This window comes from Perissodus microlepis, chromosome 4 (genome assembly GCF_051167445.1).
Source record: "Perissodus microlepis isolate ML-2025 ecotype Zambia chromosome 4, ASM5116744v1, whole genome shotgun sequence".
NCBI classification, from domain to species: domain Eukaryota; kingdom Metazoa; phylum Chordata; class Actinopteri; order Cichliformes; family Cichlidae; genus Perissodus; species Perissodus microlepis.
In genome coordinates, this window is record NC_140464.1 from 24,710,869 (window position 1) to 24,782,957 (window position 72,089).

At 40.0% G+C, this 72,089-nt stretch overlaps 3 protein-coding genes and 2 long non-coding RNA genes across 5 annotated transcripts; 4 read left to right on the forward strand and 1 right to left on the reverse strand.

Annotated features, from left to right (window-relative positions):
• Nucleotides 1-2,389: 2,389 nt before the first annotated feature.
• LOC146389047 (interferon-induced very large GTPase 1-like) lies at nt 2,390-27,171 on the forward strand. The gene is made up of 7 exons (XM_084924718.1): nt 2,390-3,010; nt 4,270-4,372; nt 4,454-5,047; nt 7,726-8,137; nt 18,365-18,387; nt 22,084-22,121; nt 22,251-27,171. Exons 1-7 carry the CDS (start codon nt 2,984-2,986, stop codon nt 27,009-27,011), a joined length of 5,958 nt encoding a protein of 1,985 aa, XP_084780844.1. The 5' UTR covers nt 2,390-2,983; the 3' UTR covers nt 27,012-27,171.
• Nucleotides 16,216-17,675, forward strand: LOC146389048 (uncharacterized). Its single transcript, XR_014800114.1, has 3 exons — nt 16,216-16,312; nt 16,613-16,647; nt 17,574-17,675. It is a non-coding gene; the product is annotated as an uncharacterized LOC146389048 (long non-coding RNA).
• LOC146389049 (uncharacterized) lies at nt 19,929-21,394 on the forward strand. Its single transcript, XR_014800113.1, has 3 exons — nt 19,929-20,037; nt 20,336-20,370; nt 21,293-21,394. It is a non-coding gene; the product is annotated as an uncharacterized LOC146389049 (long non-coding RNA).
• Nucleotides 27,172-28,080: 909 nt separating the features above from the next.
• On the forward strand, nt 28,081-30,818 carry LOC146389050 (interferon-induced very large GTPase 1-like). Its single transcript, XM_084924719.1, has 2 exons — nt 28,081-28,090; nt 28,384-30,818. The coding sequence occupies exons 1-2, from the start codon at nt 28,081-28,083 to the stop codon at nt 30,816-30,818; spliced, it is 2,445 nt and encodes an 814-aa protein (XP_084780845.1).
• Nucleotides 30,819-39,527: 8,709 nt separating this feature from the next.
• LOC146389051 (microsomal glutathione S-transferase 1-like) lies at nt 39,528-41,220 on the reverse strand. The gene is made up of 4 exons (XM_084924805.1): nt 41,149-41,220; nt 40,483-40,615; nt 40,143-40,234; nt 39,528-39,882 (listed from the first exon to the last, which is right to left on the reverse strand). The coding sequence occupies exons 2-4, from the start codon at nt 40,597-40,599 to the stop codon at nt 39,636-39,638; spliced, it is 456 nt and encodes a 151-aa protein (XP_084780931.1). The 5' UTR covers nt 40,600-40,615; nt 41,149-41,220; the 3' UTR covers nt 39,528-39,635.
• Nucleotides 41,221-72,089: the final 30,869 nt, after the last annotated feature.

Here is a 72,089-nt window from a genome sequence, read left to right on the forward strand (position 1 = left end):
AATACAACATTTTTTAATAGTGATAATTATATACATGAATTTTTAAATAGTATTATCACCTCAAACAAAGAGATGCATACTGGGTTTAGGCTCTTTAGGTCACCAGTTACCCTGGACGTCTATGGCTCATGTGTCTTGTGATAATTACTTTGGTCCTAAAATAGAGTGACTTTGTTGGTATAAATTTAATTAAATCAAATTTTTAATGCTGGGAGGTCAGTTTCTTTATCATAATTATGCAAATTCTCCTGACAATTGATCAACAACCACTGATCAAGGCCCACTGATCAAAGACCACTGACCTCCACTGACCTCCCAGCCCATTGTTCCTTCTGTGGGCTGGTTACAGTCATTGGGGAAACCTGCAGTCAGCTGAGACTGAAGGAGTCACTTGGATGAGTGACGAAACGTCTCTTCCACTGAAAACGCTACGTCCAGACTAGCACTGAAGTGTTTGTCACACCTTCTGCAAATACCACCTTTTCCACAGAATCCTTCAATGAGTCTGGTAATGCTTGAAGCATGACGTCTGGTTGGTACATTCAGGCTTAATCTGGTTCATTTTTCAGATGTTTCTTAGTATTACAATTTCATCTGAAAGCTGGCAGACCCTGTTATCACGCCCCTTTGCCCACATAGTGTTTTTCCAATTTTTCAACAATAAATGACCTTTGGATTGCTCTTATGTCTATTTGCGCCCGATAGTAAAGACTTAAAAAACAGGTTTAAACCCAGGTCTATAAGGTCTGTGTGATTTTTTTTAATCATTGCTTGTTTGATTTTTTCCACTTCTCATCAAATGACCTCAATTCAATTTAATTCAGTTTCATTTATACAGTACCAAATCAGAACAACAGTTGCCTCAAGGCGCTTTATATTGTAAGGTAGACCCTACTATATTACATACAAAGAAAAACCCAACAATCATATGACTCCCTATGCACAAGCACTTTGGCGACAGTGGGAAGGAAAAACTCCCTTTTAACAGGAAGAAACCTGCGGCAGAACCAGGCTCAGGGAGGGGCGATCTGCCGTGACCAGTTGGGGTGAGAGAAGGAAGACAGGATAAAAGACATGCTGTGGAAGAGAGACAGTGATGAGAGAGGTGACTGAAGAAGACATACTCAGTGCATCATGGCAGTCCCCCAGCAGCCTACACCAATTGCAGCATAACTAAGGGAGGATTCAGGGTCACGAGGTCCAGCCCTAACTATATGCTTTAGCAAAAAGGAAAGTTTTAAGCCTAATCTTGAAAGTAGAGATAGTGTCTGTCTCCCAAATCCAAACTGGAATCTGGTTCCACAGAAGAGGGGCCTGAAAACTGAAGGCTCCCCCTCCCATTCTACTTTTAAATACTCTAGGAACAACAAGTAAGCCTGCAGTGCGAGAGCGAAGTGCTCTAATGGGGATATATGATACTATAAGGTCATTAACATAAGATGGGGCCTTAATATTTAAGACCTTGAATGTGAGGAGCAGGATTTTAAATTCAGTTCTGGATTTAAGAGGGAGCTGAAGCCAAAACAGGAGAAATATGCTCTCTCTTTCTAGTCCCTGTCAGTACTCGTGCTGCATACATACAAGTGTTTTTAACTGTGGATCACATTTCAGATGATTTGAGATAGTGGACAGAAACAGCAGGCATGGCTGGCAAGTTTTAGCATGTCAGACAGAAATACTCTTCTAAGTATTTTTATGTACTAATGATTTTATCTGTCTCTTATTTATGAGTCATCTGCATGCAGGAGGGTTTTCTTTAGCTTCTTCTGTTGTGCATTGTGGTCTATTGGAAGTATTCCCTCATATCTCGTCAGATTCCCATTTATTCCAATAAGTAGGGCAGCCACCTGTGAGAAAAGATAAAATCCATGTGTGTGTGTGTGGGTGTGTGTGTATTTGCCTTCAATAAGAAGTTGAAAAGGTAAAACCAAGCAAGCATAAATGTAGGATTTAACGCTCTATGTCACCTCCATGTTTCCAGGAAATATTGTATCTCTTACTATAATTCCTGCTTGTAGAATAGTACCTGCTTCACTTGGGCTGCACTCATCCTACAGTTTTTTTGTTTCCAGATAAATCTTGCATCAAGTCCCTGTTGCATTAGTTCACACCATAAAACCAAAACCCAATTGGTGGCATTTTGAAATCAAGTCTGACCAGCCTTACAGGTCTCAGTATCAAACAGCAACAAACGTGGGGTTTTCTGTAAGTTGCAAGTCTTGACTTGAATTTTACCTGTTTTCATTTCTGAGTGGCCAGTTTTATGTACAATTAGTTTTCCTGGATCACTGCACACAGTTCCATCAAAAGGAGGTAGGAGGGATTTGTTAAGGTAGGGAGTTAAATAGTACCTCAGATCTCAGATAAAGCAGACCCGAGGAAAGGAACACAAGGTGAGGTGCTACAGAGCTTACAGAATACGCTCTCAAATATATGATTCAAACTGAATCTTTTCATTTTATCATTTTGAATAATGTGAAGCTGCCTTTAGGTCTAAATGATACTGAAAAGCTGCCTGAAGTCACATCATTAAAAAGGACCACTGTGAGGATGTTTGTTTGGGCAAATTTACTAAAATGCTGATGTGAGAGAAAAGCGTAAAGAGTATTTTCTACTAATAATGCGCTAATTTGTTACCAAAGATGCAGCCAGTTCGTTTCAGTAAAGAACTACAATCTATGAAGAAATCAACAGCAAATCAGCGGATCATGGTGATTTGGATCACGGTCAAACACGGTGGTGGAGCAAAAGAAACAGTAAAGGGTTCTCTCTGAAAACACTGCATTCAGATAAATGAGAGGCTGATGAAGCGGAATTGAAATGATTTTGAAATAGAGTTTATATTTACACACCGGTGCATATTTACACACTGGATCTTATAATAGTGAAGTGCATTTGTCATGTGTTTCATTTTTAAATAGCTTTTGTTCCTGTTACTGCAAGATATCTGTTTTTCTTTCTCTTACATGACTCTGCAGCTCAGATGGAGGAGACGGCAGCTGACAACAAGGTAAAAGAATTTCACCGATGTCCTTATCTCACAGTTACATCGTCGTGGTAATAGGATTTTGTGTCACTTTGAGTTTTGGATTCATCTTTTATTATCATTATTACGTTTTTAGTTTAACTTTTATTTTATTTTGCTTCAGTTCTTTTTTTTTTGACTTGATGTCCTAACTGTTCCGTGTTTGCACCTTTGTCCTCCTGCGGTCCTGTTTATTTGGGTCTTGTTTAGTGTTAGTCTTTGTGTGTCAGTGCACTTGCCTCTTGTTTATTTCCACTTCCACAAGTTACTTTGGTGGCTCGCGTTCGTTTGTTTCTCCTTTGTGATTGTTCTGCATGCTTTCAACTGTGTGAAATTACTTTCACAGCTTCGTTCCGCTCCTGTCTCTCATTCCCCATCAGCCCTCATTGTCACGAACACTGTGTACGGTCCCTCATGTGCTCTCCAGAAGGAGGTCCTTGTCATTCATCGCTGGCTTTTGTGTTTGTTTTTCTTAATGTTGGGGTTGTTTACTGGTTTTTAAAGGCTCACTTATTGTTGGAGCAGTTCAGCCTGCATCCCACATTTGGGTGCTCACCTCTACATTCCACACACCTGTTGTGACCTGCATTTGGTTTATGGTGTCAGATTTGTCACAAAGATTAATTTCACTAAACAGAGTCATAAATACAGGATTCTAAACAATACTATGTAGTATTTTCTATGTAAAGATTTAGTAGAAAATGGCATCCTGTGTAAATAACAAAGTCACACCAACCTGGTATGTGTTGTAGTTCAGGTTTCTCTGTTCAGTGTTTGGATAACCAGTTTTGGCCTTTTTTACACAAAGAAAGAAACATAATCTTTACAGGATGCAGAGTAAATGTGAGTTTACACCTAATGTTTTAGTCTGAACATGAAATACTGGTTGAACTAATGCTCAGGATTTAGAAAGTGATTAAGTGTAATGATGTGGGCGTTTGTTGTGTTTGTCTGAAGTCCCAACCTGTCGGGCTGTCTGTAAATAAAACACACCTACCTGTTTTAGTCTGAAATCCTACTGTGATATGAGTGGTTCTAGATTTTTATCGTCTCATATTTAAGTAATTATTTTTTTTCATTCAAATGAGCATTTATTAAATATACTTGAACCTCTCTTTTTCTTTTGAGATTAAAATGTTTTGATTGAATGTTTTGCCCTATAATAGAAGAACAGAATAGCTCTTTATTGTCATTGTACATGCACAATGAAATTATGGAAAAACACACTGCAACTCTTTTCTTAGTGCCATCCAGCGAATGATGCTCATGAAGCTCAACAACCAGAAGAGAATGAGGAAAAGGGCAAGACTAAAACTACGTCTGAATCAGTTGCAGATAAAGACAAAGGTAATATTTTTAATCAGAGGCTTGGATTTTATAGCTTATATTTGCATTTTAAACTTACTGATTTTGTTTGGTTTGTTTCAGAACTGCCTGAGCTCACAATTGTGTTACTTGGTGACACAAATTCCATGGAGATTGGGCCAAACAACATTTTACTTGACCATGAAGAGAAATCCAATGTGGATCAGTTTTCATCCAAGTTGTATGATATGTGTGGTCGGCGAATCTCTGTCATTAATATGATCGGTCTCCAAAATGTTGCTAAAATCCCATCAAATCAGGCATTTCATGTCTTTCTCTTACTGGTACCATATGGTCTGCATAGCAGCCATTACAGCTCAGGGATTCAGTGGCTAGAAAAGACATTTGGAGAAGGATTTCTTCCTTATGTAATGACTGTTGTAACTCGTGAACCAGGTGAAAAATGTGAAAGTGCACTGGCAGACCTGAAAGCTAACAGTGGTTTGACTGAAAAAAGATTCCACACATGTACAAGAAATATGACAGATGAAGATGAGATAATAGCTCTGTTAGAGAAAATAGATATCATGGTCTCTGAAAACAATCCCCACTGCTACAGTGGACTGATGTGTGATGAAAACAAAGAGGAGGATCATCTGGAGCCAAACAAAAAAGAGGATGAGATCAGATCTTCAGGTTATCAGCAAAAACAAAAAGGTGAGATGTTATGTTGGAGAGAACTTAATTCCCATAAATACAGGTTTTTATGTTGAATGTTGTTGTTTTTATTTCACTTTTAATGCTTTTTATTGTTTTTTTTCTTGATTTTTGCTCTTGGCTTTCCAAAAAATATTTTTATTAACATCCAATTCCCAATTACCGTAGAAATTAGCAGTAGATGTAGTAGAAGTTTTATGTTATTAACTCCGTAACTGGTTTTCTTGAATGTTTAAGGTGACCATTTCTTTTTAACAGGATTTACTTCATGTCAGCAAAATGCCCCCAACTATATATCAGATCCCCTCATTGTAGGGGTCAGTTTCTTTTTCCTTATTTTAACATTTGAGGCGCTGGTTTATAGTTATTACTTTGAATACATAAACCAAACAATCCTCACCAGTTACTACCAGAACATATAGCTTTTAAATAGAAACAAAAACACGAATAACATGTCTTCACATAGAAATAAAAAAATATAGCTTCCCAATCCCACTAACACTTTCTTCCCTGAGAAGCTCATAAGAGTTACTCAGTCCAGGATCAGGATAATTCATTTAACTGTTCAATGACGCAGCTGTTACAGTAGTCCATGAACATGGGTTTTCTGGGTTTCAGGAATATCTATTACGCTGTAAATAAATATTTTAGTGGAGAAAATATTTTCCTCTAATAGCGGTTGTTGTGTTGCTGCACACAGGACTAGCTACCCAAGTACCTTGTGGGCTTTCGTATTTGTGGCTATTGGTAGCTGTCAAAGCTGAGCATTGGTAATTATGGCTACTGGATCCTGTCAGGGGAATGCCAGTGGCGGCTGGCTAAGGAGGTCGTGCCCCGCCCTCACCCAGCTGCTTCCAGGTTGACCATCTCAGGGGAAGACCCCCCATTTTCAATGTTTGTATGGGTGTCAAGCACACACAGTGTTGCTGCCAGACCTAGACTCCTGCGAGCACTGCTGCATAATGCAGATTGTTGGAATGGTGTTGGCAGGTGTTGGCAGCCTGAAAAGCCATTGCTTGTGTTTCTGACACGACAGCAAAGCCTAGTGGTGAATCCAGCTCAGCTGCTGCTTGCTGGGTGGACATAGTCGAGGACACGGAGGCTCATTTTCCTCCTAGACTCTAAAGAAGGGCACAGAGAAGATGAGGAGGAGGATATTAACAAAGATATCCCTGGAGATGAAAATTAGGTGGATGAGGAAGATTCCATTCTTGTTTCCCTACAACTATAGGCAGATCACACTACTCAGCCTTCCCAGGAAGGCCTGTGCTAGGGTACCAGAGAGGGGAGTCCATGCATTAGTTGAACCTCAGATTGAAGAACAAGTCATGGAATGCTAAACCAGCTCTTTGTCCTCTCTGGGCTGTTTGAGTATGTATGGGAGTTTTTCCAACCACTTTACATGTGCTTTGTAGACTTGCAGAAAATAAGTCACCATGTCGAAGGATTCTGTGGTGGGTACTTTCGGAGTATTGGGTAACTGGCCCATTCTTATGAGCCTTTCGGTCCCTGCACAATCTCAGTGAGACCCTAGTTTGCATTACCAACAGTAAGTCATTTTTATGAGGCCATGGTTCTTAGCTGGAAAAGGGTTAGTGCCCAGGGATGAGTTGCAGCCCCAAGTGGAAGTGTTTAAGTTTCTTGGAGTGTTGTTCACAAATGAGGGGAACAAGAGAACTCTGTGCATCCCAAAAAGTTGATTCTGTTCATCTGGGCGTAGGGTTTTCAGTGGGAGAAATGTTTCGTCACTCAACAAAGTGACTTCTTCAGTCTCAGCTGACTGCAGGTTTCCCCAATCGTATAAATAGTATATTGGGGAAGATTGGGGAAACCTGCACCCAGGACCCAGGAGAGGGAGGTCTGGGCTTCACTGCATCTTGGCCTTGGACTGGTTAGATCTAACTGAATGCAGGCAACCCTACAAATAAGCAGAAACTGAAGATGGCTGCATTAAAGGCCTGGCAGAGCATCTCAAGAGAGGAAACAGCATTTGGTCCATGTTTTTTAGAGTTCAGTCAGTCATTGACTGCAATGGATTCTCATCCAAATGATAAAACAATCCTGATCTAAAATGATGTCATTCTGTCCAATTAATTTTGAGTCTTTGAAAACGGAGGCTTATGAATAAAAATGGCTGTAATTCCTAAACAATTAATACAACCTTTTTTGTAAAATCCCTTTAATTAAAGCTAAAAGTCTTTTCTTCCATCACATCTTGATTGTTTGATTTAAAATCCACTGTGGGGGAGTATAGGGGCAAAACTACAAAAATAGTATCTTCATTTAACTAATTATGGAACCACCATTCCTAATTATTTAGAGAACTTAATTAGCTCCTAATATGGTCGACATGGGTCACTTCTCTCAGTTAGGAACTTTAAGTGAAACTGTTTGTGTTTGTCTGAATCTGCATGTATGTAAACTTACAAGGAGGGAGGTCTAAGATTTTTTTTTTTTTACACTAATTTTACTAGTTGGCTACACAATGCTTCCCCCAGCAAATTTACCTCATTATGCATTTCAAAAAAAGTTCATGAAATACTTTTGCAGCAGTTTGACTGTTTGTACAGATTATATCAGATATGTTCTTTAATTTTTCTTATATATAATTGTGCTGCTACTGTAGTGTATTATACCATTATTGAAATGTATTTTGTCTTTATTATGATTACTTTTAGAACTAGCCTCAGCTCTTCGACAGTCGGCATCTGTTGTTGGACGATCAGCATCTGCTGTTGGACAGTCAGCCTCTGCTTGTTGGACAGTTGGCCGCTGTTTTTGGACGGTTGGCCGATGCAGTTGGGCATTTGGTCGCTGCGGTTGGAAGGTTGGCCACTGCGGTTGGACGGTTGGCCGCTGTTTTTGGACAGTCAGCCGTTGTGGTCGTGCGATGAACTGCTGCCTTTGGTTGGCCACCCGCTGCTGCTGGGTGGTCGGCCACTGTGGCTGGGCATTCAGCCGCTGCTTTTGGAATTTCAGGCACTGGTTTTGGGCAGTCAGCCGCTGCTACTGGAAGGTCATCCGCGGATGCTGGAAGTTCATTCGCTGGTGTTGGATGGTCAGGCGGCATTGTTGGGACTGTATGCCACTGCTCTAATATCTTGTTTATATTTTAAAGACCAAATTTCCAAATGCAGAATTTGCTTTAAACAGACTAAATTGTTCCTGTTTTGATCTAGATTTTGTATTATATATGATGCGATATTGTGTCCACCCAGTAGTAATCTATCCCAGTTGAATTTTTGTGCATTTTCATTGTGTTTTTATGTTCATTTATCATAATGTCTGCTTCCTTGTTGCCCAGGTCACTCTGGAAACTAACTTTTTAAATCTCAGGGAAATTTTTATCAAAAGAAATCATTGAAATTACCCAATGGGCAGAAATTACAACTGCGATAATGATGACTAGCTCCCCTATTTATCTGGAAAGTTTTTTTTCCTAATATCATCACTTTAATTATGTAAATTTCCCCCTGAGACTCAGCCTATTCATTATGTCCTCTGTAGTTGACACAGATAAACAGAGAGGTGCGTTTTTTCCCTCAGTTCTTAAGAAGTTAATAATGTTAAATCATATACAAACACCAAAAGATTTTGGTTTAATCAAATATATAAAACAATATATTTGTAGATTTGGAAAAAAATGTGCGTCATTGAGTGTTGTAGTTCCCTAACTCCTTTACTTTGCAGTCTCTTAACAAAGGATGTATGAGACTACATTTTAATAGTGCCATATGTGATTTCAGTCAGTAGAGGGCACTATTTGCTGTTAACTTATTTGTAGTGGCTCAGCATACAGACAACTAATATTATACAATCATGAGTTAATTTACAACAGCAAGATGCACTCCAACAACACAAACCTTCACCAAGGCAACTCACTGTCGGGGCAGTACTTACTATTAAGGGAATAGTGCTGTATTTTGTATATTTTCATTGTGTTTTCTTTGATATTTTGAAACCTTTTTCATGTGAATATAGTACATGCATGATATTTATTTCATTCTTTAATAAAATTCATTTAAATGTTTAATAATAAATATTAAAAGTATGCATGAGAATTCTACATGTATTCAAACTGTTATGTATCTAAACACTTATAGTCTGTTACTGTTGTGTACATAACAAAGTCATAATAAAATAAATGTTACCAAAACAAACAAAAGTTGCACAATTTTAAGCCTATTTTTAAAAGATAAGAGACATTTTATGAATGTTTCACCTTATTCAATCCTACAGAAGAGGCCAGAGGTTCAAAGTAACAATATAATTAGAAACCCCATTTATCATTCCCTAAATGTCTGTATGTTGTCAATACAAATGTCAGTGAGAAACATAGATTTAACTAGCTATAGCAGTTTTTATCACTTTGACAGTCTATTGACTTTGAAGGAGAGGTCAGAGGTCAAATGTGACATGATATCTGAAATCTGCATATGGCCAGGGACTTGCAGGGGGCGTGAGCACCTGCCCATTTCCTGATGGGTGCCCCAAGTGCCCTTTTCATGAGGCATTTTTTTAAACTTTATTTTATTCTTTTTTTTATGTCTGTGTTTGTGTGTGGAGTCCTGCCTGTGCCCCTCAACAATAACATTTAACTATTATTCACAATTTTGCTAAATAAAATGATCTGGCTTGCATTAGTCACATGAAAACCATGAACCAAAGCTCACCTTTGGCAGCAGAGCGCGCTGGTGGAACAAGCTTGCAAAGCGCACGCTCATTTTTTGCTGCCTGGGCGATGCGGAGCTGTAGGGGAAGCACACTAATTAATTGGGAGACGCAGACTGATGCAACAAACACCAATAAGTAGGGTGTACAGCGTACACTATAGTCTATAACAACAGGAATATTAGGTTATTGTGTGCACGATGAAAGCTGTCTCGTGGCAACTGACAAATTGAAACAAATGAGCGTGCTGTGTGTGCAAAAGTGCAACAAAACATTACCTGTCCTTTTATTAAATACTCATTTAGTGCTGGTCATTAGCTGCTAACTAACTGGTCAAGGGTTACAGGGGTCTTAGTCTGTCAACCGTTTTAGGGAACATATTTAGTTTTAAAGTAAGTTACAGGGCGTTCCCCTGCCTTTCTGGTATGCATATCCACATAATTATGGATTATTATAATTACGATATAAAATTATATCGTAATACCCAATTATTAGCACAGACGCATTGTGATTAAATGCTTCCTGGCTCCATTTAAAGCTCATAATGGCAGAGTCATCACAAACTGTAATTTAAACTGTAACAAAACACAAACTGTAATTTAAAGAAAATACATTAAGAAACAGATTTTATTACATTTATATTTCAAATATGACAAAAATGCAGATTTTTCAGCAGCAAAATTATTGTATCTCTATAGTTTAAATGTTTAATAGGCTTTCTGCCTGCACAGATAGTCAAACAGATTGAATCATCATAAATGCATTATTTTATATTTATTATTTATTTTTTAAATTCTTATCACTTAGCACTAGGAATGAATAATAAGGGAAGGATTCTGGATCAGCACCATGATACAAACTTGTGGCCATAGTATGTACAGTATTCTGGAGGTATGAAATGTAACTGTATATGCATGTGTGTATGTGTGTGTGCGTGTGTGTTTTATGTGCATAGATTTTTTTTGTTACATTCTTACCCTACTATGACAACCCCTTTCTTTTGCCCTACTAATACTCCGGTTTCAGTTTATTTCCCACATTTAAAAAAAAAAATCGGTTGTCTTATGGTTCCAAGAGCTGTCACCAGTGTTTGCATTTAATTGTTATCTCATTACATTTCTTTAATTAGCTACCCTCTCTCCTATGGACTTTTTAATGTCTACAGTCTCAGATCAACACAGCCCTGTCCTCCAGCATTATCAGCATCAGGAGCAGCAGTAACCCCTCAACAGCAACATTGTACCCCATCAGGTAAAACATAGGCTACGTTTGCTTTGCATTGTCCCCACCCGATTACAGTGATATAGTTTGATGCGTTTTCATATTAGATAATGAATATGGTTCTATGTGCCCTTTTTAACTTTGAGCACCTGCCTCTTCGGACATCTCTGCACGGCCCTGCTCAGCAGAGCTCTGACTTGTGGTCAGTCTGGCTGTAGTGCTGAAGAGAAACCTAGGGTTGTTCTTATTTCCTTCAATAAGTGATGAATAGTAAGACGTCTACTACTGAGGTTTTTTTTTAAAGCAGCAAATTGGCTTAAACTGGCTCCAGGCTAAATGATGATCTTCTAAATTAGTGAGGATATTTCTTCTCCAGCCTACGAGTTATCTGCTTTAAGGTGCGCTTTTAAGAGTTATCCCAGGGAGTCAAGTACTTCTGATTTGAGGCTCTCTTTTCAGAGGGGCTATAGTATTTAGATTGTACGCAGTGAAGATGTGAAACCATTAGCAAGATCATCAACTTCTGTGGGAGTAGTGTTCAGGTAGGTGGTCTGCACTGAGTTGGAACAAGGTATTGAATAAGATAACAGTGGATATTATATGTCCTTAAAGTTAGTTACAGTGCTTTCAAAAAGACATCTACTGTAATCTATTCCCCACTGCTGTGTAATCTATTATTGTAAATCTAAATATACAAACCAGAACTCGGTTACTTTCACCTTATTTTTTTCTGCTAAGGTGAAAGTAACTAACTCATAATGTAGGCACATCTCCACGGGTGAAGCAGGGTGAGGAACGCATAATAAAAAGGTGGGTTCAATGTTGTAGTATTTTTGTGTTAAAACTTCAATGAGAGTGTGCACACATTGCATAGCAGAGAATGATGTATTTAGGTAATCTTGATGCTTAATTTAAGTTTTTGTGTGATGTGTAAATGTGTTCAGCAGATATGTTCAGTTGATAAGTAGCAGTACTGTGTTGGCTATAAAAAGAGTGAAAATTCACATCTATACAGAAGTGTGCAAAAGTCTTGAGCCATCCCTCATTTCTTCATAATTTGTCTCAAATGAGGCAGACTTTCTTGTAATTTTCAAAGTGGTGAGCAATGGTACTGAAAGTAGCTGTAGATAATCTTATGTCTGTCAAATGGTTACAAGTTATTTTTTCTCTAATGATTAAAATTGTATTCGCTTATAAAGTGATTTTTTGAGAGTTATACCACAGAGTCAAGTACTTCTGGTTTAAGGCTTTCTTTTTCAGAGAAGCTACAGAAATTAGATTGTACGCAGTGAAGATGTAAAACCATTAGCAAGATAATCAACCTCTGTGGAAGTAGTGTTCGGGTAGGTGGTCTGCACTGTGCTGGAATACACAGAACACAGGCATCTAAAATATAAATTTTAATTATGAATACTGATTTTATAGTTTGGTTGTGTATTTTTATATACCTTTTATAACTTTGAATATGGAATTTTAACTCTGTTAAAAAAAAAGAAGCAGCTAATAATAGTTTTGATTGAAAATGAAATGGCACAATCCACATGTAATAACTATGATCTAATGCAATTGTCTTGTGTTTTGTTTTTACATGATCCCACAGCAGAAGGGATGGGAATTCTGCTGAGCAAAAATGAGGTAAGATTATTTTAATGTTCTTTATCATAGCTACAAGCCTCACTTCTATTTGAAAGTTATATGTTTTTGTAAACATGTCTCTCTAAGATTTACAATCTTTCAACTCAAAAGTTGACCCCCCCACACACACACTCTACACATACTACTCCACTTTTGTTTCTGCTGCCTGAGATAGTCACAAAGTACATGGTCAGTTGTGGCCATCTTCCTGATGTACTTGTGGAACTTTGTTTCATTTGGGATAGTGGTTCTGACATGTACTCGTCCTTGGCCACCTTTCTTCTGTTTAGTGTACAGTCTCAGGGTGCTGGACTTCGGGTTAAACCCATCACTCATGGTAAGAAGCTTGTCTTGATATCAGTGGCTTCTACCTCCTCCTTTGGCCATCTTATTGTCCAAACAGGTTATATGACCACCAACAGGGTGCAGGTCTTGATCTTGTTCTTCCCATTAACCTGAGTTCTCAGCTCTTAGCTTATTCTCTGCAGGTATTCATTGACTTTGGCTTTCATAGCAGCCTCTTAATGGTTCCCATTTGCCTGTGGGATTCCCAGGTACTTGTAGCTATCCTCAATGATTCCAATGCTGCCTTCTGGTAGTATAATCCTCTCTGTTCTGACTACCTTCCCTCTCTTTGTTACCATCCGACTGCACTTCTCCAGTCAGAATGACATTCTGATGTAGCTGATGGAGATCCTAATGGTGTGGATTAGTAAATCAATATCTTCTTGGCAATCCAGTTTGATGTCATCTGTGTAGAGGAGGTGGCTGCCAATTGCGTAATTCCGTAGTCGGTATCCATAGCCAGTCTTGCTGAGGGGATTCAGGCCTATGCAGAACAGCAGTGGGGACAGGGCATGTCCTCAGTAAATCCTGCACGTGATGGTGACTTGTGCTATTGGCTTGAAGTTGGCCTCTAGCGTTTTCGCCGCATCGCCTTTGAATTCCTGATGAAGGCTCTTAATGTCCTTTTGATCTTGTGCAGTTCTAGGCATTCCTGGAAATATGTGTCATTCACTGAATCATAGGTTTTCCATTCTTATCCATTTCCATTCTTGCAAATGTGAATGATTTCTACAAGTGAATTCAGCAACTCGACTTTCAGTTGTCATCTGCAGATGGCACGCCAAGCCATCTTCCCTTACACAAAGAGCCATCTTCAGTTTCTCTGACTTGTTTGATGATGTTATGCACTGTAGATGAGAGTTGCAAAGCCTTTGCAATTTGATGTTGAGGAACATTGTTTTTGTATTCCACAATCTTTTTAGTCACTCTTTCACAGATTTCACAGATTTTAGAGTCTCTGCTTATCTCTTTTTTTATAGCTAATCATGTTACAGACCTGATATCAATCAACTTAATTACTTGCAGCTTGAGCTAAAATTACCTTTGCCATAGTGGGATCCAGCGGATGAACCTGTTGTTTCTGAAGACTCACCGAAAAATGATGATGGCACAGGAGAAGTTGATGACCTCAATTCTGTACCAACTAAAACAATGGAGAAAGGTAATCTCATTAACTACTCATACATTTGAAGCTCTGGTGGGCCTGCTGCCTTTTGAATGATTATATCAGACATGAAAACTTTCTAAAAAAGTACTACAAATATTTACTTTATCTCAGTTCCAAAAAATATATATGGTTAATATTTGGTATTTACCTCTTTAAGCCCTAATTATGAATTTTTGGCATAAAACTTAATTAAAAAGTAATCCTAATCAAAATATGGGTGGAAAAAGCATGTTTATTTTGAGTAAATGCAAAGGCATCTCAGTGCTGTTGATATTTATTCCTTTGAACTAGAACTATGCATACCAATCTATAAAACACGCGAGGGACAGAGTTTTGTTGTGGGTGCTGCGTATGTACTTTCTGCACTTGATGTATGAAAACTGAATCTTCCTGTGCATCTTGGATGTGGCTCTCCTTTTGTCTGCTACTGGACCTAAAACAGACTCTAGATCAAAGAAGATTGTCTGGTCAGGATGATTTTGTAGACATGTGTGTATATGTATACATGTGTGTGTGTATATATATATATATATATATATATATATATATATATATATATATACACACACACACACACACACACACACACACACACACACACACACACACATATATATATATATATATATATATATATATATATATATATATATATATATATATATATATGTATACACACATATACATATAGACAGAATTCAATCAGTTAATTAGGTAATACTAGCTATTAGATTAGATATTAACCAGACTAATAAAAACACCAGTTTTGTAATCAAGCCTCTAGAAATAAACAAAAAACAAACAAAAAAAAGCTAATGCCTATTTATTGCATTCTTTGTGGTTATTACATCCAGATCTGAAGAGGTCCAAAAATATCTTTTAAACACTAATTTTTTCTGACTCTATAGATGAGTTTTTATCAATGCTAAATGCTTTCTTTCATTCAGTCAATGATGTACAATACTAAAAGAATGTAATTTTGTGAAACTATAACCTTGTGATTTCTGCTCCCCCCCCCCCATTAAACCTGCATCAAAAGAGATGGACAATACAATTTTCAATGAAAAGGTAAGACTTATGTTCTAGCTAATTATCAGAAATACAAGGTTTTTTTCAAAAGCTGTATAACTTCTGTTTGGATGTCAAGTTCCAGTTTTTTAAGAGAAAACTGCAGAATGCATTTCCTCAGGAAAATGCAGTGTGAATGCTGATAGCTGAGTGATCCGAGTTAATTTTATATAACTGCTGAATCTTTGGTGAGAAAAAAAAAGAAAAAAAAAGGCAAATGAACTGAAATATACCAAATCAGTCACATGAAAGCCAAAGTACAGAACTGTTGAAAGCTGCAGCACCAAAGCTTTAAAGTTGGCAAGTAGCTGAACATCTTGTATGTACATTAGGAAAAGCTTACTAATGGCAAAATAAATTTTTGAATTAGCAAAATATCTGAATTAATGTTGAAATATTAAATATTGTTTAAACCACTTGAAGATTGGAATTATGTATTTTAAATGTCTAAAATCAGGAATCTTAATCTTCTCTGTCTTAAGAGCTCATTCATTGATTCTGCTTAAAAGAAGTTGTTACTTGAGTCACCTTTGCCTTCCTATCAGGTTAAATGCATCTGGACATTGTCCTCTGGCATAAACAATGCATTTTCTTAAATTGTCACTCACTGGGTATTTTTTCTTTTTAAGACCGTTCTTTATAAACTTGAGAGATACTTCTGTGGGGATTTCCACTTTCTGAGATTCTCAGACTAACCGATCTAGCACCAACAACTATGCCACATTAAAAGTCACTTAAATCACCTTTCTTCCCCATTCTGATGCTCGGTTAGAACTTCAGTGAGTTGTCTTGACCACGGTGCATGCTTAAATCCTAAATATACTGAACTGCTGCCATGTGATTGGCTAATTAGATATTTACATTAACAAGCAGTTGAACAAGTACACTTATTGAAATGGCTAGTGCCTGCCTGTTTGTGTGTGTGTGTCTTTGTGTATGTGTATGTACACAATGTGAGTGCTGTATTTTTTGTTTTTATTTTTGAATGTTGTTATTCCTGAATAATTTGCCAGTGTGAACTAAATCTCATCTTAACTGACCGTTTTCGAAGACCGAGTGCTTGAATGAACCTGGTGTTGCTGAACACTCACAGAATGAGGACATCCCCGGAGGAGAGGATGAATTCAAGCCTTCACAAACTGCATATATGGAGAAAGGTAACATCTTAACAAATAAATAGTTGTACTGCACTACAAGGGTGTATATTTCATTGATAGGTTTGCTGTATATAATACAAAATTAACTCAATATTTATCTGTTGTTTAATATAAACAACATGCCATCATCAATGTTTTTCTGTTAATTTCTTTATTTTACTATTCTCAGTGTGATTAAGTAAATGAGTTTTCCAACGGCATAAACAGATTGCAATATTCTGTAACATGGGCTTAGGTATTTTATAGTTTTATGAAACAATAACCTTGGAATTTCTGCTTTTTTTCTTTTTGATCCTGTAGGAAAAGAAAGAGAAAATGCAGTTATTAAGGAAAAGGTAAGAGTGAGTTTTTAATGCTTTTTTTTAAATTGAAGAACTAATGTATGTTTAAAAGAGAATTTCTGTTATTAACTGATCAGAGTGGGACTTGGTGTGATCTTCTGCTGCTGTAGTCCATGTTCTTCAGTTTTTAACTTCAGAGATATTCTTCTGCATACCTTGGTTGCAATGACTGTTTGACCTGTGACATTAATAACACATTTTTACCCAGATAATTATGGCTTACTGGGGTGGCTGTAGCTCAGGTGGCAGAGCAGGTCAACCACTAATCAGCAGGTCGGTGGTTTGATCCCAGGCTGCCTCCTGGCTGCATGCCAAATATCCTTAGGCAAGATACTAACCCTATGTTTGCCTACTGGTGGTGGTCAGAGGGCCCGGTGGCACCAGTGTCCGGCAGCTTCGCCTCTGTCAGTGTGCCCCAGGGCAGCTGTGGCTACAATGTAGCTTGCCATCACCAGTGTGTGAATGGGTGAATGACTGAATGTAGTGTAAAGCGCTTTGGGGTCCTTAGGGACTAAGTAAAGCGCTATACAAATGCAGGCCATTTACCATTTACTTACTGGTTATTTTCACTTCTTCAGATCATTCTCTGTAGAGGTGATTCTGTGTGAAAATCCCAGTAGATCAGCAGTTTCAGAAATACTCATGCCAACCTATCTGGCATCATTAACCACATCAAAGTCACTTAAATCACAGTTTTTTTTAAAAAAGTTCTGCTACATTTTTTTTACACTTTATCGGGTTGTCTTGACCATGTCTACACAGCTAAATCCTAAATATACCCAGTTGCTGCCATGTGTTTGGATACTTTTGTTAACAAGGTGTGTGTGTTGCTGTTGATGTGCTTTTCTTTTCTGGCTTATGAATGTTGTTAATCCCACAATCTGTGAACTAAAGCTCAACTAAACTACTTTTTCCCATAGTGCAATCTATTGAAAGCCCCTGGTGTTTCTGGACACCCACAGAAAAATGATGACAATACAGGTGGAGAGGGTCACATCAAGCCTGTACCAACTAAAGCTAAGAAGAAAGGTAACATTCTATGACATCTTAAACAAAACAATTTATTTATACAGCTACTCATTCTAGGTTGTTTTTGTTTGTTTGATTATTTGTTTCCCACATTTTGGCATTAACTTCATAAGTTGCAATTGTAAAGTAATGAGACCATAGCAAAGTCTTGGATGTCAAAGACCTTTGCATCTAACATTTTCAGTTGATTGCAATTGATTCAGTCCACAATAAAATAAATCTGGGTTTCTATAAGAAATGGATTTGATCACAGGGTAATTGTGGGATAGATAGAGATTTAGGGAATTTATGGGTGTATTCAATATTCAGTTATATATTTGAAGAATACATGAAGTCAGTCCATAAACACATTGTTTATATCTGTAGAATTATGAAAAAGACTTCTGAGTTGAGTCATAGGTAATTGTGTATGTTTTTGTTCTTTGTTTTGTTTTGATAAGATTTCCCAGGCCTTATCTCTTTATTTCTTCTTAGTTTCCTTCTGAGTGGTATTTCTATTGGAGTTCTATCATAGAGTGTGATTTACAGTCTAATCAGAACAGCTCAGACACAACCCATGGTCAAAGAAGGCAAAAATAAATTGAATGAAGACTTTTGGCTGAACTGTGCATTGCACCTATTTCCCCCCATAGTCCCTTAATCTGTCCCTCTGCTGATCTGGTAAATCAATTGTCTTGTGCAGGTACCTCCAATATGACAAGGAGTGTAAGCGAGGATAAGGTCAGAATCTTTTTTATTTACTTATTTATTATTGACTTATTTATTTATTTGTTTTTTAATGTTTATTTTCCCCGCAAACCTGAAAAGGATAAGCGGAAGCGAATGGATGGATGTTTATTCCACACAATTCTAAGAATAGAGTCTGAACAATTTTGCCAGTTCCTAAATGTGCTTTATTTCTTGCAGCAGTCAGTGACTATTGTTGAAAAGAAAGTCAAAAAGAGACAATGTATTTTAAATCTCTAAACTCAAGAATCTTAAAAGGAAAAACAGACAACACGTTCTCACTCCCAAAGTGTAATATTTGACGCTAGGTGACAAATCGTCAACATATTCCGATTCTGGAACCAACACGTCACTAAATGACAAGATCGGAACCAATCAACACATGTTTGTTCATTTTACTTAAATTGCTTTGGAAAACACTATTTAACGTCATTAAAGTTTTTGGTTAAGATTAGGAATAAGGTTATGGTTAGGGTTAGGGCTGGAATACATGGCTGGAACGTGCATTACCACGGGACCATCATTCTACTGGATGTCATCCATAACCCAGCGCGTAGCATAAGAACGGCAAAGGTCACCTTTCACGTTCCTCAGGAACGGCGTAGTTGTTTCAGATCCATAAAGAAAGACTAAGGAACAGCTTTTATCCCTCAGTGATCACCGTAATAAGGAACCAGATCCAATAAACTTTCACGTTTCATGTTTACATGCTTTCAATTGCAGTTACCATTGGATTTTACATCAACACTGGCAAATAGAGGGACTATTGCAATATGGAAACAATTGATGTATATATCACAATTGTTTCCATATAAAAAATCCACTACAGATTCTACCACCCTGCCAGCAGTTCAGCCCCCAGTATCTGAGAGACCAAAGTTACACTGGACTGAATTTCATGAATGACACTAAGCATTCCTCCTGCTTTTCAATGAAGGTGTGTCATTGGTTGCCCAAAAACTGTAAAAAGACTGGTTTATGATTCATTTATTATTTCTTCACTTTGCCTTCCTATCAGGTTAAATGCATCTGGACATTGTCTCCTGGCATCAACAAGGCATTTTCTTCCTTTAAATTGTCACTCATGGGGTATTTTTTCTTTTTAAGACCGTTCTTTGTAAACTTGAGAGATACTTCTGTGGAGATTCCCACTTTCTGAGATTCTCAGACTAACCGATCTAGCACCAACAACTATGCCACATTAAAAGTCACTTAAATCACCTTTCTTCACCATTCTGATGCTCGGTTTGAACTTCAGTGAGTTGTCTTGACCACGGTGCATGCTTAAATCCTAAATATACTGAACTGCTGCCATGTGATTGGCTAATTAGATATTTACATTAACAAGCAGTTGAACAAGTACACTTATTGAAATGGCTAGTGTCTGCCTGTTTGTGTGTCTTTGTGTATGTGTATGTACACAATGTGAGTGCTGTATTTTTTGTTTTTATTTTTGAATGTTGTTATTCCTGAATAATTTGCCAGTGTGAACTAAATCTCATCTTAACTGACCGTTTTCAAAGACCGAGTCCTTGAATGAACCTGGTGTTGCTGAACACTCACAGAATGAGGACATCCCCGGAGGAGAGGATGAATTCAAGCCTTCACAAACTGCATATATGGAGAAAGGTAACATCTTAACAAATAAATAGTTGTACTGCACTACAAGGGTGTATATTTCATTGATAGGTTTGCTGTATATAATACAAAATTAACTCTATATTTATCTGTTTGTTAATATAAACAACATGCCATCACCAATGTTTTTCTATTGTCTTTATTTTACTATTCTCAGTGTGATTAAGTAAATGAGTTTTCCAACGGCATAAACAGATTGCAATATTCTGTAACATGGGCTTAGGTATTTTATAGTTTTATGAAACAATAACCTTGGAATTTCTGCTTTTTTTTCTTTTTGATCCTGTAGGAAAAGAAAGAGAAAATGCAGTTATTAAGGAAAAGGTAAGAGTCAGTTTTTAATGCTTTTTTTAAATTGAAGAACTAATGTATGTTTAAAAGAGAATTTCTGTTATTAACTGATCAGAGTGGGACTTGGTGTGATCTTCTGCTGCTGTAGTCCATGTTCTTCAGTTTTTAACTTCAGAGATATTCTTCTGCATACCTTGGTTGCAATGACTGTTTGACCTGTGACATTAACAACACATTTTTACCCAGATAATTATGGCTTACTGGGGTGGCTGTAGCTCAGGTGGCAGAGCAGGTCAACCACTAATCAGCAGGTCGGTGGTTTGATCCCAGGCTGCCTCCTGGCTGCATGCCAAATATCCTTAGGCAAGATACTAACCCTATGTTTGCCTACTGGTGGTGGTCAGAGGGCCCGGTGGCGCCAGTGTCCGGCAGCTTCGCCTCTGTCAGTGCGCCCCAGGGCAGCTGTGGCTACAATGTAGCTTGCCATCACCAGTGTGTGAATGGGTCAATGACTGAATGTAGTGTAAAGCGCTTTGGGGTCCTTAGGGACTAAGTAAAGCGCTATACAAATGCAGGCCATTTACCATTTACTTACTGGTTATTTTCACTTCTTCAGATCATTCTCTGTAGAGATGATTCTGTGTGAAAATCCCAGTAGATCAGCAGTTTCAGAAATACTCATGCCAACCTATCTGGCATCATTAACCACATCAAAGTCACTTAAATCACAGTTTTTTAAAAAAGTTCTGCTACATTTTTTTACACTTTATCGGGTTGTCTTGACCATGTCTACACAGCTAAATCCTAAATATACCCAGTTGCTGCCATGTGTTTGGATACTTTTGTTAACAAGGTGTGTGTGTTGCTGTTGATGTGCTTTTCTTTTCTGGCTTATGAATGTTGTTAATCCCACAATCTGTGAACTAAAGCTCAACTAAACTATTTTTTTCCATAGTGCAATCTATTGAAAGCCCCTGGTGTTTCTGGACACCCACAGAAAAATGATGACAATACAGGTGGAGAGGGTCACATCAAGCCTGTACCAACTAAAGCTAAGAAGAAAGGTAACATTCTATGACATCTTAAACAAAACAATTTATTTATACAGCTACTCATTCTAGGTTGTTTTTGTTTGTTTGATTATTTGTTTCCCACATTTTGGCATTAACTTCATAAGTTGCAATTGTAAAGTAATGAGACCATAGCAAAGTCTTGGATGTCAAAGACCTTTGCATCTAACATTTTCAGTTGATTGCAATTGATTCAGTCCACAATAAAATAAATCTGGGTTTCTATAAGAAATGGATTTGATCACAGGGTAATTGTGGGATAGATAGAGATTTAGGGAATTTATGGGTGTATTCAATATTCAGTTATATATTTGAAGAATACATGAAGTCAGTCCATAAACACATTGTTTATATCTGTAGAATTATGAAAAAGACTTCTGAGTTGAGTCATAGGTAATTGTGTATGTTTTTGTTCTTTGTTTTGTTTTGATAAGATTTCCCAGGCCTTATCTCTTTATTTCTTCTTAGTTTCCTTCTGAGTGGTATTTCTATTGGAGTTCTATCATAGAGTGTGATTTACAGTCTAATCAGAACAGCTCAGACACAACCCATGGTCAAAGAAGGCAAAAATAAATTGAATGAAGACTTTTGGCTGAACTGTGCATTGCACCTATTTTCCCCCATAGTCCCTTAATCTGTCCCTCTGCTGATCTGGTAAATCAATTGTCTTGTGCAGGTACCTCCAATATGACAAGGAGTGTAAGCGAGGATAAGGTCAGAATCTTTTTTTTTTTTACTTATTTATTATTGACTTATTTATTTATTTGTTTTTTAATGTTTATTCCACACAGTCTTAAGAATTTATCAGTTTATCAGTTCCTAAGTGTGCTTTATTTCTTGCAGCAGTCAGTGACTCAAGTAAAAAAAGGACAATGTACAGGAAACATTGAACGACTTCTCAGCAGGCTTCACCTTCAAGACAAAAAAACAAAGATGTCACCAGCAGACTTACTTAAAATATGTCCTCCTGTGAAACAGATCCATGACACATCTGAGAAAGATCTAGCGCGTACATTTCTTCAGAAGTTATCAATGCTGGACTATCGAGCCAGATACATTCCTGTAAGACAAGACAATGCTGATGTGAGCTATTCACAAACTGTTACGATTTCTGACAGTGATGACTTAGATGCTCTATTTAGCACCAGTGTAGATTCCCAATCAAAAGAGTGTCATGTGCATCCAATGGATGTTCAGATGGCAGTATTTCACTGCTCAGACAGCTTTCTGAAGCAGAACATAATTACAAAGCTATCCCAGTGTCAGTACGCTTTACCTTTGCTTGTCCCTGACCCAGTCACTATGGATATTGAATGTCCTCTGTGGACATTCAGGCAGATAACAAAAACATGGAAGAAAACTAAAATCAAGGGTGATTCAAATGCCATCACCATGAAGACAATGCCCATTTGCAAAGCTGAGACACCCATGGTGTTTTTCTTCCGCCTGGGTTCACTTCCAGTGTCAAAATCTCAGCTCATGAACACTGTGATCAATGACCGTCACAGCACCTTCTTCCACAGGAACTGCCCAGGTAGCACCAAATCTCGCCTGCTGATGGATGGTGTGGCAGAGATTGCCTGGTACTGCCCTGCTGGAAAACCCAATGACTCCTTCACAGACTGCACTGCCTTTTGTAATCTTCATGGTGATGCTCTGTCATTTGAAAAACAGCGTGAGATACTGATTGAAAAATCTTCAGTCACTGTTGTTCTTGTGAGAACTCTGGAAAAAGGCCAGAAAGGTACTACAGTCATCTCAGACCTTTACAGGTCACCAAAGCCTCTCATTATTCTCATTGCTGATACTGATGGTAGTGCAGTTCAAGTCAAAGATGGAAAATACAAAATGGGTCTGAAAGACAGAAGTCAGTCAGATGTTTCTGAAGAACTGAGAAGAATTATCAGAAAGATTTTATATGAACCTCACACATCCTTCCAGCTTGAATCCTTGGCTAAAGTCCCTGGAGTCACAGTGGATGAAGATGATGAAGTCTGTCAAAAAGGGAAATCTGCTGCACTGAAAACAGTTAAAATGCTTCAAGGGATGGAAATTTCAAAGATCAAAGATACATTTCTACCTTGTCAAGGCGAGCTGTGGCATGAGTGGTGTAAAATAAATAAAGAGCTGTATCACCTTAAAGGAAACATTGAGAAGGAAAAAAGTCATAAGCAACAGCAACTGAATAAAATAAGACAAAATCAATGCAAAGCTTCATGTAGTGAACTGATGAAGTCATTCACAGAAAGCCTCTTGTCTTTGCCATCAAAACAGAAGGAGTACTTCCTGAAATGGACTCAGATCTTAATAGATGCCCTATCCACAGATGATCTCTCTTCAATTCTCCAAAGCTATGATGAAAAGTGGACTGAGGTCCTGACTCTGAAAAAGAAACACGACAAATCTGATCTGTTAACAAGCAAACAAACAGAGCTTGAACAAATATCCAAAACACTGCAGTCTGCAACCTTTGGCCTGGAGCACATCTTCAGAGAAATGGGACAGATCTATGAAGCCCATAGAGCAGTACAAACACAGAATAAACTGACTTCCTGGTCTAAATATCCAAAGTTGGCTGCAGATCTGATGATTTCAGGACACCCAGTGGAGCTGATGGATGGTGATGCAGGTCATGTGCCTCTAACATGGATCTCCAGTCTTATAAAGGAACTGATTAAAAAACTAGGTGACCAGAGAGTTTTTGTGTTGTCAGTTTTGGGCCTACAAAGCAGTGGAAAATCAACAATGCTGAATGCCATGTTTGGATTGCAGTTTGCAGTGAGTGCAGGCAGGTGCACCAAAGGTGCCTTCATGCAGCTGGTCAAAGTGTCAGAGGAAATCAAGAAAGACTTCCAGTTTGACTATTTTCTAGTGGTGGACACTGAAGGACTGCGGGCTCTTGAGCTGGCAGGAAATGCTACTCTTCATCACGACAATACACTAGCGACATTTGTTGTTGGCCTAGGAAGCTTGACACTGATCAACATCTTTGGTGAGAATCCAGCTGAGATGCAGGATGTCCTGCAGATTGTTGTTCAGGCTTTCATGAGGATGAAGAAAGTTAAACTTTCTCCGAGTTGTGTGTTTGTTCACCAGAATGTGACAGATATCGCAGCTGCTGAGAAAAACATGGATGGGAAAAGACGCCTGCAAGAAAAACTGGACCAGATGGCTCAGCTAGCTGCTAAAGAGGAGCTGTGTGATGCTGAGTGCTTCAGTGATATCATTGACTTTGATGTGCAAAAAGATGTGAAATACTTTGCTCAGCTATGGGAGGGAAGTCCACCGATGGCTCCTCCAAATCCAGGCTACAGCGAGAGCATCCAAGAGCTGAAGAACATCATCCTGTCTAAGGCTAAATGCTCTCCTGGGATCACTCTCTCACATTTTAACAGAAAGATACAAGACCTGTGGAAAGCCCTGATGAATGAACAATTTGTTTTCAGTTTCAAAAACACATTAGAAATTGCAGTTTACAGAAAACTTGAGGTTGAATATGGAAACTGGACCTGGGCCCTGAGGAGCAACATGCTGGTGATTGAAAACCAGCTTCATACCAGAATTGAAAATGGAGAACTTGACAAGGTTGAGCGTAGTGATCTTTTCAAAGCGATGAGTGAAAAATATAAAGAAGTAGAAAAAGATATGTCAAAGTACTTTGAGGATGACAGAGACAAAGAAATGTTGGTTCAGTGGAGAGGCCGATTTGAAAACAAAATAAAGGAGTTCCAAGAGGAGCTGGTGAGAGGAGTGGAAAGAAAACTGGATGAAGTTATTCAGCAGAAGAAAGCTTGTAAAAAGCTGGATGATAAGAAGACCGAATTTGAGAACAAGCTGCTGCAAAAGAGTAAAAAGCTTGCTCATAAGTTAAAAGACAAAGCAAAAAATGAAGAGGAACTTAAAAAACGTTTCAACTCAGTTTGGGATTACTGGGTAAAAGAGTTAACTGCAGATGCACAACCCATTCAGGACATCAAGCTGGATGACGATCAGGCAACTATCCTTAATGACCTTGGTTTTGAATGGAATCTCATATTTGAATGCAAAAAGAATGGCAGATACAAAAAAATATCTGAGGTTGGCAATTATTCTGATTATATTGTCCTTGGCAAGCACCAAGATACAACAAGAAAAGGGCTTGCCAGCCAAGTGGCTACATTTTTTGAAGTTGGTGCTAAAACAATAATACATTACTTAAAGAGACCTTTTGAGCATGAAGACCAGGAAATGATAAGATCCCTCATAAACAGTGTTGAAAAACAGTCTCTTGATGCCATTATGAGCAAGCCTGTAGCAACAAGAGGCTACAGTTCAACTTACTTACAAGAAGTGGCTAAAACAGTTCAGGACACAGTGACAGAGTTTGAATCAAATAAAAAATGTGCTTTCAAGAAGGAGTTCAGAGTTGACCTGTTACTGTATGTATTTGACACTGCTTGCAGTTGGCTTTCACAGTCTCACAAACAATACAAAACGAGCAATGATGCACTCACTTACTTGGAAAGCAAGAAAACACAATACTACAACATTTTCAGCAGCTTTTGCAAAGGAAACTCATCTGCTGTTGTGTTTGGAGAAATGATCTGTGAAAAACTGAGGGTTTCCATTGTTGAAGCAGTCTGTAACAAAGTTGCCATTGATCTCGCTGGAGAGATGAGGTGCACTTTCCCAGCATTCAATGGGAACAGACTGAACTTAGAGAAACATTTGTTGAAGTCACTTGCAGAGAAAGAGGACTTTGATGCTTTCATCACCTACATTCGAAATCCGAGGAAGCAAGTAGAAGCTTTTATCAAAGAGAAAGTAAACACACACATGCTTGGAGAGCACAAAGATAAAGCACTAAGTATACTCAGGAAAAATGTGGAGGACATCAACAAACTTGTCATTCATGCTTTATTTGACACAACAAAAAAAGTCAAAACCCAGAGAGGAGACACAGAGATGTGGGCAAAGGAGTTTTCTAGTCTCCTCAGTGATAAACTGACCCTTGATGCCATCTCTTGTCAAAACTTCAAGGACATAAAAAATTTTGACTTCCTTCAAGAAACGATTGAGAAAGGCCTTGTGTCCATCACAAAGATGATAAGCCAGCTTTCGCTGGATAAGATGAAGGAATTCAGACTGAGACCTGATCAAATCCTCATCGATCAGCTGTGTAACTGCTGCTGGGAAACCTGCCCGTTCTGTGCAGCTGTTTGTACCAACACTGTTAAAGATCACAGTCCTGAAGATCACAGTGTCCCCTTTCATCGATCTCAAGCAATCAATGGTTGGCACTACAGAAACACTGAGATATTGTGTGTTGACTTTTGTACAACCCAAGTTGCAAGTGAAGGAAGTTTTTACCCTTGCCATGACTCAAATCATACCATTCCTTTTAAAAAATACAGAACTGCTGGACCACCATATGAAAATTGGAGCATTACCCCTGATGAGTCTAAGCTCAAGTATTGGACATGGTTTGTGTGTCAGTTTCAGGAGAAACTCGAAAACCACCATGGTTTAAAATTCACACAGCGTGGTGAGATTCCCAGTGAATGGAAAATGCACGAAAAAAAAGAGGCTATTCAAAGTCTGGATGAAATGTACAGTACAAACTGAACAGTTTCAGTTTTACACATTTTTAGTTTGCTGAAAATCACAAGAGCTGTTTTACCTTGATTACTCACAAATAAACTTTAAAACATAATGTTAGTGATTTAAACATTAAATGTGGGTGACAGAATGGTATATATATTTCTGCTTTGGTCACATAAATGCTCACACATGAGAGAAACAATCATTTTGAGAATATAATGAGAATTAAATCCAAATATATTATTGTGAACATTAACGAATAGTTTGTTTTATTTTTAATGAGAAATTACAATATTTTTCTTTTTTGTAGTTCCATGAAACATTTCTTTCGATAATGTGTTTATGTGTGTGTTCTATTCTAATTTTATTTAGATAAAGTGTAACAATTAATATTTTATTTTTCTGATGTTTATGTTTCTTTACATTTCTGATTTGACATACGAACTTTAACTTCATTTAAATCATCACAGCATGTTTTAGCTTTTACTCAAATCTCAGTTTATTTTAACTATTGAACTAAGATGAGAATATTTTTAAACAATGTTGTTTCTATTATTTGTGGAATTGTTAATCAATGACAATAAAAAAGTGGAATTTGACCTCATGTTATTAATGATAACGAGTTATAATAAAATTAACATTTCTCTACAGTAGAGTATCTTTTCCTGTTCCTGTTACAACACACAACGGTGTTTTTATGTAGGCCTATCTTAAGATAAATATCAATACCACTGATATTTTTGGACACTTTTTCTTCTTTCTGAGGTAACTTCAATGATTACTTCCTCCAAACCATCATTTTAGACCATTAATTAATACTTTAATCTTAAATATGACGAACATATGTCTATTAATTGGCTATGTTCTAGGCTGCCTCCTCCTTTAGTGTGATCCTTAGTAGTCTGCAAAGACTTTGTGTGCATTCCAGAGGGTTCTGGCATACACACACTCAGATCCTAGGGTCATGGGGAGAGGTCGTATTGTTTTATGGTAGTATAACCGTATCTATGTCTGTTTTAGTCTAAGTGCCTTTTGTTTAGATGAACTGCTGGACTTCCAGACCAGCAGGTTTAGGGAAGTCATTTATGGGGTCATGTCGTTTGGTAGTATTCTAATGTCCCTTTTTTTGAAAGGCACTATGAGGTGTTTGCTCAGTCCTGCCGTATATACCAGAGGTCACTAACAGGCAGACCGCAGCCTGGGTCAGGACCCAAAACAGATTTAAAACCTGAAGGGACACTTTTATTTTAACTGCTGGGACCACGTGAGTCGGCGGCATTTGGATTACCCTGCCATCCAGACGACGTCCGGGTTGTTCACCCTGCTCCAGCTGGCTGTATGTGAGAACATCGCTATTTTCTAACTCAGGGGTTCTTCACGCCCCGTTTCTCTGGAGGCAAAGGTACAGTTTCTGTGTTCTTTGGTAAAGAGGAAGCGTGTGATGCTGAGTGCTTCAGTGACGTCATTGCCTTTGATGTGCAAACAGATGTGAAATACTTTGCTCAGTTATGGGAGGGAAGTCCACCGATGGCTCCTCCAAATCCAGGCTACAGCGAGAGCATCCAAGAGCTGAAGAACATCATCCTGTCTAAGGCTAAACAGTCCACTGGGATCACTCTCTCACATTTCAAAATCAAAATTCATGACCTGTGGAATGCCCTGATGAACGAACACTTTGTTTTCAACTTCAAAAACTCACTAGAAATTGCAATTTACAGAAAACTTGAGGTTGAATATGGGAACTGGACCTGGGCCCTGAGGAGCAACATGCTGACTATTGAAAACCAGCTTCACACCAGAACTGAAAATGGAGAACTTGACAAAGTTGAACGCAGTGATCTTTTTAAAGAGATGAGCAAATCATATGAAGCAATTAAAAATGACTTGGTGACATACTTTGAGGATGACGGAGACAAAGAAATACTGGTTCAGTGGAGAGGCCAATTTGAAAAGAAAATAAAGGAGTTCCAAGAGGAGCTGGTGAGAGGAGTGGAAAGAAAACTGGATGAAGTTATTCAGCAGAAGAAAGCTTGTAAAAAGCTGGATGATAAGAAAAAAGACTTTGAGAGCAAACTGCTGCTAAAGAGCAAAAAGCTTGCTCATCAGTTAAAAGACAAAGCAAAAGATGAAGAGGAACTTCAAAAACAGTTTAACAGTTTTTGGAGTGATTGGGTTAAAAAATTAACTGCAGATACACAACCCATTGAGGAAATTAATCTGGAAGACGATGAAGCAAACATTCTTAATAACCTTGGTTTTGAATGGGGTCTTATAATTAGCTGCAAAAGCAATGACAAATACAAAACCATTTCCAACCTTGGTGATTATTCTGAATATATTTTGTTCAGCAAGCAGCAAGACACAAAAGAGAAAATTAAAGTCAAAAAACTACTTCAATTTTTTGAAGATTGTGCTACAAAAGAATCTTTTCGATCTGAAGATAAACAATTAATCAGAGCCCTCATAAGAAATGTTGAAAAACAATCACTTGATATAATCAAGAGCAAACCTGTAACAACAAGAGGCTACAGTTCAACTTACTTACAAGAAGTGGCCAAAAATGTTCTGGAGAAAGTGACAGAGTTCAAATCAAACAAGAAATATGATTTCAAAAAGGAGTTCACAGTTGATCTCTTACTGTATGTGTTTGACAGGGCAGCCATTTGGCTTTCACAGTCTCACAAAAAATTCAAAACAAGCAATGATGCACACACTTACTTGGAGAGTAAAAAAACACAATACTACAACATTTTCAGCAGCTTCTGCAAAGGAAACTCATCTGCTGTTGTGTTTGGAGAAATGATCTGTGAAAAACTGAAGGTTTCTATTGTTGAGGCTGTTTGTAACAAGACTGCCATTGATCTCGCTGGAGAGATGAGGTGCACTTTCCCAGCATTCAATGGGAACAGACTGAACTTAGGGAAACATTTGTTGAAGTCACTTGCAGAGAACGAGGACTTTGATGCTTTCATCAACTACATCCAAAATCCGAGGAAGCAAGTCGAGGCTTTTATTGAAGAGAAAGTAAATGAACATATGTCAGGAGAACACAAAAATAAAGCACTCAAAATACTCAGGAAAAATGCAGGTAACATGCATGAGTTTGCCTATCAAGCTTTATTTGAAGCAACAAATAACGTCAAAACACAAAGAGGAGACATCGACATGTGGGCAAAGGAATTTTCCAGTTTCCTTAAAGATAAACTGACTCTTGAATCTATCTCTTGTCAAAACTTCATGGACATAAACAATTTCGAATTTCTTAAAGAAGAGATTGAGAAAGGTCTTATATCCATCAAAGAGGAGCTGAATCGGCTTTCCTTGGATAAGATGAAGGAATTCAGACTGAGACCTGATGAAATCCTCATCGATCAGCTGTGTAACTGCTGCTGGGAAACCTGCCCGTTCTGTGCAGCTGTTTGTACCAACACTGTTAAAGATCACAGTCCTGAAGACCACAGCGTCCCCTTTCATCAATCTTTTGCAGTTAAGGGCGCACAGTATCATAACAGTGTGGAAATGTGTATTGAGTTCTGCACGACAAAGGTAGCAAGTGATGGAAATTTTTATGCTGGAAAAAATACAACAAAACTAATTCCTTTTAAACAGTATCGGAGTGCTGGACCACCATATGCAAACTGGAGCATAACCTCAGATGAGTCTAAGCTGAAGTACTGGAAATGGTTTGTGTGGCAATTTCAGGAGGAACTTGAAGACTACTATGCTTTAAAATTCACAGGACGTGGTGAGATTCCCAGCGAGTGGAAGACACACACTAAAGAAGATGCTATTCAAAGTCTGGATGAAATGTTCAGTACACACTATGAATAAATCAGCACAGTTCCAACTCTGCTGAAAATCACAGCAGCTATGTTCATGTGACATTTTTAAAAATTAAACTGTATAAAATGACAGTTACATAATTCCACTGATTTAAATTTTTAATGTGGGCAGTGAGTAACCTGCTTCACTGAAAGGAATGCTTATACAGACCAAAACAGTCGTTTTGAGAATTTACAGTAGAAGAGAAATAAAGGTAAATATATCAAGGTTACTAAAACGATATCACTACCAAAGGATTTCTGGAAGAGGAAACAGTTTTAATAAAGGAGAATTTAGTTTATTTATTATTTTTAAAGAAAAGTGACAATTATGTGTTTGAATGATTTTATATTTTATGATATGAAGTATAGTTAATATAGAAAAGAGCTGCTATGTGATGTAATTGACATTTTGATTAACTGGTGAATGTCTGCCTATAGTCTGAATCTCTCTTAGATTATCTTGTCTTATTCATGTTACTGACCTGTTGCCAGTTAACCTAATTCGTTGCAAAATGTTTATTTTGAGTACCAATTAATTTTAAACCCTTTGTTGCCCCATTCCCAAATTTTGTGAGACATGTTACTGCCATAAAATGTAAAAAAAGCCGATCGTTTTCTTAAAATGCAACATTTTGTCAGTTTAGTAGTTCTGCAAATAATTGCATTGTTTTTCTTTACATTCACATTTATTGAATTGTCAATCAGTGACAACACGAAATTTTATCCTTGTGTTATTAATGATGGGTGTGGTGTGTGTGTGTGTGTGTGTCTGTATTTCCAGCTCCCTACGTTGTTTACTACCTTCTGATTTCTAGTCTTTAAGTATTGTTAATGTACCTTTCCTGTGTTCCATGTTATTTTTAGTCTGCGTCTCTGTTGTACATTTTTTATTTTACTTTGACAGTCATTGTATTGAGTTTTGCGTCCTCGTGTCTAATTATGTCAGATTCGTCCCAGCTGTGTTCTCACCTGTTCCCCATCCTCTTAGTTTCCTACGTCTTCCTTGTTCATTGCTGGTTTGTCTGTTTCTCATCCTGCGTCTCCCTCTCGGCGCTCATGTCTCAGGCCCCTCATTCCCTCCCCTGTTCTGCCTTCCTGCCTGTTTTTCATGTACATTCCAAGTTTAATTAGTTTTGTATTTCCTGATGTTCAGCAATAAAGCTGCCTTTTGAGTTAATGTTTTTGTCTGTGTTTGGGTCCTCTCTTGCCTGCTTCACATGGCCAGCATATGACATGTTCATTTAATCTAAATTTAAATTTAATTTAGCTATTTTCTCACAGAACAGCAGATAGTGTAGTCATTTCCACTCATCCATCATAACCACTGTTCTCTGGCAGCCTCTTGACAGTCACTAAAGTGGAGTAGGAGGATAGTAAGCTTTGCACTGACTCTTTTTGAAAGGAAGATATAAACTCTAGTGGACATGACTAAGATAGACCCAGTGTATTAAACTCATTGTGTAATGCAGTAAAGTCAGATTTATACAATTTGATTTAATTTCCTTTAATTATAACTTAAATTTAAATATAGTGCCTTTGAAGAAACTGAATGATGCTTTATAAAGGAGTATACTTATTTACATAAAGTATGTAAATAAGCATCATTATTACAGTATCTAAATTAGCAGTTGAATTTTGAATACTTCTTCTTTCATATTTCAAAACATTCACTTGACATCGGTGACATTTAACAAAATCCTCTTCAACAAACAGAAAATGTTTCTTAGAAAAAAACGTTTTAAATTAATTTCTGGTCTGAGGGCTCCTCCTCTGGCTGTTTCATGCTAAAACTCCTCAGGCATTTCGTCCATGTACAGTTGCTTTTTTTTCTAAAAAGCGACTAGCGACAAATCTGTCGATTTTTCCGGTGTTATTGGAGACTTATGACGACTTTTTAACGTGAAAGCACGTATCGCTCTTACTCTCAACAAGCAGCTGCTGCTGCCGTGGGCACCTTGCCCGTGCCAAAGCGCTCACAGGCGGAAGGTAGTCCTCGCGCAGCAGTCCCCCCTATCTGATGTCAGAGCAGGAGATATTAACCCCTATGCACACAAACTGCAAATCAAATGCGCATGAACGCGCGCACACACACACACACACACACACACACACAGAAAGTCACTCCGCCAGAGTGCCTATTTCGGGTCACTCTTGCCGGCCCCAAGTCCAGATATAGGAGGAAGGTTGGAATTGTGACATTAAAAAAAACAATAATTACTAAAACAAATTTAATTTGTAGTTTTGAATATATTCTAAACGCTTTTAGGGTGTTTTTTTTACTCACTTTATGTCTCTTCCACAATGTTATTTCTCTCTCCTGCAGCGTCCGTTACAATTACGTAGGCATAACCAATTATGCAAATTAGGCGATTACATCATTTAGCGACTTTTAGGACAGCCAATAGCAATTTTCCTTAATGAGGAATTGGCAACACTGGTCCTGTAGCTGGCCAGGCAGACCAAAAGTTTTTTTTGCAGCAAATTTGCTTTCAGTGGTTTTTGTAGCTCTGTTTTGCATCCAAGATCTCGACTTTCAAGTCTTTGGTTACAGTCTGAAAGTCAGTAAGAGCCCCCTCTTTAAAAGCCTGTCTCTTTTTCCTTAAACAGGATTTGACGCTTTTGGTGACCCATGGCTTTTTGTTAGGGTACACTTTAACACGCTTACGGGGTATAATCATGTCTTTACAAAAAACTGCATATGAGCTAGTCATATCCACCAAAGCGTTAAGATCATCTCCACAAGACTGAATAAAAACTTTCCAATTTGTACATTTAAAAACATTCCTGCAAGATAAGCACAGATTCTTCTGACCATATGTCGACATCCTTAGTCCTTGTCTTGTCTCGTTTTAAGACAGTTTTATAGATGGGCAGAAGATGCACAGTTATGGTCAGCAGATCCCAGAGGAGGAAGCAGGAGGGATGAGCGTTCGGGTGAATGTAAACGATGGTAATAAAAAGCTGTGGAAACTCACGATGGAGGTAAAAAGGGTGCAGTGACATGGATTAAAGTTCAGCGTCTGTGTACAAATACACTCTAACAGTCACAGCACTACAGTAACATTTATTCACATACAAGCATACTCCACCTCCTTGGGATTTCCCTGTTACCTGTGTGTCCCGATCCCAGTGAGAAGGAGCTCCAAATCCGTTAATTGAAAAATCGACGTCCTGGTCCTGCTCAGTCAGCCATGTCTCGGAAAAAGCCATCACACAGCTGTTCCTGAAATCTTTCTGGAAAATGATGTTCCCCTAGAGTTCACCTAGCTTGTTCCTAAGAGACTGAACATTTCCCAGGATAACAGAGGGCAGGGGAAACCGATTGTCCTGTTGTCTCCTCAGATGCAATTTGACACCTCCGTGTCTCCCTCTTTCTCTCTTCCTCTAGTCACTTGTTCTGTTAGAGTCTCTCAGTATAAAATCCGGCAAACATGAGGTGAGGTCCTTACCATCATACGGTATGTTAAACTGTAACAGCTCCTCGCGAGAGTAAACAATCCTCAGCTGACTCACGGCCATACACGCATCAAGGGAAACAAGCCAGCACAGTAAAAATCCAACCACAATGAAGAAGAAAGAATACATGATGTTATCTCACTGTTTTTGGAGCAGTTATCACTTTGTAAAAACCGTCACTTATTTAACCAAACACATGCAAGCGATAAAAAAAAGGATAAAAACTGAAAAATTTCACAATTTTTCACAAATTTCATTGTGTCTTTGTGAGCTGGATGTATAAGCTGGCTCGCTGTAGAGGCTTGTTTGGAAAATTTGTAACTCAAAGATTAGTAGCAATTTTAGTGTTTTTCTTCACATTCATGCATTGATTATCTTCCAATTTGTGGTGTCTTTTTCCTGCAGCTGAATAAGTGTGTGTTGCCTTTGAATAGTTGTATAACCCTGTTACAAGATAACCAGCTTGTGAGCTGGTGATTAACCTGGCTGCACAGTTGCACATTTTGTTTCTTGTAACCAACCAAAAATATATAAGGGGATTAAGGTTAGGGTGAAAAAATCACTCTGAATCACACAAAGTAAACCTATCAGAAAAATAACACAGGAAGACTTTGGAGGAGGTAGGTATGCCCCTTAGGGTGATTTGTTGTGACTGACGCTATATAAATACAACTGAAAACTGAATCACTGAACTATGACAGACAAATGTGTCCGAGGCACAAGGCCAATTTCACATTTTACATAATGTGAAAAGCTGCCTTTGTCCAAGCAATTTGTCCACAAGATCGGTCCATTAGGTGGCAGCACAGAAAAATTTGCCCATATAATCAAAATTTTAAATTACAATATTATTATGAAAGACAGCACGCCTTCACTTGTATGTAGATATAGTTTCATCTTTACACTGTAAAAAAGATTGTTACAGAAATGAAAACCCGAACTTCACTCATGGTTTCTGGTGTCTTTTACAGCAAATACTGTCCATGAACCATTGCGAGTCATAAACAGTTTATTTATTTATTTAGGACAGTGCATGTTAATGAACATAAATGTAAAAAAAAAAAAATTACATGAATGTAAACATGCCAGATTATAGCCAAAGGCTAATTTCCATCTGTTGTCCTTAAACATAAAAAAATAGACATAATAATTCATAAAAATTCATCATTCATTCATAATAAAAACTCCATCACCAAACTTACACATACACACCATTCTGTTCCCAAATAAAACATTAAAACTATTTAGCCACTAGTTAGCCACCATCAATGTCCAAAATCTGGAGAACTGCCTGGGCTTAAGCCCGGGTTGTTTTTTCAGAAGCCCGGGGTCTTTTGGAGTGTAATTTTTTCATAGTTAGATGCCTGGCTGACAACTTTATAAAACTTTTAAAAAATTTACGACTGTGCGTAAATCCCCCCTAATATTGGTATGATCCGAGCTCAGACACTGAGCGATGGGGCGGGGGGAGCTACTGACTGCGAGTGCGCTGTTAGAGAAACGCAGCAAGGCAGACAGAGGAAAGCTTAAGTTCGACCAGGTACCAAAGCAAATCATTGGCACTGTACAAATAATGTAAATATAACGTTGTATCACGAAAGATTGATATCAAACTGATCACTTGACCCATATTACGTTACTTGCTCTTCAAGTGAATCAACAAATGGCGAAATGAAAAGCCGAACAACAACAATGCTGTTTCTTTAGAGAGTCTTAGCTTACATGTGTGTTTATTTCATATTTTCAGTTGTTACCCTCCACGGCTAAATAAATCGGTTTCAGTAATGTACTGATATACAAGAATGGACATAAGGAACTTCTTTCAAAGAAAAAACTCTGGTAGATGTTATTTTATATATTATGCTTTGTATGTTGTTCAGTATATTTCTATGCAAAACAAGAGGAACTTCAATACACAGCAGTATATTCACAGTTTAAACCAGATATTTACATACACTTTATGGAAAACACAAGAACATTTTTTACTGTACAACATCAATTTAGAGCAAACTTGTTTTGTTTTGGATAAATAAATATTGAAATGTCTTTTGAATTAGTTAAATGTCAGAATAAAGAGAGACAGAGCTGTCTATTTTTTATTACTTTCATCAAATTTAGGAGTACATATACACTAAGTTTATTGTTAATTAATAAGAAAACTCCAGACGATTCCATTCTGAGCTGAAGAAGCTTCTGATAGGTTAGTAGAGTCCATGTGAATAAATTGGTGGCACACCTGTGGATGCATATAAGGCAAAACACAGAGCCTGTTTCTTTGAAATGGTAAAATCAAGAGATGTCAACCAAAACACCAGGAAAAGAATTGTGGAGCTCCATAAGTGTGGCTCGAGTTTGAATACAATTTGGTGCCATTTACAATTAAGAAATACAGATAGTTTCTCTCTTTACTCTTAAAGTTAACAAATATGTTTTTTTATATCTATCAATCTAAAAAAATTAAACATTTAGTATGTAAATATCTGGTTTCAACTGTATATTTGATGATGTTGGTGTTTGGCTTGACTGTCAGCACAAAGAGGGAGAGAGAGGAACAGAGAGGGAGAGAGAGGGAGATGGAGAATGAGGACAGAACAGATGGAACAAGAGCAGGTGAGACACACATGTTAGTCAAATGGTTGTTTACCAAAAGTATCACCGTATCATAGGTACTCATGTATCTCGTACCTAGTGTTTCTTTTTAGGTTTGTTATTTTTCAAATTCTATATTTATTAAGTTATGCAGGCTTGTTTGCACAACAAGGCTAAATAATTATATAAACTTTTCTCAATCTAAATAGTGGACTTTGGTAGGATTAAAAAATAAGTGTAGTGCAGGTTCTATGATGATTTTTAGTGCTACTATCATCCCCCCCCCAAATCCTACATGCATACTAGCCTTTAGGGCTAAGCCCCGGGTGTATCAAATGTCTGCCTCTGCCTCTGATTCAGACCACCACCAACTCAGTCTGGAGGAAACTTTTAGACGCTTACTAGGTCATTTTGTTTAGTTTCTGTGTTCTTCATGATGGAAAAGGTGTCTGAAGCATTAGTAATTTCTATTTACTCCCACAGTATTTTTCTTTATATTAAAATTGTAGTAAAACTAAAGCATGGTCACTATATTTACTTCTACTTTACTGAGAGTTAAAAGTACAAACAGTAGAAGGTACTTAGTTCATAGCTCAGTGCAGCATAATAGCAAGTTCTCTTTGAATTTACCAGCACAAGCCAGTCCAAGGGTCAATTTGATACAAGTCTTTGGAATGCATTCTATTGTTTTGTAATCTGCTTTCACCCTGCTATTGTAGCACAGTAGAGCTCATACATCACACAGAGAATTAGAAAGCTGTGTTATTTTAAAACACATGAATGACCTGTCAACACATTTAACATATTCACTTTGATATGATTCAAAGAAAGTGTGGCACACTTAAAAAGTTACACTTCTGTCTTAACACTTCTTCAGTAGGGGTGGGTTTAAAAAAATCGATTTCCCTATTCAAATCAGTTTCTTAAAATATAAATGTATATTGCCAGGAATGCCAAAATTTCAGGCTAAAGCTCACGAAATGTGACGTCGGACCCCTCCCAAGAACGCACAACACTCGCCAGGCACACCTGTTCACCCGGCCTCCACGCCACCCTGGGAGCTCACTGTGCCACCCCTCCTCTGCAGCAGGCCAGAGACACCCCCCCGCCCCCGGCCCTCTGTTCGAGGCAACTGTCTGCAGGAGAAAAGGAAGGGAGAAGCTAGGCGTGAACAGCAGCGGCTCCCCACAGAGAGTCCATTTTACCTGCACAAACGCCGCCTGGCACTGCTTCGTCCACTGGACCAGGTCCGGGGCACCTTTCCGGGTGAAATCAGTTAAGGGGTTGGTGAGGTCCTTGACACAAACCGGCGACAGTAGCCGGCCAGCCCCAGAAACAGTCTCACCTCCAAGTGGTACCCCAAATACTATACGTCCCTACTACACACTTCTTGAGGTTGGCCGTGAGCCCTGCCTGCCTCAGAGACTCCAGGATCGCATCCACGCACCACACATGCTCCGCCCACGTGTCACTGTAGATGATTACATCATCTAGGTAGGCGGCAGCATATGGCCGCAGCACCATGAAACGCTAGAAGGTGGCAGGGGCCCCGAACAAGCCGAATGAAAGTGTAACGAATTGATACAAACTGTAAAGAGTGGAGAAGGCCGTTTTTTCCTTGGACTGCAGACAAGGGAATCTGCCAGTAGCCACTGATCAAATCTAGTGTTGTGAAAAAGCGAGCAGTGCCCAACTGGTCCAGCGGCTCATCGACCCTGGGCATTGCGTACGCATCAAAACGTGACACCTCGTTCACCTTGCGATAGTCGACACAGAACAGTATAGACCCATCCTCCTTCACGACCGGAACAATGGGGCTACACCACGCACTGTGCAACTCGTCTATTACTCACAACTTCATCATTTCGCTCTATTCCTACTGAACTATTTGTCTTTTATGTTCAGGCAGCCTGTAGGGCCATGAATGCACCATCACACCAGGCTGCATATCAAAATGGTGCTCCATGAGAGACGTACGGCCGGGTAGGTGGTAGAACACATCAGCAAAGCGCTGTTGCAATGCAGCAACATCCACAATGGAGGGAGGCGGGAATGTTGGATTTTGGAACCAATGTGATCTCGGACCCTCCCAAGGACGCACAACACGGTCCATGTGGTGACAGCGCTTTTATTGTTACAATAGTCCAACTGTGGTTTCAGCACACTGGCATGGGACACAGACACTCCCGTTCAGCCATCACGCACACACCACTGCCTTGTCGAATGTCACTGCAAAAGTAAAGAGCCGAAGTTAACCACCTCGCCAGGCACACCTGTTCACCCCGCCTCTGCAGCAGGCCGGAGACCACACGTCTGCCACACAAAACTATTTCAACAACCGCCAAACAGCTAAAACAGTAAATGATAGTATGTAAAAAGATTACACAAAAACATGTAAACACAAGTACCGTAACCCCCCCCCCCACAAGACAGCTCGAACGCAGTCAAGCTTTGTTTTTATACATAGATATAAAAATATGGATATGTGCAGATAAATGATCATAATTATAATATTTCTGACTGAGTCAAAAGTGAATTAAATTGAATCAGAAATCGAATCAAATCGGGACCTTGTAAACCAGTTATAGAAATCAGTGATGATACCCAGCCCTATTCTTCAGTACCTTAAGAAAACCCACACACATTTTGTTCATTTCCAACAAACAAAAGGTCATGCAAAGAATGTTTATTTGTCAAGCTCACAGATTGATGCAGCAAGAGAAAAGTAAACACATGCATATGTCTTTAAGAAAGTCAGCTCTACGGGTAAGCATGTCTTCTACAGGAAAAGAACTGTGCTGAGCACTCTGTAAGCCATTGAGAAGGTGACCAGCATGCCCACGACCCAGGACAGAGCCCTGCTCGGCTGAGGCAGAGCGCCAATGTAGGCAATGGTGTGGAAGATCCGAGCGCCAGCGAAAATGCGGAAGTGAAGAAGAGCGACAGAAAGCTCGGGTCCAGTCAGAGCATAAAGGAGGCCGACAATCACGAAGGGAATAATGTTCTCCAGGTCATTCTGGTGACACCTAGAGGACAAAACAAACAGGTTTAGCAACTGAGATGGCCACATTATTAGTAACAATAGGCATGACTAATTTACACAATTTATTATACACATTTATGTTTTTTGGTAGTGTCTGCCCAAAGAATATCAAACACTCCCTAAAACCCTAAAACAAAAAAATCCCAAAACAAACATGATATTTTCTTAACTTCTTTAGATCAACCATTGTTCTAAAGACACATCAGGATTCTGTATCTGAATTTTAGGGCCAGATTATCTCACCTTCGAACTCGTTCTACATCTGGGTGAGTTTTCAGCAGCTTCTTCTTTTCCTCTGCAGACTTTCTGGGTACATCCTCTTCATTAGAGAAAGACTTAAAAAAAATAGAGAATACAAGTGTTTATTTCTGCCAGATCACTATAAATATATCAGGTTGAAAGGATCAATGCCAAGAAGTGAGGATGGTTTATTTAGTTATGTAAATCTTTACTTTTCATAAACCAACATGAGTCTTGTAAGTTTTGAACTTGCAGCCTTATAAAACCAGGACAAAAAATTTCAACTAAGCTAATGTTACAAAGAAATACCCAAAATGTAGAACATGCTTGCATTTGAACTCACCCCTCTGGTGAAGCGGTTGTAACTAGTTATTGGCCCCATCAGTAGCATCTTCACGACAACAATAACTGCATATGTGCTGAAAGCCCTCACTACCTCATTTTCCATCAGCTCTGCCATCTCTGCTTATTTACAGCTGAAGAATGAAGAAAAGAAGGAAGTTCATTTACCTTCCTATTAAAGTAATTGTATTTCAAATCCTAATCCATTTGTAATTTCTGTGATTTGTAGAGGGTGTATACCAACACAAAATACCACTGAAAAAAAAAGGATTCAATCCAAAATGGTAAAAAATGCAATTTTATGCTAAACTATTCATACGCCATTTAAGCATCAAATAGGACCGACTGCACTCATAACCATAATATAAAATATATAAGACAGTGCTATCAGTAAGACTACAAACTCACTAAAATGTACAAGGAACAACTGAAGTGGCAAATATGAAAGGACAAGCAGTGGCACAGCAGCAGAGCAAATGCACCAAAACCAGTTTCAGCTTGACACTGTTTGTTGATTCACACATCTTAACACGCCACTCATAGAAATCCACCGTTATCACAATGAAAAACAATTTAACAATTTAGGTTTTTAATTGTTAAAACTCATTTTTATACAGCTTACTTTGGAGTATTAGTATAGTATTGGGTAGTTTTTCAGCTTACTTACATTATCCGGTGAAGCAAGTCTGTTGCACAACAAGAATTCCAACCTGTTACCCAGTTAATTCTGGGGGCAGGGCAAGTACAAAGGTGCTGTCACAGTTTGCAGCAAGAAACATGGCACAAATGCTGTTTGTTTTCTTTTTTATTATTTTAACAGGTGATCCAACAGATATTCTCAGTGTCTTCTCTTACTGTTTCCCCTGCCCCTCTGTTTCTCTTTCTCCCTCTCTGTCTAATTGTCTGTCCAATTTGTAATAAGAATGATTTTTATTATCGAGTGGTTGCATGATTTGTGTTTTAAGGTTGAGTGTATTTTAGTGTTGCATGCTTTTATTGTATATATTGGGACTTCTCCCGGAGAGACTCCGCCCCCTTGCTTCCCCAATTAGCTACATCTGGAGGGCACAGGGGACAGGAATCAATCGGGCCTCCCTTGTTGGCAGCGGGCAATAAGGGGCTCTGGCAGGTAAGAGAAGGACATGTGGGGCCGGACGCAGGGCAGCAGGAGAGCCATAGAGTAGCGTGGCGGAAGGCGCGACCACAAGAAGTGGCTGTGTGGGAGGACAGCGCCAAAGGTAGCGCAAGCCATAAAGCATCAACTGGCGGCAAGGCGCGGCAGCAGTAGAAGAGTTGTACCTAGACCTGGGGTATAGAGTACGCTTGGGGAGTGTGATTGTGTGTACAGTGTCTATTTATGTCTGTCTCCACATTGGGTGAGTGCTGAGTATTTGCATAAGAGAGCATGAGGGTGGGAATGGATGTTTGTATCTGTGCGTGCCTGTGTCTATACGTCAGCTCGGGTATCAGACGCCACCTCTCTAGGGACATCTCATGCCCTCCAAGGTATGGAGGCCTATCTCCCCCCACCAGTCCCCCTGCCAGTGGCAGATGCCCTCAGACGTCGGTGCATTGGTGGTTCTTGGTGTCCAGGGATGGGCGTCTAGGTACGCACCGGCTCACTCCTGGGTGGCTGATTGTCGGGGCCTGGAGCCTGGGGCTCGCTCGGGCCCCTTTGGGGGGTGGGGTGCCCTGAGCCTCTGGGCATGGGGCTCGGTCACTCTGGCACAGCTGGCTGCCGGCGGAGCTCACGGGCACGTCACTGCAACACAAAGGTGAATCAATTAGACCAATACGGCAAGGCCGGGATGGTCCATTTGGTAAAGTAAATCCGTTGGGCATCTTTCTTTGCCTTTAGACAATAATTCTGATGGCAAAAGAACCAAACGGGACCGGCGAAAAAAAAAAAAGCAGTAGAAGGAGACCGGGCCTTCGGTCAGTGGACGGCAGCGTCTTCCACGGTGGCAGCAAGACGTCAGTCAACGCTTAAGGCACGGAACAGCGGCGGGCGGAGTTCAAAGCTCAGCCCGCCCAGGGTAAGTACTGACTGTTAAGATTTATATAATACCCCGGGAAATTAAGAAAAGTGACTACCACTGCTCTCCTGTGCCTAGCGGAACCTCGAGCGGAGCAGCGAGGCGACAACAGAGGACGCGGTTGGCCCGGCTCTCACTGGTGGAATCGATGGATTCTTCACAGCCAGGAAGTGTGGCGGAGCCTGACTGGGAACTTTGGGACTTAGCACCATTATATTTTTATTGTGCTGAGTTTTATGTTTTTTATTTTTCTCTCCCCTGATCAGGGTATTTTTAGTGTTGTAAATAAAGTGTATTTATTTTTTATTGACTATTTTAACTGGATACGTCTTTCTGTTCCCGTGATCATCCCCTGCTGCTCTCCCCGTTATAGAAGGGGTTTCCTTTTAGCTTACACCCGTGACATGGGGATCTTTCCTGGCCTTCAGACAACAATTGTGATTGCTAAATTACCGAACAGGACAGGCAAAAAAAAACAAAAACAAAAAACCCCTCAAAGGCTAATTTTACATTTTATATTTTACATAATATGAATAGCTGCCAACAATTTTTTCCAAGCAAATTGTCCACAAAATCGGTCCACTAGGTGGGAGCACAGAAAAATTTGCCCATATACTCAAAATTTTAAATTACAATATTTTTTATGAAAGACAGCACGCCTTCACTTGCCGGAAGTATGTAGATATAGTTTCATCTTTACACTGAGTTAGTGCATGAGGTTGAGAGGTACCGGCAAGATATAGTTAGGCTCACCTCAACGCACAGCTTGGGTTCTGGAACCAGCCTCCTGGAGAGGGGCGGCGGGCTGGGGTGGGTATCCTGGTATCCCCTCAGCTTGAAGTCTGTGTGTTGGGGTTTCTCCCACTGGACGAGAGGGTTTGCTCCCTGTGCCTCCAAGTCAGGGAATGGGTCTTGACTATCGTCTGCGCTTATGCGGCGAGTGGCGGTTCAGAATACCCAGCCTTCTTGGAGTCCCTGGGTCGGGTACTGGAGGGTGCTCCGCCTGAGGACTCTGTTGTCCTACTGAGAGACTTCAATACTAACATGGGCAATGACAGCAAGACCTAGAGGGGCTTGATTGGGAAGAACGGCCTCCCGGATCTGAACCCGAGCGGTTTGTTGTGTTTTGTTATTGGACTTCTGTGGAAACCACAGTTTGGCCATAATGAACACCGTGTTCGAATATAAAAGTGTCCATAAGTGCACGTGGCACCAGGATGCTGTAGGCCGCAGGTCAATGATCGATTTTGTAATCGTATCACCAGACCTGAGGGCATATGTTTTGGACACTCAGGTAAAGAGAGGGGCTGAGCTGTCAACTGATCACCACCTGGTGGTGAGTTGGATCAGGTGGCGGGGGAGGACGCACGCTGGACAGACCTGGCGCACCTAAACGCATAGTGTGGGTGTGCTGGGAACCCCTAGCAGAGGCCCTGGTCTGCGAGATCTTCAATGCACACCTCCTGCAGAGCTTCAACAGTATTCTGAGGGAGACTGGGGACATTGAGTCCGAATGGACCATGTTCAGGATCTCCATTGCTGAAGCTGCTGCACTGAGCTGTGGACGCAAGGTGGTTGGTGCCTGTCGTGGTGGTAACCCCTGAACCAAATGGTGGACACCAGAGGTGAGGGGAGCCACCAAGCTGAAGAAGTAGTGCTATCAGGCTTGGTTAGCTTGTGGGACTTTGGAGGCAGCTGATAGGTATCGACAGGCCAAGCGGAACGGAGAACAGGCAGTGGCTGAAGCAAAAACTCAGGTGTGGGAGGAGTTCACAGAGGCCATGGAAAAAGACTTTTAGACTGCCTCGAAGAGATTCCGTCAGGCGACTCAGGAGAGGAAAGCAGTGTTCTACCTGTACTGTGTATAGTGTGGGTGGAGCACTGCTGACTTCGACAGAGAAAATTGTTGGGCAGTGGAAGGAATACTTCGAGGACCTCCTTAATCCCACTGGCCTGTCTCCCGAGGAGGAAGCAGAGTCTGGGGATGAAGGGGATGACCCGCCAATCTCCCGGGTTGAGGTCATTGAGGCAGTTAGACAACTCCTTGGTGGCAGAACCCCTGGGGTGGACAAGGTTCTTGAAGGCTCTGGATGCTGTAGGGCTGTCTTGGTGACACGCCTCTACAATGTTGCATGGAGATCATGGGCAGTACCCCTGGGTTGGCAAACTGGGGTGGTGGTTCCCATCTTTAAGAAAGGGGACCGGAGGGTGTGTTAATGCTATAGGGGAATTAGACTCCTCAGCCTCCCTGGAAAGGTGCTGGAAAGGAGAGTTCCGTCTGTTAGTCGAACCTCGGATACCTCTTCCTCCTTCATCTCCTCATCTCACTCAACTTGCGGTCCATCTGAGAACAAGGCACAAACTGCCATTGCAATAAACTATTATTTAATTATCCACACTCAACAACTCTTGCTCTTAATCTTAATGATGACGGAAAAATGTTATAGAAGCAAAACATTCCTGGAATACCTCTCCAACAACTGGTACATGTGTTAATGTTCTTGCTCTTTGTTATTTTTTTTTTTGATCTCCTCCATACCTGCTTCATGCCCTGGAGGACGGGGATATGGCCCCCCCACACCCTCTAGCAGATCATTACATGAAGGAACCTTTTAAATACAAGCGCGCTCATGCTCACAGGTGTACACACGGGTGCTCACACACACAAACGACACCCTTTTTGGCTCCTACCTCAAAGCACACTGTGCGCTGTCGATCTTACGTGCTGCACAATAATGTTTAGTATTTACTGTGATATTCCCATAGATCATTGTGATGTTGTTTTTTATGTTGCTCTTTTTTTTTCTTCTGCTTGTTTTCTCTTTTTTCTTCCTCAACAGGTGATCCAGGTGATTGATATATGTATTTTTTGTCTGCTTATTTTGTTTGTTTTTTGTTTTTTGTTTTTTGCCCTTTATCCCGGTCCCTCTTCCCCGCTGTTTTTCTTTCCCTCTTTCTTTCTCCCCTTTCTTTTCCCCAGTCAAGTCTGTCCCGTATTTAGCAAGTGAAAATAAAATAAACAATAAAAGGTGAATCAAATAGACCAATACGGCAAGGCTGGGATGGTCCATTTGGTAAAGTAAATCCGTTGGGCATCTTTTTTTGCCTTTAGACAATAATTCTGATGGCAAAAGAGCCAAACGGGACAGGCAACAACAACAAAAAAAAAAAACCCCAAACCTGTGCTCTTTGTAATCCAGCTGTTGAGGGATCCACTGCCTTTAGTAGCCTCACACAGATATTTTTGTCACTGTTTCCTCCTCGTATCTTAATTTAAAAAATCTATACACATAAAACATACACAAGCAAGTACATACAGTGCCATTTTAGACCTTCTTCAGAATACTGTATATACTATGACCACAAGTTTCCATCATGGTGCTGATCCAGAATCCTTCCCTTATTATTTATTTATTACTAGAGCTACAATAATAAAGCAACAATAATAAATATTAACTAATGTATTTATGATGATTCCATTTGTTTCACTATCCACTCTGTGCAGGCAGAAAGCTTATTACATTTTTAAACTGTAAAGATACAATAATTTTCCTGCTGTAAAATCAACATTTTGTCATATTTGAAATATAAATCTAATATAATCTGTTTCTTAATGTATGTTCTTTAAAATACAGCGTACGTTTAAATATCATAATTATAATAATCATTAATTATGTGGACATGCATATTAGAACGTTTTTTAGAGAAATTTTAGTCCTCCAGAAAGGCAGGAAAAGCCCTGTAACTCACTCTGCCTCTCTTCCTCCTTCCATCTCCTCATCTGAGCTATCACTCTCCACTTGCTGTCCATCTGAGAACAAGGCACAGTTTACTATTGCATTAATCTATGATTTAATTGTCCACACTTAAAAACTCTCACACCTAATTCACATTAAAGTAATGATAGAAAATGTTATAGAAACATCCTTATGAGGCATGTCTGGACTGTGTTATATCATGAGTAATAAAAAAAAAAAAAATCAATATACATAAAACACACGCACACACAGTGACATTTTAGACCTTCTTCAGTATACTGTATATACTATGGGCACAAGTTTGCACCATGGTGTTGATCCAGAATCCTTCCCTTATTATTTATTTCTAGTGCTATAATAATAAAGTAAAAAGAATACAAACATAAATAATAAATATAAAATAATGTATGTTTGACTATCCACTCTCTACAGGCAGAAAGTTTATTAAATGTTTAAACATCTAGAGATACAATAAATTTCCTGCTGTAAAATAAGCATTTTGTCATATTTAAAATATAAATCTAGTATAATCTATTTCTTAATTTATGTTCTCTAAAATACAGTGTGTGTTTTTGAAATATCACAATTTTAATAATCCATAATTATGTGGACATGCATATTACATTGTTTTTAGTGAAATATAATCCCCTCAGAAAGGCAGGAAAAGCCCTGTAACTTACTTTAAAACTAAATATGTTCACTAAAACGGTGGACAGAGCTACAGACTCATGGCAGCCTTACATACAGTAATGGACTTCTATACATTTTACATCAGATTAAAACTTTGGGTGTAAGATTCGGATAATTATTTATTAAAAGCTAGACATTTTAAATGAGAATAAGAAAGAAAAGTATGTCTTTGTGCCCCCTTCTCCCTGTTCATGCCCTATCGGCCCCCCTGGCTAAACTTTGCTAGATCCGCCCCTGCACAGTTACCAGCCGTCAGCTACGTAGAAAAGGATCCTGGTGTAGAAAGTAATATTAAATAAATTCTAACAACAGCTTATCAAGCTTAAACGTGCTGCTGTTGTTCAGCCGCTGGTTTCCTCTTTCTGGCGCGAAGTGAGCAATAAAAGAAAAACAAGAGAGACGGACTCGCGACAGAAAAGCCGATCAGCTGATCATTAATCAGTTTCATGATTGAAATAGCAGCAGAAGAGGGAGAGAGAGAGAGGCGGTCACTCCATATATCTGTTGTTAAGCTTAACGCGGGAATGCTTTACAGAATGTTTGTAGTTAGAAGAAGTTATCTTCTCTCTGGGATAACTTCCTCGGAGATGAAATGCCGGATTGCTAGCGAGGCTACAAATACACACAGCCGCTCTATCACGTGACCCGCACTCCTGCGATGTGCTACGGTTATGAGCCGAGTTACGCCATGTCGCAAGTTTTGCAAGGTGCTTTTTTGATATTTAATGGATCGGATTACATTTTTTTATTTTTCATCCAGTAATTTACGTCTGTATCGGACCGATACCGATACGTAATATCGGATCGGTCCATCTCTATATAAAACAACTGCTTGTGTATTGTCAGAGAGAGCTCGATGCTGTCTGCATACAATGTTCATCTCCCACACGTGTGTTCATTAAAATCATCGTTTGACCGACTCTCCTGGACCGGTGTTGTGATTTTGAATCCCTCCTGTATCCCTCCTCAATATTTGAATATTAGGAGAGATGAGATCTAAATGTTGTCAGACAAATATTCTCTTCCTTGCTGGTTCCATCGAAGGAGAAATGTTCAAGTAAGTATGTAACTTGGACGTAATCCAATTCCACAACACAATGTGACGGGGAATCAGCTGTGTTTTGCTGCCCAATTTATTTAGAATCTGGTGCAAACCGGCGAGCCAGTTCCTGAATCAGTCACGTGGTACGGACTGCCCGCGAGGCCTCGAACATCACTGCATACGTAATCAAAGCAAGCCTCGATACGCGCTTTACAAAACTACCACGAGATTACCCGACACACGCTTCAAAGCTTCGACACACAGGAGACATCACTACTGCACACAGCCTTCACACGACAACAGGTGCACCACACTGCTAAGTGTGTTTTGTGTTTAGAGTTTTGCTAAATGGGAGACTGTGCTTTGCAAATGGTGTCCTAACCAGATGAATAGTGTTTAAGATTTTGGCAACAGTGGGACTGATTTGATGAAAGAGTTTTCATAGTTGACAGTTTAGTTTTTACAATGGGGTTTAGTGTTTTAGCAATTCAGAAAAACTGTAATACACCTGTGCTTTTCCCAGCAACTGAGGCTTTTACCCTGCACAGTTTAAGGTATGATAAAGCACTGACCTTATAAATGGCACAAAATACACATTTTAGCTGGGAGCTGGTCATTCACAGGGGAAAGGCCCCATTGTACAACAACAACAACAACAACAACAACAACAACAGTAGTAATAGTAATAATAAATTATTATTAGTCAGGCAAGTATATCATATACCAAACATGCTTCCAAACTAATGAAATTTTTTGCATTCTTCACATCAGGTCAAAATGTACTTTTTTTTAAAAAAGTGACTGGCACTGCGGAAATGGATCTACAGCACCACTTAAGAAATTTTAATGAACTTCTAACAACTTATTTACAGCTTGAAATACGTGTATGACATTTATTACACACAGATTCAGTGAACCCAATCCAAAGAGGAAGTCTGGAAGTCCGCCATTTTGAATGTAAAATGACAATATCTGGTCACACATGGTGCCACAGTTCTCATATAACATTTTAATCAAGACTACCCCACTGTGATTGAAGTATTTCTTGCAAAACAATCATAACCAAACAAAACCTTTCCTGTTCTGCAAATGAACAGTAGGACAAAAAGATTACTAGTCATTGCGGAAAGCACAATTAATGTATTTGTTTACATCGTTGGAACGAGGAAAAATTCCCCCACCACAAAAACAGAAATATTCATGAAAGCAACCTGTAGTGCAAACACGAGGGCTGACTTTATTACTTCCTGCACTAGAAACCTGCCGATGTTGCTGATATGGATAGATCACCAGTCTTCCTTGTCTTTATCTTATTATCTCCTGTTGAGATGTTGCAGCAGAAAATACAGCCCTCCCTGTTTAAACATTATTTTTTTTCAGTGTTTCAACTGAAAAAATAGAATGCCTTTGATCCAAAATAGAATGCCTTTGATCCTTTGTTATGTCATCATCTTGCTGAGAGAAAAAACCCTTAAGTAGGAGGAGCTTTGCTCTGTTAAACTTAGTTGCTCAACGGACCTTGACCTGACAGCAAGCAAACCCTTTTGGAGAGTTTTGATTGAATTTCGCGTTACTTAGCAATTCACTGATCAAGCCGACACATTTCATCATGTCAGCTAACCCATCCTTCCGCTCAAATGAGCTTGGAATAGTTAAAGGGAACATTTTGGGAAAGCACTACAAGGTAGAGGCTTTCCTCGGAGAAGGGGGCTTTGGTATTGTAGCCAAATGTCGTGATACCATGACCAACCGAGCTGTGGCTATTAAAGTGAACAAGAGCCGCCCTGATATTCTGCAACAGGCGAAACTGGAAATTTTCATCCTGGAGCAGCTGCGACGGTTGGATCCAGATGCCGCCAACATTGTTCAATGGAACGGCTTTTTCCACGACGGAGAGCGGGTTTGCCTGAAATTTGAACTCCTTGACCAATGCCTGTGGGACTACATACGAGACCGGAAAAGCCAGGGTCTCCCCATAAGCGAAGTCAGGCCAATTTTAGGTCAACTGACAAATGCTCTGTCCCACCTGGGTTCTGTGGGAATAGTGCACGCTGACCTCAAACCTGGAAACATCATGGTTGTAAACCGCCATGAGTCTCCCATCAAAGTCAAACTTATAGACTTTGGCCTCGCATGTCCTGCGTCTGCAGTGATGCCTGGTGACCGTGTGGGGACGGTTGGTTATTGTGCACCTGAGGTTATGCTTGGCCTTCCTTACAATGAAGCAATTGACATGTGGTCTATGGGGCTGGTAGCTGTGGAGCTTGCTACAGGGGTGCCACTCTACCCTGGAAATGAAGACTATGATTATCTGAAATTCATCATAGAGACTCAGGGTCAGCCAGCAGATCATGTGCTAGACTCTGGCGTGTACACTGAAGACTATTTCATTGAAGACAAAGACAAGCAACAGCGCTGGACATTTAAGACTGACCAACAATTTCAGTATGAGACAGGATATGAGTCCCTGGAGACAAGACACATAATACTTACACGTCTGGATGACCTCGAACAGCTAATGATGTTTAGACGAGGACCAGAAGCTGGCCAGCGCTTATTTGTCAGCCTAATTAAAGAGATGTTGGCCTTGGATGCACACCAGCGGATAACACCCTCTCAGGTTCTCCGGCATCCCTTTTTCAACCCTAAGAGTTCCCTGTGCATTGACATGAGTGCTGAAATATCACAAAACCCTGTGGTCTTTCAGCACCCTTCAAACTTGCAAAGCAAGAGATCACAGAAAATCAACTGCAGTTTTCAAAACTCGGTTGAATTTTCTCAGCAAGTATTCGTCCGCACGTCAGCCAGTCCATCATTCAGCTCAGATGAGGTTGAAATAGTTAAAGGGAGCATTTTGGGAAAGCACTACAAGGTAGAGGCTTTCCTCGGAGAAGGGGGCTTTGGTATTGTAGCCAAATGTCGCGACACAACAACCAACCAAGCTGTTGCCATTAAAGTCAACAAGAGCGACCCTGATATTCTGCAACAGGCACATGTGGAAATTTTCATCCTGGAGCAGCTGCGAAGGTTGGATCCAGATGCCGCCAACATTGTTCAATGGAACGGCTTTTTCCACGACGGAGAGCGGGTTTGCCTGAAATTTGAACTCCTTGACCAATGCCTGTGGGACTACATACGAGACCGGAATAAACAGGGTCTCCCCATAAGCGAAGTCAGGCCAATTTTAGGTCAACTGACAAATGCTCTGTCCCACCTGGGTTCTGTGGGAATAGTGCACGCTGACCTCAAACCTGGAAACATCATGGTTGTAAACCGCCATGAGTCTCCCATCAAAGTCAAACTTATAGACTTTGGCCTCGCATGTCCTGCATCTGCAGTGATACCTGGAGACTTTGTGGGGACGGTTGGTTATTGTGCACCTGAGGTTATGCTTGGCCTTCCTTACAATGAAGCAAGTGACATGTGGTCTCTGGGGCTGGTGGCTGTGGAGCTTGCTACAGGGGTGCCACTCTACCCTTCGGAGAATGACTATGATTATCTGAAATTCATCATAGAGACTCAGGGTCAGCCACCAGATCATGTGCTAGACTCTGGCGTGTACACTGAAAACTATTTCATTGGAGACAAATACAAACAACAGCGCTGGACATTTAAGACGGAAGAACAATATAAAGGCTCTGTTCCAGGGACAGGACATGAATCCCTGGAGACAAGATACATAATACTTACACGTCTGGATGACCTCGAACAGCTAATGATGTTTAGACGAGGACCAGAAGCTGGCCAACGCTTATTTGTCAGCCTAATTAAAGAGATGTTGGCCTTGGATGCACACCAGCGGATAACACCCTCTCAGGTTCTCCGGCATCCCTTTTTCAGCCCTGGCCTCTCTAACAGGATCCCATGTATCAACATTGAAGGACCATACTGAATCAGTCTCCAGCATGGCATCTTCCACCCTGGACAAAAGTGATAAAAACACAAACTGGGGTTGGATAACAGCAAATTACAATGCAAAAATTAATTAAGCTGCTTCAATAATGATCAATTTGGCTTTTTTTTTTTTTAATTTTCACTCCCCCCACCCCAACCAGTCGTGGCAGAGGGCTGTCCCTTCCTGAGCCTGGCTCTGTTGAAGGTTTCTTCCTTTTTAAAGGGAGTTTTTCCTTCCCACTGTCGCTAAATGCTTGCTCATAGGGAAATCTTCTGATTGTTGGAGTGGCCAAAACTCTAGGGGAAGTAGCAATCCTTGTGAAAATTAAAAAAAAAAAAAAGCCTACCAATCTTCAAAGCGCAGCAGCGGACACCTTACCATCACATCAGTCCTTCAATCAGACCTAAAATACCACCTTTACAGAAATAAATTCCATACAAATTGGAAATAATTGTTGTTTTTGATTGTTTATAAATATATAGTGCTACCCTTCAGCCTCCTAGTAGACATAACTGTGTTATAAATGTGAAACTCCTCTGATTTTCAGAAAAGTTGACCTCTGACCTTGAAGTCAAGGTCACTGAGATTTAAGCTTCACAGAGATTTTCAGTAGATACAACCATGGTATTGACTTGAAAATTCTACACTATCACAGACTTAGGTGCCCACAGCACCTCGCCATATACAAAAGATTTTTCTATTCACATATGTATTATTAGTTTATTTATTTCTTTATCCCGCTCTCTCTCTTTTTTTTTAATTCACCTTTCTGTTGCGATGCTCTGGACATTTCTAAACCCCACAAGTTCCGCCTCAATTTTCAACCCAATTTTCCTATACTTTCACTTGAACACGTCCAGCCTTCACCTCTCACCGGTCCTCGTCCCCTTTTCTCACAGCTTCCTGTGTGGCCTCCCAAATCAAACACAGGCCCAAATCAGCCGTTTCTTCTTCTCTGTTCATTCTCTCTTCATCTTTTCAGTCTTTTCTTGGCGGTTAACTCCCAGCATGGCAAATATGAACTCAGACAGTCCAATGCAGTGCTTTCACACAGTCATGTCACTGGTACACTTTCCAGCTTGTAATTCAGAGCGCATGTTCCATTAACATACATGCTGCTGGACGCTTCAGTGTTTTGGGTCAGTTGTACTGTCTTCTGCCTGCTGTTAATTCTTCAAATCTACGGTGTTGTTCTGTCTGTCTTCTGTCTTCATCAGGAGATTGACTGTCCTTTAAGCTTCTCCTCAGGATAAGGGCAGGATGAGAGGTGAAGCTGTAAAATTTCAGCCAAAGCCTGGCCTGTTTGTCGTTCCAATTATGTTAATCTATCATTTTGCCGCTGTACTCATCTGAGGTTGAGCCAAGTCCATGGGCACCTGTATTAACACACTAAGACATTTATTTAATATCATTTTCATTACTATTTCTTAGCACTTTCATTCTCTAATTCCTCTGTTTTCATTTTGAAACGTCTCTCACAAGCTCACAAGCTATATTCAGACTTCCTGCTTCACTTCCTGCCAGACACACACACCCACACTCTTCACTTTACTTGATTTTCATCCGTTTCTACAGCCTAATCAAGCTCTTATTTTATGTTCACACTCTATATACCCTCTGTAACTCTACTAATTCTAATATAAAAAGAATGCACCCTCAGCACAGAAAAACAGAAAAGTCAGTGATGTACTAATGTAGCAAAAATAGGTGTAAGAGCCAAAGTCAATGTTTATGTTTTGCTTATTTGTTATGGTGGCACAGGTGTATAGCTTTACCTGCGTCTCGGGTGATGGCATGTGGGTGTGGTCACAGTCTATTTACCTGATGTCGGTGTTCGCAGCAGGTGTGTTGGGTGAGTGGTTTGTGGGCAAACTTTTCTGTTGACCGTCATTTTTTGGCACACCAGTTAATCCATGTGCTATTTGTAAATTGATTGAAAGTGCAAACGTTTGTTTTTGTTTTGTTCTTAAAATAAATGCGCAAAGTACAAGTACGACTCATTATGGATTATTGGAGGCGCGTCACAGGGACACAACCAACTCAGCCGCGGCTTTATTTATGGATGAAAGTTGCAACAATAGGAAACATTAGAACTGTAAATGTTTTCTTCCTTGTCTGCAGATTAACAGTCCACAGGTTGGGTGCTCGCACTCTGATTCGTTCCCTGGAGATGAAGGAGAGAGCGCTCAGAGGACAGCAAGATGGAGGAGTGAAGGAGAAGGTGGTGCAGCTCAGTGTCCAATCAGGAGTGAGCAGTTCTTTCACTGCCTTCATTGCTGTCAACAAAGACAACAGAGAGGCGATCCAAGGACCTCTGCACCGCAGACATATTCTACCACCCTGTGAGGTTTGTTTAAAGCAAACGAAGCAATACCATGAAAGTGTTAACAGCAGGATGTCAGAGTCAATAGAGAGGACTCAAAAGAGCAACTTCAAATCAAACTATTTATGTAGTAGGTGTTTCTTTGCCAATGTCTTTTCCCTGCATTAGAAAGTAATAAGCCAAATGGAAGTACAACACACATCTATGCATTTTTATAAAAACTGACCTGCCCTGAACTTATAATCTCTCTCTCTCTCTCTCTCTCTCTTTGTTTTTCCTTAAAGTGATGGCTGTCCATTCTTCCTGTAAAAGGTGTAAATATAAACCTGAATGAATGGGAGTAGAAACTGTGTGTGTGCATGAAGACATGCTTGTGTCACTGAGATTTAACAGATTTATGTACGTTCACGTAGCCAAGTGATAATCATATATAATAATCACTGAATAGTAATAATGTTATTGAACAGGTTAAACATTTATATATCACAAAAAGTTGCAAAAAAGCAAAAAAAACCCAAAAAAAAACCCACACAGCTGTGAAGTCAGCTGCACATGAATAACATTAGTGCAATGACAACTTTAATCAGAGTGAGTTCAGAAGATCCAAAAGTGGGACACTAAAAGCAAACTAGTGAAAGCAAAAAGTGACTTTGAAAAATTTATTTCAAGGAATTAAAACACTGATAGGAAAAAAAAGTAAACATGAGAAGAATGGCAATCCTGCAGCGACCAATCAAAGAAGACTGTAATGGCTGCATTGTAAAGTGAAGAAAGCTGATTTTTTTTTTTAGTTTTTCTGAGATATGCAGAGTTTTAACGAACAATTTGAACACTATTATTCATTTACATTATTTGTTCTCAACAGAGATGGGCAGTAATGCGTTACAAGTAACGTGCTACTGTAAACCGATTACAGGCACTTGCCCTGGTGGCCATTCTTTCAGTGGGCATTTCTCAACAACAACTACAAACACTAGTGAAGTGAATGGGCATTTAATTAAATAATGAAAGATTTAATTCAATAATTAATGGCATATTTAATTAATTCATTTTGTCACTCCTGGCCCTCCACACCTCACTGCCGTGATTGTTTGTGTAGTTATTGGATTCTAAAACTACTAGAATAGAATAGAAAACACATAAGATGCAGTCTCTGTTTTTTCTTCACCTTATTGATTTGAACTGAACTGAAATAAATCCGTTCTTTTCTGTATGGTAATGACCAGGACCTGTCCCAGCTGTCTCTGGTGGATTCAGTATTGTCTCCAATGTTTCTGATAACTTCCAGTTGCAGGTGAGGAATGCAGTGACTGACAGACTACCCCTCCTTGATTTAGGACCCATGCCAAACACTGAGTAAAGACTTCCTTGCATTAAACCTGCATAGCTGTTTTCACATTTATAACAAATCACCTAAGTGACCGGCAGTGATCGTATAGTTAGTGCTCTGAGTTGTTGCCTAAACAACCCCTCTTCAAATCGGAGTTACAGCAGAGAGAATATGGCACTGAAGCAATGATGACAGCTTTAATAACCTATTTCATCTTCAATTATTCTTGTATGAAATTCTCTTAAAGTAGCAACTGAATTTCAACCAACTCAGCTAGCTCTGCATATTTTATTTCCTCTGTTAAAATAAAATGTGGCGGAGCCCAGCTGTAATTGTACCTTGCATTAATATGGTGTATTATTGATGGTGACACAGCACTGCTTAGCATGTCGTCCTGAATCTCACAGGTGTGCCAATGACCTGTGCAGTATATGAGGCACTAAAATCCTGGTGGATTTCTGGGATACGAACAGGAGGGAGTCATGTGAGCTCTATCAATATTGCCCCACTTACGTCTCAGACCTGTATTTATGTATTTATGCACTGAAATCGCGCTGTAATATCCAGTTAACTGTCCACATTTGTACTCTGTTTTTCCATTTATTATATTTTTTTCATTAATTTGTCTGAAAAAAGATCCACGTAGTAACCAAAGAGAGCCTAAATCAATGGTCTCTAATAGCAGCCAAATTATAAGAGCTTTCATTAGTGATGGTGAGATGAAGCCTTGTGATGAACTGAAGCTTTCCATCCAACTGGTCGACTCATGGTTCGAAGCATTGTGACGATTCATTGGCTCTACTGCGCCATCAAGTGGACGATTAAAGTCAGATAGGCTCAATGATTATAATGATGTGATGTGTAAACCTCTAAACTTAATAAATAAATTGTTTTCATGGTTATTTATCCCGAATATTGTCTCAGTATGTCTGATACAAAAGAGAAAGTGGAAACTATCAGGACAGAGTTTTGGTATGATTGTGTAACTGTGTAATCATGCTTATGTACATCTGGACAATGACACAAACTAGTGTGTGGTGCTTCACTTTTTAATAAACTAAAAGACGTTTAAACATATTGGCACCCAATTAGCCTTTATTACAGGTGCAGTTATAACCACTTTAAACTGTTGAGTTGAATTCATAATCTTAAATGCTGTTCAATGCTTTTTATAATCTTAAATGTTTATATGCTGGTTATGTTGGTCTGTATGGGAGAGGCCCCAGACTTCAGTGTGTGAAAGATTAGGTTGCAGGCTGACAGGAAACGTAGGCTGTTGCAGAGCGTGCTTGTGAAAGTGAAACTAAAGCAGAGTCTAAGGGTAAGTTATTTTGAGGAGCAGTTTGGATGATGCTATTTGAATAACTAGGCTATTCATTATTATCTTTTATTCATTTATAATCTTAATATTAAGCTTTGAGTAGTGGCATTCATTTAAAGCATTTATTCAATATATTACATATATAGTTTTAGTGGATTGTTGCACATATGAGAGTGGCCTCTGTCTGGTTGTGAGTGTTAGTAGGTGAGGTGAGAGGTGAAACAAAGTGCAATTGAGGTCGGGAGACATATACACACACATCTTAGGCAGATTCATTTCTAGGTAAGAGTTCAGATATATTTTTCTTGCAACTGCATTTTGAGTCTGCAGAATTGACAGTTTTTGCTGCAGAGCATGCCCTGAGGTTTTGGAGAAGCGAGAGCGAGATGAGCTACCGGAAGCACCTGGCGTGGAGGCGAAGAAGATGTTCTTTCAAACTTTGTTAAAGTCGTTAATGGAACGTTTGTGGTTTTGAAACTTATGCATGTATTGTATCTGCTTGACGCATGAGGGAGCGTCATAAAATGAAACCCTGATGGTATAAAACAACTGCTTGTGTATTGTCAGAGAGAGCTCGATGCTGTCTGCGTACAATGTTCATCTCCCACACGTGTGTTCATTAAAATCATCGTTTGACCGACTCTCCTTGACCGGTGTTGTGATTTTGAATCCCTCCTGTATCCCTCCTCAATATTTGAATATTAGGAGAGATGAGATCTAAATGTTGTCAGACAAATATTCTCTTCCTTGCTGGTTCCATCGAAGGAGAAATGTTCAAGTAAGTATGTAACTTGGACGTAATCCAATTCCACAACACAATGTGACGGGGAATCAGCTGTGTTTTGCTGCCCAATTTATTTAGAATCTGGTGCAAACCGGCGAGCCAGTTCCTGAATCAGTCACGTGGTACGGACTGCCCGCGAGGCCTCGAACATCACTGCATACGTAATCAAAGCAAGCCTCGATACGCGCTTTACAAAACTACCACGAGATTACCCGACACACGCTTCAAAGCTTCGACACACAGGAGACATCACTACTGCACACAGCCTTCACACGACAACAGGTGCACCACACTGCTAAGTGTGTTTTGTGTTTAGAGTTTTGCTAAATGGGAGACTGTGCTTTGCAAATGGTGTCCTAACCAGATGAATAGTGTTTAAGATTTTGGCAACAGTGGGACTGATTTGATGAAAGAGTTTTCATAGTTGACAGTTTAGTTTTTACAATGGGGTTTAGTGTTTTAGCAATTCAGAAAAACTGTAATACACCTGTGCTTTTCCCAGCAACTGAGGCTTTTACCCTGCACAGTTTAAGGTATGATAAAGCACTGACCTTATAAATGGCACAAAATACACATTTTAGCTGGGAGCTGGTCATTCACAGGGGAAAGGCCCCATTGTACAACAACAACAACAACAGTAGTAATAGTAATAATAAATTATTATTAGTCAGGCAAGTATATCATATACCAAACATGCTTCCAAACTAATGAAATTTTTTGCATTCTTCACATCAGGTCAAAATGTACTTTTTTTTAAAAAAGTGACTGGCACTGCGGAAATGGATCTACAGCACCACTTAAGAAATTTTAATGAACTTCTAACAACTTATTTACAGCTTGAAATACGTGTATGACATTTATTACACACAGATTCAGTGAACCCAATCCAAAGAGGAAGTCTGGAAGTCCGCCATTTTGAATGTAAAATGACATTTTGGCACAGTTTTAGTGTTTTCCAGGCATCGCTGGTTTACACATTCGCCTGCAAAGTGAGAGGTCACTGGTTAAATTCCATTTGGTTACTTCAGGAACTTTTTGGGGTTACTTCAGAAAGGGACATCTTCGTCAAAGCCATGTTTGTGGTGGAATTTTGATCATTTACCACTGGACATAAGATTTTCATCTCTAAAAATGTATTTTGTCCAGTCTGTCCCAAACTTCACACGTTTGATGACAGTCTGGCGACGACTACATGCCAATATCTGGTCACACATGGTGCCACAGTTCTCATATAACATTTTAATCAAGACTACCCCACTGTGATTGAAGTATTTCTTGCAAAACAATCATAACCAAACAAAACCTTTCCTGTTCTGCAAATGAACAGTAGGACAAAAAGATTACTAGTCATTGCGGAAAGCACAATTAATGTATTTGTTTACATCGTTGGAACGAGGAAAAATTCCCCCACCACAAAAACAGAAATATTCATGAAAGCAACCTGTAGTGCAAACACGAGGGCTGACTTTATTACTTCCTGCACTAGAAACCTGCCGATGTTGCTGATATGGATAGATCACCAGTCTTCCTTGTCTTTATCTTATTATCTCCTGTTGAGATGTTGCAGCAGAAAATACAGCCCTCCCTGTTTAAACATTATTTTTTTTCAGTGTTTCAACTGAAAAAATAGAATGCCTTTGATCCAAAATAGAATACTTTTGATCCAAAATAGAATGCCTTTGATCCTTTGTTATGTCATCATCTTGCTGAGAGAAAAAACCCTTAAGTAGGAGGAGCTTTGCTCTGTTAAACTTAGTTGCTCAACGGACCTTGACCTGACAGCAAGCAAACCCTTTTGGAGAGTTTTGATTGAATTTCGCGTTACTTAGCAATTCACTGATCAAGCCGACACATTTCATCATGTCAGCTAACCCATCCTTCCGCTCAAATGAGCTTGGAATAGTTAAAGGGAACATTTTGGGAAAGCACTACAAGGTAGAGGCTTTCCTCGGAGAAGGGGGCTTTGGTATTGTAGCCAAATGTCGTGATACCATGACCAACCGAGCTGTGGCTATTAAAGTGAACAAGAGCCGCCCTGATATTCTGCAACAGGCGAAACTGGAAATTTTCATCCTGGAGCAGCTGCGACGGTTGGATCCAGATGCCGCCAACATTGTTCAATGGAACGGCTTTTTCCACGACGGAGAGCGGGTTTGCCTGAAATTTGAACTCCTTGACCAATGCCTGTGGGACTACATACGAGACCGGAAAAGCCAGGGTCTCCCCATAAGCGAAGTCAGGCCAATTTTAGGTCAACTGACAAATGCTCTGTCCCACCTGGGTTCTGTGGGAATAGTGCACGCTGACCTCAAACCTGGAAACATCATGGTTGTAAACCGCCATGAGTCTCCCATCAAAGTCAAACTTATAGACTTTGGCCTCGCATGTCCTGCGACTGCAGTGATGCCTGGTGACCGTGTGGGGACGGTTGGTTATTGTGCACCTGAGGTTATGCTTGGCCTTCCTTACAATGAAGCAATTGACATGTGGTCTCTGGGGCTGGTGGCTGTGGAGCTTGCTACAGGGGTGCCACTCTACCCTGGAAATGAAGACTATGATTATCTGAAATTCATCATAGAGACTCAGGGTCAGCCACCAGATCATGTGCTAGACTCTGGCGTGTACACTGAAGACTATTTCATTGAAGACAAAGACAAGCAACAGCGCTGGACATTTAAGACTGACCAACAATTTCAGTATGAGACAGGATATGAGTCCCTGGAGACAAGACACATAATACTTACACGTCTGGATGACCTCGAACAGCTAATGATGTTTAGACGAGGACCAGAAGCTGGCCAACGTTTATTTGTCAGCCTAATTAAAGAGATGTTGGCCTTGGATGCACACCAGCGGATAACACCCTCTCAGGTTCTCCGGCATCCCTTTTTCAACCCTAAGAGTTCCCTGTGCAGTGACATGAGTGCTGAAATATCACAAAACCCTGTGGTCTTTCAGCACCCTTCAAACTTGCAAAGCAAGAGATCACAGAAAATCAACTGCAGTTTTCAAAACTCGGTTGAATTTTCTCAGCAAGTATTCGTCCGCACGTCAGCCAGTCCATCATTCAGCTCAGATGAGGTTGAAATAGTTAAAGGGAGCATTTTGGGAAAGCACTACAAGGTAGAGGCTTTCCTCGGAGAAGGGGGCTTTGGTATTGTAGCCAAATGTCGCGACACAACAACCAACCAAGCTGTTGCCATTAAAGTCAACAAGAGCGACCCTGATATTCTGCAACAGGCACATGTGGAAATTTTCATCCTGGAGCAGCTGCGACGGTTGGATCCAGATGCCGCCAACATTGTTCAATGGAACGGCTTTTTCCACGACGGAGAGCGGGTTTGCCTGAAATTTGAACTCCTTGACCAATGCCTGTGGGACTACATACGAGACCGGAATAAACAGGGTCTCCCCATAAGCGAAGTCAGGCCAATTTTAGGTCAACTGACAAATGCTCTGTCCCACCTGGGTTCTGTGGGAATAGTGCACGCTGACCTCAAACCTGGAAACATCATGGTTGTAAACCGCCATGAGTCTCCCATCAAAGTCAAACTTATAGACTTTGGCCTCGCATGTCCTGCATCTGCAGTGATACCTGGAGACTTTGTGGGGACGGTTGGTTATTGTGCACCTGAGGTTATGCTTGGCCTTCCTTACAATGAAGCAAGTGACATGTGGTCTCTGGGGCTGGTGGCTGTGGAGCTTGCTACAGGGGTGCCACTCTACCCTTCGGAGAATGACTATGATTATCTGAAATTCATCATAGAGACTCAGGGTCAGCCACCAGATCATGTGCTAGACTCTGGCGTGTACACTGAAAACTATTTCATTGGAGACAAATACAAACAACAGCGCTGGACATTTAAGACGGAAGAACAATATAAAGGCTCTGTTCCAGGGACAGGACATGAATCCCTGGAGACAAGATACATAATACTTACACGTCTGGATGACCTCGAACAGCTAATGATGTTTAGACGAGGACCAGAAGCTGGCCAACGCTTATTTGTCAGCCTAATTAAAGAGATGTTGGCCTTGGATGCACACCAGCGGATAACACCCTCTCAGGTTCTCCGGCATCCCTTTTTCAGCCCTGGCCTCTCTAACAGGATCCCATGTATCAACATTGAAGGACCATACTGAATCAGTCTCCAGCATGGCATCTTCCACCCTGGACAAAAGTGATAAAAACACAAACTGGGGTTGGATAACAGCAAATTACAATGCAAAAATTAATTAAGCTGCTTCAATAATGATCACTTTGGCTTTTTTTTTTTTAAATTTTCACTCCCCCCACCCCAACCAGTCGTGGCAGAGGGCTGTCCCTTCCTGAGCCTGGCTCTGTTGAAGGTTTCTTCCTTTTTAAAGGGAGTTTTTCCTTCCCACTGTCGCTAAATGCTTGCTCATAGGGAAATCTTCTGATTGTTGGAGTGGCCAAAACTCTAGGGGAAGTAGCAATCCTTGTGAAAATTAAAAAAAAAAAAAGCCTACCAATCTTCAAAGCGCAGCAGCGGACACCTTACCATCACATCAGTCCTTCAATCAGACCTAAAATACCACCTTTACAGAAATAAATTCCATACAAATTGGAAATAATTGTTGTTTTTGATTGTTTATAAATATATAGTGCTACCCTTCAGCCTCCTAGTAGACATAACTGTGTTATAAATGTGAAACTCCTCTGATTTTCAGAAAAGTTGACCTCTGACCTTGAAGTCAAGGTCACTGAGATTTAAGCTTCACAGAGATTTTCAGTAGATACAACCATGGTATTGACTTGAAAATTCTACACTATCACAGACTTAGGTGCCCACAGCACCTCGCCATATACAAAAGATTTTTCTATTCATATATGTATTATTAGTTTATTTATTTCTTTATCCCGCTCTCTCTCTTTTTTTTAATTCACCTTTCTGTTGCGATGCTCTGGACATTTCTAAACCCCACAAGTTCCGCCTCAATTTTCAACCCAATTTTCCTATACTTTCACTTGAACACGTCCAGCCTTCACCTCTCACCGGTCCTCGTCCCCTTTTCTCACAGCTTCCTGTGTGGCCTCCCAAATCAAACACAGGCCCAAATCAGCCGTTTCTTCTTCTCTGTTCATTCTCTCTTCATCTTTTCAGTCTTTTCTTGGCGGTTAACTCCCAGCATGGCAAATATGAACTCAGACAGTCCAATGCAGTGCTTTCACACAGTCATGTCACTGGTACACTTTCCAGCTTGTAATTCAGAGCGCATGTTCCATTAACATACATGCTGCTGGACGCTTCAGTGTTTTGGGTCAGTTGTACTGTCTTCTGCCTGCTGTTAATTCTTCAAATCTACGGTGTTGTTCTGTCTGTCTTCTGTCTTCATCAGGAGATTGACTGTCCTTTAAGCTTCTCCTCAGGATAAGGGCAGGATGAGAGGTGAAGCTGTAAAATTTCAGCCAAAGCCTGGCCTGTTTATCGTTCCAATTATGTTAATCTATCATTTTGCCGCTGTACTCATCTGAGGTTGAGCCAAGTCCATGGGCACCTGTATTAACACACTAAGACATTTATTTAATATCATTTTCATTACTATTTCTTAGCACTTTCATTCTCTAATTCCTCTGTTTTCATTTTGAAACGTCTCTCACAAGCTCACAAGCTATATTCAGACTTCCTGCTTCACTTCCTGCCAGACACACACACACCCACACTCTTCACTTTACTGGATTTTCATCCGTTTCTACAGCCTAATCAAGCTCTTATTTTATGTTCACACTCTATATACCCTCTGTAACTCTACTAATTCTAATATAAAAAGAATGCACCCTCAGCACAGAAAAACAGAAAAGTCAGTGATGTACTAATGTAGCAAAAATAGGTGTAAGAGCCAAAGTCAATGTTTATGTTTTGCTTATTTGTTATGGTGGCACAGGTGTATAGCTTTACCTGCGTCTCGGGTGATGGCATGTGGGTGTGGTCACAGTCTATTTACCTGATGTCGGTGTTCGCAGCAGGTGTGTTGGGTGAGTGGTTTGTGGGCAAACTTTTCTGTTGACCGTCATTTTTTGGCACACCAGTTAATCCATGCGCTATTTGTAAATTGATTGAAAGTGCAAACGTTTGTTTTTGTTTTGTTCTTAAAATAAATGCGCAAAGTACAAGTACGACTCATTATGGATTATTGGAGGCGCGTCACAGGGACACAACCAACTCAGCCGCGGCTTTATTTATGGATGAAAGTCGCAACAATAGGAAACATTAGAACTGTAAATGTTTTCTTCCTTGTCTGCAGATTAACAGTCCACAGGTTGGGTGCTCGCACTCTGATTCGTTCCCTGGAGATGAAGGAGAGAGAGCTCAGAGGACAGCAAGATGGAGGAGTGAAGGAGAAGGTGGTGCAGCTCAGTGTCCAATCAGGAGTGAGCAGTTCTTTCACTGCCTTCATTGCTGTCAACAAAGACAACAGAGAGGCGATCCAAGGACCTCTGCACCGCAGACATATTCTACCACCCTGTGAGGTTTGTTTAAAGCAAACGAAGCAATACCATGAAAGTGTTAACAGCAGGATGTCAGAGTCAATAGAGAGGACTCAAAAGAGCAACTTCAAATCAAACTATTTATGTAGTAGGTGTTTCTTTGCCAATGTCTTTTCCCTGCATTAGAAAGTAATAAGCCAAATGGAAGTACAACACACATCTATGCATTTTTATAAAAACTGACCTGCCCTGAACTTATAATCTCTCTCTCTCTCTCTTTGTTTTTCCTTAAAGTGATGGCTGTCCATTCTTCCTGTAAAAGGTGTAAATATAAACCTGAATGAATGGGAGTAGAAACTGTGTGTGTGCATGAAGACATGCTTGTGTCACTGAGATTTAACAGATTTATGTAGGTTCATGTAGCCAAGTGATAATCATATATAATAATCACTGAATAGTAATAATGTTATTGAACAGGTTAAACATTTAGATATCACAAAAAGTTGCAAAAAAGCAAAAAAAAAAACCCCCAAAAAAAACCACACAGCTGTGAAGTCAGCTGCACATGAATAACATTAGTGCAATGACAACTTTAATCAGAGTGAGTTCAGAAGATCCAAAAGTGGGACACTAAAAGCAAACTAGTGAAAGCAAAAAGTGACTTTGAAAAATTTATTTCAAGGAATTAAAACACTGATAGGAAAAAAAAGTAAACATGAGAAGAATGGCAATCCTGCAGCAACCAATCAAAGAAGACTGTAATGGCTGCATTGTAAAGTGAAGAAAGCTGATTTTTTTTTTTTAGTTTTTCTGAGATATGCAGAGTTTTAACGAACAATTTGAACACTATTATTCATTTACATTATTTGTTCTCAACAGAGATGGGCAGTAATGCGTTACAAGTAACGTGCTACTGTAAACCGATTACAGGCACTTGCCCTGGTGGCCATTCTTTCAGTGGGCATTTCTCAACAACAACAACTACAAACACTAGTGAAGTGAATGGGCATTTAATTAAATAATGAAAGATTTAATTCAATAATTAATGGCATATTTAATTAATTCATTTTGTCACTCCTGGCCCTCCACACCTCACTTCCATGATTGTTTGTGTAGTTATTGGATTCTAAAACTACTAGAATAGAATAGAAAACACATAAGATGCAGTCTCTGTTTTTTCTTCATCTTATTGATTTGAACTGAACTGAAATAAATCCGTTCTTTTCTGTATGGTAATGACCAGGACCTGTCCCAGCTGTCTCTGGTGGATTCAGTATTGTCTCCAATGTTTCTGATAACTTCCAGTTGCAGGTGAGGAATGCAGTGACTGACAGACTACCCCTCCTTGATTTAGGACCCATGCCAAACACTGAGTAAAGACTTCCTTGCATTAAACCTGCATAGCTGTTTTCACATTTATAACAAATCACCTAAGTGACCGGCAGTGATCGTATAGTTAGTGGTCTGAGTTGTTGCCTAAACAACCCCTCTTCAAATCGGAGTTACAGCAGAGAGAATATGGCACTGAAGCAATGATGACAGCTTTAATAACCTATTTCATCTTCAATTATTCTTGTATGAAATTCTCTTAAAGTAGCAACTGAATTTCAACCAACTCAGCTAGCTCTGCATATTTTATTTCCTCTGTTAAAATAAAATGTGGCGGAGCCCAGCTGTAATTGTACCTTGCATTAATATGGTGTATTATTGATGGTGACACAGCACTGCTTAGCATGTCGTCCTGAATCTCACAGGTGTGCCAATGACCTGTGCAGTATATGAGGCACTAAAATCCTGGTGGATTTCTGGGATACGAACAGGAGGGAGTCATGTGAGCTCTATCAATATTGCCCCACTTACGTCTCAGACCTGTATTTATGTATTTATGCACTGAAATCGTGCTGTAATATCCAGTTAACTGTCCACATTTGTACTCTGTTTTTCCATTTATTATATTTTTTTCATTAATTTGTCTGAAAAAAGATCCACGTAGTAACCAAAGAGAGCCTAAATCAATGGTCTCTAATAGCAGCCAAATTATAAGAGCTTTCATTAGTGATGGTGAGATGAAGCCTTGTGATGAACTGAAGCTTTCCATCCAACTGGTCGACTCATGGTTCGAAGCATTGTGACGATTCATTGGCTCTACTGCGCCATCAAGTGGACGATTAAAGTCAGATAGGCTCAATGATTATAATGATGTGATGTGTAAACCTCTAAACTTAATAAATAAACTGTTTTCATGGTTATTTATCCCGAATATTGTCTCAGTATGTCTGATACAAAAGAGAAAGTGGAAACTATCAGGACAGAGTTTTGGTATGATTGTGTAACTGTGTAATCATGCTTATGTACATCTGGACAATGACACAAACTAGTGTGTGGTGCTTCACTTTTTAATAAACTAAAAGACGTTTAAACATATTGGCACCCAATTAGCCTTTATTACAGGTGCAGTTATAACCACTTTAAACTGTTGAGTTGAATTCATAATCTTAAATGCTTTTCAATGCTTTTTATAATCTTAAATGTTTATATGCTGGTTATGTTGGTCTGTATGGGAGAGGCCCCAGACTTCAGTGTGTGAAAGACTAGGTTGCAGGCTGACAGGAAACGTAGGCTTTTGCAGAGCGTGCTTGTGAAAGTGAAACTAAAGCAGAGTCTAAGGGTAAGTTATTTTGAGGAGCAGTTTGGATGATGCTATTTGAATAACTAGGCTATTCATTATTATCTTTTATTCATTTATAATCTTAATATTAAGCTTTGAGTAGTGGCATTCATTTAAAGCATTTATTCAATATATTACATATATAGTTTTAGTGGATTGTTGCACATATGAGAGTGGCCTCTGTCTGGTTGTGAGTGTTAGTAGGTGAGGTGAGAGGTGAAACAAAGTGCAATTGAGGTCGGGAGACATATACACACACATCTTAGGCAGATTCATTTCTAGGTAAGAGTTCAGATATATTTTTCTTGCAACTGCATTTTGAGTCTGCAGAATTGACAGTTTTTGCTGCAGAGCATGCCCTGAGGTTTTGGAGAAGCGAGAGCGAGATGAGCTACCGGAAGCACCTGGCGTGGAGGCGAAGAAGATGTTCTTTCAAACTTTGTTAAAGTCGTTAATGGAACGTTTGTGGTTTTGAAACTTATGCATGTATTGTATCTGCTTGACGCATGAGGGAGCGTCATAAAATGAAACCCTGATGGTATAAAACAACTGCTTGTGTATTGTCAGAGAGAGCTCGATGCTGTCTGCGTACAATGTTCATCTCCCACACGTGTGTTCATTAAAATCATCGTTTGACCGACTCTCCTGGACCGGTGTTGTGATTTTGAATCCCTCTTGTATCCCTCCTCAATATTTGAATATTAGGAGAGATGAGATCTAAATGTTGTCAGACAAATATTCTCTTCCTTGCTGGTTCCATCGAAGGAGAAATGTTCAAGTAAGTATGTAACTTGGACGTAATCCAATTCCACAACACAATGTGACGGGGAATCAGCTGTGTTTTGCTGCCCAATTTATTTAGAATCTGGTGCAAACCGGCGAGCCAGTTCCTGAATCAGTCACGTGGTACGGACTGCCCGCGAGGCCTCGAACATCACTGCATACGTAATCAAAGCAAGCCTCGATACGCGCTTTACAAAACTACCACGAGATTACCCGACACACGCTTCAAAGCTTCGACACACAGGAGACATCACTACTGCACACAGCCTTCACACGACAACAGGTGCACCACACTGCTAAGTGTGTTTTGTGTTTAGAGTTTTGCTAAATGGGAGACTGAGCTTTGCAAATGGTGTCCTAACCAGATGAATAGTGTTTAAGATTTTGGCAACAGTGGGACTGATTTGATGAAAGAGTTTTCATAGTTGACAGTTTAGTTTTTACAATGGGGTTTAGTGTTTTAGCAATTCAGAAAAACTGTAATACACCTGTGCTTTTCCCAGCAACTGAGGCTTTTACCCTGCACAGTTTAAGGTACGATAAAGCACTGACCTTATAAATGGCACAAAATACACATTTTAGCTGGGAGCTGGTCATTCACAGGGGAAAGGCCCCATTGTACAACAACATCAACAACAGTAGTAATAGTAATAATAAATTATTATTAGTCAGGCAAGTATATCATATACCAAACATGCTTCCAAACTAATGAAATTTTTTGCATTCTTCACATCAGGTCAAAATGTACTTTTTTTTAAAAAAGTGACTGGCACTGCGGAAATGGATCTACAGCACGACTTAAGAAATTTTAATGAACTTCTAACAACTTATTTACAGCTTGAAATACGTGTATAACATTTATTACACACAGATTCAGTGAACCCAATCCAAAGAGGAAGTCTGGAAGTCCGCCATTTTGAATGTAAAATGACATTTTGGCACAGTTTTAGTGTTTTCCAGGCATCGCTGGTTTACACATTCGCCTGCAAAGTGAGAGGTCACTGGTTAAATTCCATTTGGTTACTTCAGGAACTTTTTGAGGTTACTTCAGAAAGGGACATCTTCGTCAAAGCCATGTTTGTGGTGGAATTTTGATCATTTACCACTGGACATAAGATTTTCATCTCTAAAAATGTATTTTGTCCAGTCTGTCCCAAACTTCACACGTTTGATGACAGTCTGGCGACGACTACATGCCAATATCTGGTCACACATGGTGCCACAGTTCTCATATAACATTTTAATCAAGACTACCCCACTGTGATTGAAGTATTTCTTGCAAAACAATCATAACCAAACAAAACCTTTCCTGTTCTGCAAATGAACAGTAGGACAAAAAGATTACTAGTCATTGCGGAAAGCACAATTAATGTATTTGTTTACATCGTTGGAACGAGGAAAAATTCCCCCACCACAAAAACAGAAATATTCATGAAAGCAACCTGTAGTGCAAACACGAGGGCTGACTTTATTACTTCCTGCACTAGAAACCTGCCGATGTTGCTGATATGGATAGATCACCAGTCTTCCTTGTCTTTATCTTATTATCTCCTGTTGAGATGTTGCAGCAGAAAATACAGCCCTCCCTGTTTAAACATTATTTTTTTTCAGTGTTTCAACTGAAAAAATAGAATGCCTTTGATCCAAAATAGAATACCTTTGATCCAAAATAGAATGCCTTTGATCCTTTGTTATGTCATCATCTTGCTGAGAGAAAAAACCCTTAAGTAGGAGGAGCTTTGCTCTGTTAAACTTAGTTGCTCAACGGACCTTGACCTGACAGCAAGCAAACCCTTTTGGAGAGTTTTGATTGAATTTCGCGTTACTTAGCAATTCACTGATCAAGCCGACACATTTCATCATGTCAGCTAACCCATCCTTCCGCTCAAATGAGCTTGGAATAGTTAAAGGGAACATTTTGGGAAAGCACTACAAGGTAGAGGCTTTCCTCGGAGAAGGGGGCTTTGGTATTGTAGCCAAATGTCGTGATACCATGACCAACCGAGCTGTGGCTATTAAAGTGAACAAGAGCCGCCCTGATATTCTGCAACAGGCGAAACTGGAAATTTTCATCCTGGAGCAGCTGCGACGGTTGGATCCAGATGCCGCCAACATTGTTCAATGGAACGGCTTTTTCCACGACGGAGAGCGGGTTTGCCTGAAATTTGAACTCCTTGACCAATGCCTGTGGGACTACATACGAGACCGGAAAAGCCAGGGTCTCCCCATAAGCGAAGTCAGGCCAATTTTAGGTCAACTGACAAATGCTCTGTCCCACCTGGGTTCTGTGGGAATAGTGCACGCTGACCTCAAACCTGGAAACATCATGGTTGTAAACCGCCATGAGTCTCCCATCAAAGTCAAACTTATAGACTTTGGCCTCGCATGTCCTGCGACTGCAGTGATGCCTGGTGACCGTGTGGGGACGGTTGGTTATTGTGCACCTGAGGTTATGCTTGGCCTTCCTTACAATGAAGCAATTGACATGTGGTCTCTGGGGCTGGTGGCTGTGGAACTTGCTACAGGGGTGCCACTCTACCCTGGAAATGAAGACTATGATTATCTGAAATTCATCATAGAGACTCAGGGTCAGCCACCAGATCATGTGCTAGACTCTGGCGTGTACACTGAAAACTATTTCATTGAAGACAAAGACAAGCAACAGCGCTGGACATTTAAGACTGACCAACAATTTCAGTATGAGACAGGATATGAGTCCCTGGAGACAAGACACATAATACTTACACGTCTGGATGACCTCGAACAGCTAATGATGTTTAGACGAGGACCAGAAGCTGGCCAACGTTTATTTGTCAGCCTAATTAAAGAGATGTTGGCCTTGGATGCACACCAGCGGATAACACCCTCTCAGGTTCTCCGGCATCCCTTTTTCAACCCTAAGAGTTCCCTGTGCAGTGACATGAGTGCTGAAATATCACAAAACCCTGTGGTCTTTCAGCACCCTTCAAACTTGCAAAGCAAGAGATCACAGAAAATCAACTGCAGTTTTCAAAACTCGGTTGAATTTTCTCAGCAAGTATTCGTCCGCACGTCAGCCAGTCCATCATTCAGCTCAGATGAGGTTGAAATAGTTAAAGGGAGCATTTTGGGAAAGCACTACAAGGTAGAGGCTTTCCTCGGAGAAGGGGGCTTTGGTATTGTAGCCAAATGTCGCGACACAACAACCAACCAAGCTGTTGCCATTAAAGTCAACAAGAGCGACCCTGATATTCTGCAACAGGCACATGTGGAAATTTTCATCCTGGAGCAGCTGCGAAGGTTGGATCCAGATGCCGCCAACATTGTTCAATGGAACGGCTTTTTCCACGACGGAGAGCGGGTTTGCCTGAAATTTGAACTCCTTGACCAATGCCTGTGGGACTACATACGAGACCGGAATAAACAGGGTCTCCCCATAAGCGAAGTCAGGCCAATTTTAGGTCAACTGACAAATGCTCTGTCCCACCTGGGTTCTGTGGGAATAGTGCACGCTGACCTCAAACCTGGAAACATCATGGTTGTAAACCGCCATGAGTCTCCCATCAAAGTCAAACTTATAGACTTTGGCCTCGCATGTTCTGCATCTGCAGTGATACCTGGAGACTTTGTGGGGACAGTTGGTTATTGTGCACCTGAGGTTATGCTTGGCCTTCCTTACAATGAAGCAAGTGACATGTGGTCTCTGGGGCTGGTGGCTGTGGAGCTTGCTACAGGGGTGCCACTCTACCCTTCGGAGAATGACTATGATTATCTGAAATTCATCATAGAGACTCAGGGTCAGCCACCAGATCATGTGCTAGACTCTGGCGTGTACACTGAAAACTATTTCATTGGAGACAAATACAAACAACAGCGCTGGACATTTAAGACGGAAGAACAATATAAAGGCTCTGTTCCAGGGACAGGACATGAATCCCTGGAGACAAGATACATAATACTTACACGTCTGGATGACCTCGAACAGCTAATGATGTTTAGACGAGGACCAGAAGCTGGCCAACGCTTATTTGTCAGCCTAATTAAAGAGATGTTGGCCTTGGATGCACACCAGCGGATAACACCCTCTCAGGTTCTCCGGCATCCCTTTTTCAGCCCTGGCCTCTCTAACAGGATCCCATGTATCAACACTGAAGGACCATACTGAATCAGTCTCCAGCATGGCATCTTCCACCCTGGACAAAAGTGATAAAAACACAAACTGGGGTTGGATAACAGCAAATTACAATGCAAAAATTAATTAAGCTGCTTCAATAATGATCACTTTGGCTTTTTTTTTTTTTAATTTTCACTCCCCCCACCCCAACCAGTCGTGGCAGAGGGCTGTCCCTTCCTGAGCCTGGCTCTGTTGAAGGTTTCTTCCTTTTTAAAGGGAGTTTTTCCTTCCCACTGTCGCTAAATGCTTGCTCATAGGGAAATCTTCTGATTGTTGGAGTGGCCAAAACTCTAGGGGAAGTAGCAATCCTTGTGAAAATTAAAAAAAAAAAAAGCCTACCAATCTTCAAAGCGCAGCAGCGGACACCTTACCAT

Bases quoted from the DNA above. Each gene is read 5' to 3' on its own strand.
- LOC146389047 (XM_084924718.1), top strand. From the start codon at position 2,984: ATGGAGGAGACGGCAGCTGACAACAAG. The intron at 4,373-4,453 runs GTAATATTTTTA...GGTTTGTTTCAG, and splicing joins AGTTGCAGATAAAGACAAAG to AACTGCCTGAGCTCACAATT. The intron at 8,138-18,364 runs GCTCTAATATCT...TGTCTTGTGCAG, and splicing joins TGTTGGGACTGTATGCCACT to GTACCTCCAATATGACAAGG.
- LOC146389051 (XM_084924805.1), bottom strand. From the start codon at position 40,599: ATGGCAGAGCTGATGGAAAATGAGGTAGTGAGGGCTTTCAGCACATAT. The intron at 40,235-40,482 runs GTGAGTTCAAAT...ATTTTTTTTAAG, and splicing joins ACAACCGCTTCACCAGAGGG to TCTTTCTCTAATGAAGAGGA. The intron at 39,883-40,142 runs GTGAGATAATCT...TTTGTCCTCTAG, and splicing joins GATGTAGAACGAGTTCGAAG to GTGTCACCAGAATGACCTGG.